The 72,089-nt window shown below is 35.1% G+C and overlaps 3 protein-coding genes and 1 pseudogene across 4 annotated transcripts; 1 reads left to right on the top strand and 3 right to left on the bottom strand.

The window, feature by feature from the left end:
- Window positions 1-7,328: 7,328 nt before the first annotated feature.
- LOC146133064 (tRNA (carboxymethyluridine(34)-5-O)-methyltransferase ALKBH8-like) lies at window positions 7,329-9,262 on the bottom strand. The gene is made up of 3 exons (XM_083396989.1): window positions 8,008-9,262; window positions 7,922-7,943; window positions 7,329-7,835 (listed from the first exon to the last, which is right to left on the bottom strand). Exons 1-3 carry the CDS (start codon window positions 9,211-9,213, stop codon window positions 7,402-7,404), a joined length of 1,662 nt encoding a protein of 553 aa, XP_083253115.1. The 5' UTR covers window positions 9,214-9,262; the 3' UTR covers window positions 7,329-7,401.
- A 23,683-nt stretch (window positions 9,263-32,945) lies between these two features.
- LOC146133062 (bifunctional coenzyme A synthase-like) lies at window positions 32,946-48,662 on the top strand. 2 transcript variants are annotated; one of them, XM_083396436.1, is made up of 7 exons: window positions 32,946-33,327; window positions 34,855-35,144; window positions 35,207-35,333; window positions 42,042-42,166; window positions 44,992-45,515; window positions 45,810-46,013; window positions 47,822-48,662. In XM_083396436.1, the coding sequence occupies exons 1-7, from the start codon at window positions 32,981-32,983 to the stop codon at window positions 47,909-47,911; spliced, it is 1,707 nt and encodes a 568-aa protein (XP_083252562.1). In that variant the 5' UTR covers window positions 32,946-32,980; the 3' UTR covers window positions 47,912-48,662. The 2 variants fall into 2 exon arrangements, with proteins under 2 accessions (XP_083252562.1, XP_083252561.1); XM_083396435.1 differs by having other exon boundaries at window positions 42,042-42,238.
- LOC146133063 (uncharacterized) lies at window positions 36,624-38,802 on the bottom strand (annotated as a pseudogene).
- A 5,180-nt stretch (window positions 48,663-53,842) lies between the features above and the next one.
- Window positions 53,843-69,891, bottom strand: LOC146133061 (uncharacterized). Its single transcript, XM_083397356.1, has 14 exons — window positions 69,747-69,891; window positions 69,099-69,198; window positions 68,226-68,388; window positions 62,314-62,470; window positions 59,719-59,806; window positions 59,260-59,433; window positions 58,953-59,134; window positions 58,661-58,886; window positions 58,066-58,277; window positions 56,902-57,046; window positions 56,360-56,480; window positions 55,976-56,177; window positions 54,435-54,598; window positions 53,843-54,145 (listed from the first exon to the last, which is right to left on the bottom strand). The coding sequence occupies exons 2-14, from the start codon at window positions 69,130-69,132 to the stop codon at window positions 53,983-53,985; spliced, it is 2,031 nt and encodes a 676-aa protein (XP_083253482.1). The 5' UTR covers window positions 69,133-69,198; window positions 69,747-69,891; the 3' UTR covers window positions 53,843-53,982.
- Between the last annotated feature and the right edge of the window lie 2,198 nt (window positions 69,892-72,089).

The following is a 72,089-nucleotide window of genomic DNA, read 5'->3' as shown; positions in this document are numbered from 1 at the left end:
TGTTTTAATCGGGGCTGCCCAATCTATATGGGTCGTGCAAAAGTGTTTTAGTGGTGAAAAGTAGGCCTAAATTAACTGCACTTTAACAAATGCGGAAAAGCACACTACTAAAAGTATATCGTTTATCGCTGTAGAGCACTAAGGGTGGGTGGCGAACTGGCTATGCTTCAAGGGAAATTAAGAACTCGCAGACTAAAAATTCTGAAAAACCTGGTTAAACCATGCTGAAACCTCTGCCGAACTCCTGTAATCCTATAAAAAATGCTGCAACATTTGTTAACTAAATAGGCTCTTAATCTAAGTTTAAAAACTAGCGTTGGTAAACCTGTTGCAATAGAATATAGATAGACGCTAAACGTGCGCCATTATATCACGTGACACATGACTAGAATCAGGGCCGGATTTACCGGAACAGTACAGTTTTTGTTTAAAATCGAACGACTGAGTCGAGCCAAAAAAAATTAAAAACCGATAGTATTAAAACCAATGACATAATAAATCCAAATACGCAGATTACTGCCCAGTACAGAATAAGATCAAAATAGTCTGAATAAAACCTAAATCTGTCAAAATACGTCCTAAATTCATCGTAATATTGCCTAAATGGCCAAAATAACGCCTGAACGGTAGGGAGAGGGTATGGGTCGGGCGCTGTGTTAGGTCTGGCATGGGTCGTTTGGGTGACGACGTTTGGACGCCCTAGCTTGACGTACGCCATAAGGGCGCCGCTGTTTTTGCATTGGATTTTTGGCCCTGTTTGGGGTTATTGGTGGGTAATGGGCGGAGTTAGAAAATGGGTAGGGGTTAAAATTATTAGGGGAGTTAGTGATGTACTTAGGGGTAAGGTTTGAGATTAGGTAAAGTGTTGTTTAGGCCTGATTCTGGCCATTTCTTATTCTGACAGGTTTTGAACTTATTTCAATTTAGACGGTACTAATACCAGTTATTGGTCCTATCTTGGTATTATTCAGAAGCGTGTTTTATTGCGACGTTGATGTTGTTCTTATTTCGGTCTTATGGCTGGAGTCCCTTTTAAGCATAGCCATAGATAGTGATGTTGTTAGAGGTTTGAAAAAAATTTAATGACATCATTCATAAGGTTGGTTCACGTTTTTTTTGAAAAAACGCTTTCGGTTGCGAAAGTTGAAACAGTTAACTTTGACGCTTTCGGTTAGGAGCGAGGAAATTTGCCGTTAAGGATGGCAACGCGTTATGTGTGAACTGGACCACGCTAGCGTTTTGCGTCGTACGCTAACGCTAGAAGCAAAACGCGTTTAGTGTGAACTAGCCTATACGTTGCTAGCTGTAAGGTAAAAAAATGTAATTTTAAATATGTGGGACCAGTGGATCATAGAAAGCAATGACTCGTCAGCTTTTTTCCTCTTTTTATTTAAAATAGATATTCGAATATTTGAAAGAATAAAACGATTTTTGAGGCAAAAAGTAATTATGTCATCTAATACAAATTTGTATTTTGTTCTAGAATCTAGAACAGGGTTTCTCAACCACGGAGAGCTCATTGAGGGGACGCGGGCATAACTTTCTAGCTAGGTCGTAGTTTGCAAAACCCAACTACACAAGTGTCTTTATTTATTAAATTTTCCTGTTAACTTAAATTTGTGATTTTAGTTATGACCTTTCTTGTAACGTATTATTACTCATTTTTCTGACACGTTCTTTGATTTACTCGCAAGTGGGGATGTTAAAAGTAGAATATTGTATCCTTTTATTACGTTTTATCGCAAAGTTTTACGCATAATCGTACCTTTGCGAGTGGCACGATTGGATAAATGATTTGTTAAATAATTTTAAAGTAGGTGCATTTATTCAATTTTTCTCTTCAAAAGAAACGGGGAAGAAATTGCGCCGCGAAGCTAAAAACAAATTAAAAAAAAAATGTTAAAAATTGTTTTTTGAACAAAAGTTTTGTACAAAAAAGGACAAAAAATTGTTTTGTTTTTGGAAAATTTTAGTTTTTTCTTGCAAAAAAATTGTTGTTAGGCAAAAAATCAAAAAAGTCTACTTTTGCGTATTGTTGTGCATTTACTATGCCTCGTTTACAATATTTCTCCAAGCCTTATTTTATTCATATCGCACGCAATTTGGCCTAAAAAACACTATAGTCAGTCCTACACCGCTGCAAATTTTTTCGACGGCTAATGTGATGACTCAAAACTGCTCTATTCCCGCTGGCTAAACCCTGACTTAACCAACTGGGTAGCATCAAAGTTGTTTTCGCAATATGTGAGGTTTTTAATCAATTTGGCTAAACTAACGCGACAAATCACGGCACACAGCTACACAGCTTTGCGAGCTCGCCGCATATCGCGCTGTTGGGCCAGCCACTCCTCCAGCGGGATTTGCCCTGGCTCGTTTGGGCAGTACGCCTGGCCATAGTACTGCTAATGGCCGTTGATCTTTACAGCCGCCAACCCGCACTTGTTGCAGTCGTACTGCTTACGAGGCATCGCGGCTGGTTCCGAGAGGCCAAGACGGGCGGCCTCGATCCACTGCTGCTTGCGGCGCCGGTAGAGGGTGGTGCGCGAAATGTATTGCTATCTGGAAAATAAACAACAGTTGCACGTTAAAAATGACGAAGAAAGGCTACGATCGATAAGCGCAAACACATGTACCAGCATAATTACCTGACGTAGCCTATCGTGGGAAGTGGAAGTTGAACTTTGCGGAAGCGCCGGCCTCTTTCTGACGGCAGTAAGCCCGACCGTGTCTTCGGGCTGGGACAGTTGCAGGGTTGGCTGCGCTCGCGGTGCGAGAACGGACGTCGCAGGAAAGCAGGCAGCGATTCGGCGCTGAGCGTTGTGGCCACAGGATACAGGGTACCCTGCAGCAACGTCTTCTGGGTGGAAAGCCGCGTCTGGTCTCTACGTACAGGACAAGGGGTAAATTCACTGTTGTTTTAAAAAGTGCCACTAGCCAGAAATGCCACTTACCACTTGTTAACTGTCGTTTCGTTGACGTTCGTACACGCGGCTGTTGATCAAGCTACAACGGAGCTCGTTGTACTTGATCACAACTGTCTTCCACTGCGACATGTAGTATTGGCCGAACGTTGCTTTTGTCGGCGACATAGGGCGATCGCACAGTCGCATAAAAATGGCCGACATGAGTCGAGAATGCGATGGTGCGAAAGCCGCTTCGCCATCGCTGGTGAACGCCCTGTCGCAAAAGGAAGGGTTAGGTAAAGCGATCAAGCAAGAGGAGCAGTGGCGCAAACCAAAAGAACGTACCTGGCAGCCGTTTGCGCGCCGACGTGACGCGTCTTGTACTTGACGCGACGGAACCTCCCGGTCGACGATTCGGGGAACTTTTGGGCAAACTTGCTCTCGATCATTCCTAGTGGTTTGAATATTACCTAAACAGGCTTTGTTATGTATTGGATATATATCGCCTGTTTAGTTCTGCGCGTGATTCGTGAAGCGACTGGCACCAAACTGGGCACTTTATTCTCCCTTGGGAAATAAGCTGCGCGTGCGACTTACTTGTTTGTTAGTGGCACCTCTTAATAAAATACCACGTTTCTCTTACAACACAAACATATTTTACCGCCGCAGAGTAAAATGTGCAATCTGGCGGCATATAGGTCTGTTTTTAAGTCCCTGTTTCGTTTGCTGTGCCTGCTAAACAGTAAACATAAACCCAACAGAAGGCCTGGTTAACGAACGTTATCGCTATTAGGTCTTGTTTATGTAACACTTTATATGATTTTTTAACGAAAACGACTTAAGAGTTTGAGAACAGTAAAGAATGGAAGAACTAGAAAACATTAATACATGCAATACGGGACTGTGAATAAACATCTACTGTACACCATACTCACCTTTTATGAGAAAGACGAAATTTTCTTTTGAAAAATGTTCGCGGTTCAAAATTTAATAACATGGCCGTATAATAAATTAACAAAACCCGTTCTTTATTTCCAATTCAACATCAATGCAAAATTTGTATGGTTTATTACGAAGTATTAATATATTTAGCTCTATAGCCTCTAATGGCGTTTTAACAACACGCAGATATTTCTTCATTTCACTAATAAATATCGGTAAACTCGTAGTAGGCTTAGTTTACTTCATTTTGGAGAACAAATACTGTTAAAGAATTGAAAGTAAGGGCGATGGCGCACAACTGCATTGTTATCTTTTAACACCTCTTCATGTAGCTCGAAATACAACGTCAGTGTTTCAATGGGTAGCCGTAAACGTTTGATAAAATAAATAAGAAATTGTCGGTTTTTGTTTTTATGATTCAAACGTCATAGTGGGTCAGAAGCCTCCCCCATACAAGGTGACATCACAAATGCCTTGTTTGTTTATTTTAGGTTGAAACACCCCAGCGATTGGAGGGCTTTTATGTTTACTAGACAATATACCCTTTTGGGGATTTACTTGTACCGGTAACAATAATATGTATGCTTTTCAATGAGCGCGATATACTATGTGCATTCGTGCAATGCCATGACTTTGCGCGGTTAAACTTGTATGAATCCATCACACTGTTAGATCGTTAATCACCATCGCATATTATGGTAATTCATTTCCGTATAAAAGTGTGTAAAATGAATGTGTAATTTAACATGTAACCAACAGTAATGTTCCGTATTGTGTATAAAATGGGTCGAGTAAATACTATCTCACAATTAGGATGCGGCCCCTGTGAAAGCAGAAGTAGTATGCGACCCTTGTGAAAGCAGAAGTAGGATGCGGCCCTTGTACATAACAAATGCGTATTCCCAGAGCCAAATTTTTCTCCAGTATGGGTTAAACAAAGTGTAAGGTTCCATCAAGCTGTGGGCTCTTAATAAGTAGCTTATTACCTACATAATTATTATGTTGTACCCTGCGTCTTTTATTCAAGACCCGTGTTATTGCCAATGATTTAAAAAAGGCAATTTACCATGTTACTAAAAAGTAATGTTACGGATTTAGCAATAATATCCTGGCTAGAGTGCTAAGTAGTGTGCAAAATGGTAAAACAGCTTAATTTATCTAATCGTTGCGCTATGTGGAGCTACACTTTCCGTAAAAGAAATGTCAAATTATGTGTTTTTGTGCTTATTCGAAATGATCGGATAGCTTATAGTAAAACAGCAATGGCATTGGCAGCTGGTCATTCGATAAAAAGCAATACTTTTTATGGAAAAGACCTGTACGAAAGCGGAAATGAATCGATTGGCGTCGTCTTTATAACAAATATGTAACCCCGGTGCCAAATCGTTCTCGGGTGGCCATTAAGTTGTTCTCTGTTAATCACCATTACATATTATGTTGAACCCAGGGGCGCCCGCAGAAAATTTTCCAGAGGGGGACAATCAGGGGCGTAACCAGAAAATCAAAAACAGGGGTCCTGAATTTTTGAACTTAGGAAATTCCCCTATTTTTCGTCTGACGTGAATGAATATTGACGTCATAAAACAGTGACAGTATGACGTCATAGAAATGGTAAAGGTTTGACTTGGCTTTGTCAATTGTCGAATACACACTTGCTAATCAGTCAACCTAAACATTTCGAAAGAGAAAAACTATCCAACGTTTACGGTCGACCAAACAAAAGACGAAAAACGGCGTTTTGCGCTCGATTTTGGCTTCCCATTAGATTAAGACGCGTGACCCAATTATTTAAAAAGCACGCCGCTTCGAACTTTGTTAAACCAGAAGAAAAACGAACAAAAAACGATAGTATCACTTACAAAGAGGGGGTAAGAACTCCCCCCAGAATACGCCACTAGGGGAAATGGATAATGTGTATTTGCCCTCCCCCCACCCGTGACTAAACCAGTGTTTCTCAACCTTTTATGGCTAGCGGCACTCCTTAGAAATAACAAATAGATTGCATTTTTTTCGTAGGTAACTCATTGAAATCTCAAAATAAATGGAACTGGAACAACACACGTCAACTCTACACAACGTAGAAGGTTAGAATTGGATATATTTCACTCTAATATTTACAAAAAAGTTCTACGAGTTCAGCAAAAATCAGTTTCTTAAACATTCTCAAATATCTCTCGGCACTCTTGAGCATTAAAAAATGCCAACCTAGGGTGCCGCAATTACAGCACTGTTAGTTGAAATAGATTTCCATGCTGAATCTACGTTAGGATATACATTTTCACATGGGCAAAGACAAATATAACAATCATGAATGCGGTGTTTTCAATATAACAAGAGGATCAGCTTGGATGGTGTCCGTTTGTTTATCACAGTGGTTCTCAACCGAGATGTTGTCTTGAGTCGAATTTAATTGATTACGTGAATTTAATTTTGTAACCCAAATCAGAGCTGCGGAGTCGGGACTCGACGGAGTCGGTTTGTTTTGCTGGAGTCGGACTCAGGACTCGAGTAAGATCACGTAAAACGACCCGAGTCTTGAGCCGACGTGCGCATGCGCAGTACAAATTTTAAAACTGATATTGCCGCCAACTGTAAATTTTTGAAGGCCGAATAGCATAGGGTGGATATTTTTCAATCACGTACGCCGTACGGTATTGTAATCGGATAAGTAATATGACCCCCAAAATAAGTGGATTAATTGCTGAAAATCCACCTTATTTTAGTTACCGTATGTAAATGGATGAAACACAGGCTGTAGAATCGCAATCGGGACTAAAGTTACGAAATCGCACATTTGACCGAGTCGGAATCAGGTTTATTTTATTGGCCAGATTCGGATTCGATAATTTGTATCGGACTTTGCAGCCCTGACCCAAATCATTAGTATTTCGCACGTAAATCAAGAGACTTGTAATTGTCCGTAGGCTACTGTGTAAATATATATACATCGACATTAAATAATTAGTCTACTCAATTTTGTATCAAATTGACTTAACGAAGCCCGTGGAAGTAGGCTATTTGTTATTTTTAGGAATAATAAAGCGTTTTGATAAAATTGCGTTGTTTAAAACCCCTACGAAACACATGCCATGTGTTAACAAAGCTACATTTCTAGCTTCCCATGACCTCCATCCTTACGAAAATGTTTCGCGCTATTTGCCGGCATTGTGAATTTAACTGGACTTTTAACTTGTCATGCTAAGACATGACCAGCCCTATTCAAATAGCCCCGTAACACTACATCATCACAGATAAAATAACCTGCTACTGGTAATGTAAGATCGGTAGTATCCGAAACGACCTAAATTTACTGACTCCGAATCCTGAACTGGCTCTGCAGCCGTGCGTGTGAGAAAAAAGGTAAACATACAAACAAAAATATTGTTAATAAATAACACTGATATTGATGAATAACTATCTTACTATAACTGATTAATACGTTAGACCTCACAACAAGATACTTATCCGACTATCCGTTCTGTTCAGACATACTCGTGATCAATTTCAACATACTTTCAAATTAATATTAATTGCAATAACTTGAACACAAATAAAACTACAAAGAAATCTTTTGCAAAACTACTGCCCAATTACCATTATCATAATAGGACTTAATAATGTTACAATCGGAAACTGATTGGCAAAGTTCATCTAGTTCATTTTGTTTAAATACATGGTAAAATCTGTAGTGCGTTGAATTGCACTCGGTTGTTTCGGCACCATTTACAGAATGAGGGTTCTTTTTTAATTTCCAAGGGACTAAAAGATCCTGTTGAGCAAAGTTAGTTCTGTTCTGATGGATTCCAATTGTTTTAACATGATCATCACAAGGGGGTGAACACTCAAAGGCTTTTTTAACATTGGCATTACTTTTAAGGTAACTCGAGGATTTATTGTCAAACTTTTGATCAGCAGCCCAAACATACAACAGTAATTTTCCTTTGGGTTTAATTACCCTTAAAAGTTCATTAATGCACTCTAGTCTGCGACCTTTGGTTGACAAATGATGCAACATGGCAATACAAATACATGCATCAAATACAGATGATCGAACAGGAATATTCAGTGCATCACACGCAAATACATTGCATTGTTTTTCTTTACAAACATTTACCAAAGATGTGCTGTAATCACATCCAACTACAAAGTTTTTCGATCCTGCAGTTAGATACCTCCCACTTCCACAACCAACATCCAAAACAAAACTGTTGTTATCAAGACAATTTAAGAATTCTACAACTTTTGGCCAGGGTTTTTCTCTTGTTGAGCTGAAGTGGTCTGCAATTTTGTTGTATACAGAATGGACATAATTGTTTTCAATGTTATTAGCCTCATATTCATTGTTTGGTATTTTTAAATCTGCTGGCATACTATGAACAACCTTACGAAATGTTAATGAGGTTCTTGTTTCGCGTTTTACCGCTATTGGACTGTTGGTATTGTCCAAAACTATATCAAACTTTTTGGATCGAATTCCATGGGACCACTTGTAACGAGAATCACCGGTAAACAGCATGAGTGTCCGTGGTTTTATTACCAAATTACTTGTTTGATCTCCACAGTTCATTTCCATGGTAGTTGTAGCACCAAGACTAACAGTTGCCAAGGTATCCCCAAAGGCATTGGGGTTGTCTATGTGACTTGAAATACCATCACCAGGTTCATATTTATTTACAGTCACTTGGTCTGGTTTAGTTTTGAAATAACCCTGTTCCAATAACTTGTCTAAAATTTCATTAATATAGTCAGGTAGCTTTCCCAAAGGAGCAGCAATATCTACATCATTAGTTCCATAACGGAATTGGTATCCAAAATGCAGTACTGATCTGTTTTTTAGCTTTTCATGTACGTGGGTTGTTGTAGTTGTTTTTTTAAAGTCATCTTCAATGCATTTTAAAAGAAAAACTTCTTCATCCAATTTCAAAAAATCATCATAAATTAATAAACCACTCGGAATTTCTGTATCATTTCTTAATGCAGGAGATTTTTCGATTTTTGAAGAATCTGAAATGAATAAAAATCGCAAGTATGCATGTTGATTCTTTTCCATTGTCTTTTCAACTATGCTTCCTTGTAACTTTGAAACAGCCAAAGCTGCAGAGTCTGTGGAGTCAAATTGTGCACAGGCATATGACTTACTGTTGATTGAGTGGATTGTTGGAGTGAGTCCAAGCTTACTGAAGAGGCTAGTTAGCTGCGTAACACTTACACCGTTTCCCAAACCACCACATATCACAGCCACATAACAGGTTGGAGAACAAGATATCACCAAACCATCATTAATCAGTTTATGCCTAATCTTCCTATCTTTTTTGGATTGAATACTTGTTTTAGATCTAGATCCAATATGAGGACTTTTTACCTCCATGACAATAATTACCCGGCTATATCCACTTCAAAAACAGAAACGTTGTGGTAGTCACCCAAATAACCATATGTAGGTTGACAAGATATTTTTGCCAAATTTTGCTTGAATTGAAATTTTTATTAGTGTACATACCATATAAAGTGTTTACAACTTTTTTTCTTATAATCCAGTTTAGAAAGTTTAACTTGTATTTGAAGCAGGCGGGTTTAATTGCAAGTCTCATTAAACTAATTTGCCTCGACCAATCAACCACACTATTGCTTCAATAAGTATTGCTGTAGTCTGATTACAAATCCACATAGTTTTTGTGTGCTGGTTTAGCAAGCCAGCCAGAAACCGGCGAGCAACACAACCTTTCTGTGTATTAGCTGACACCAACTGGATTATATTGATTTAAGCTTTCGCATATATAAGTTGAAAGTTTGCATAAAAGAGGAAAGGCAACACCAAAAGCGAAAATGATTTATGAGCCTTTTTGGCAGCCGGGAACTTAAACAATGTAAAAAGGCTTAATAACACGTTCACACAAGTGAAATACTTTTATCTGTTACGGAAGTATGTGTCACGATATAACATTTATCATGTGTGAAACAGCTGAATGCTTTGTTCTCAGAATGACAGCGAGTGTTTGGTAAAAGGCGTGAAAAAGTGACAAATCATAAATCGTAACATATTTGATAAATACACAATACAATAAATTCCAAATTATCCACTAATTATTACTTATGACGCTACATATTTAATTCATCATAAATCTATTTTTTAGATGCAGGAAATTATACGTTATGATATAAATAAGGCTGTGATTTCTTGTAGTAAATTGTTGAGAAAATGCGCTAATCAAAACCCCTGTAAAGCAAGCTATGTTGTTCGACGGTGGCCACAATATTATGGCCTTTTCTCCATATGTAACGTGTTTCGGGTTTATCACTACAGCGTTGTTGCTATAAAGTTTTTGTCGTTACAACAGGTGCATGTTCTTCAATGAGTACGCGACATTAAACAAACAATACCTTACAACTTGAATTAGTGGTTCTCAAACTGGAGTCCGCTGACCACTGGGGGTTGGTAAGAAAGTTTGAAGGGGTCCTCTAATACAGTGGTTCTCAACCGCCGGTCCACGGACCGGTGCCGGTCCGCGTTAACTTTCCTGCCGGTCCGCCAAATATATTACAATTTTATATCTCAATTGAAAAATCAGCAATTGAGTCAAAAAGTCTGCAAACGTTATGAAGCTGATTTGACCGGAAACTAACAGGTAATAAAGTTATTGCCGGTACGTTAATAAATAAATATTATCTCTTTACAAGCGTTGCAGTTTAAAAGGTAAAAAATGTTTCCGCAGTGCTCCATTTGGCGCTTTATGATCTATTTTACATCAACCGCTAGCATTACGAGGCCCAAACGACGTGTCAAATATTGTAGAAATGTCACATAAGCATAGTTTATTTGAAAGTAACTTTATTATTTAATAGTTTGTAGCTCGTGCAAAAGTAAACCATCGATGTGTAGTTAAATTATTATATTTAGCTCATAGGAAATACGAAAAGGATGAATATTTTTTATGTTTTAATAGATTTAATTTTTGTAATTATAAAGGAGGATTTAATACTTCAAGGGAAATAATTGTTTATCGTGTTTACGGATGTCCGATGATTTCGGATCAAATCCGATACCCAATGACGAGTAGTAATATCGGTACTTAATCCAATACCTAATTAATAGGCTTATATGATTTTTTAGGTAAGCAACTAGGGGTAACCAAACGTTTTAATGAAAAAGCAAATTTGGCCTAATATCCTGGACAAATTATCTTTGAACGATTTGTATGTTTAGGTATAGTACCGGTAATGACATCATTTAGTTTTTGATCGGATCGCGATATCGTACTTTAAACCACAAAATCGGGTTTCTGTATAAGATAAAAAACAAACAAAGGTTTCTATCACCAAACTTAACTTAAAAACACAATAAGAAATACTTGTTAACACTTTATGTGGTATACGCATTATTAAAAGTATATAAAAATAGCTGTTGCCTTGGCCCTTGGGACCCTTGAATTTCGTCCTTCGTTTTGATAGGTTATTAAGAAGACCATTATCATTTCGGCGAAATTATTATTTGTTTATTTTCGTCAGTTTTAACAACTTTATACCACACAACTTGACTAAACGCTACTTTTCACCGTGACGAAAGATGTTTTGATAGATACCACGAGTTCTTTTTTAAGACTTTTATGCTAGGAATCTTATTCTGAAAAGTTCAGCAGGTAATTGTTTTAATTATTATGAAAATGTGATCGTCATGTTTCAGCAAAGTGTAAAAAAGTGTAGGCCTATAGAAAAACACTCTTTTTATATATTTTTTTACAAATAGGGTAAACCTTGTGTTGCCGTCTAAACCGCTTGTTATGTTTCCAAGTCTATATTAGTGGCAAAGTTTATATTTTATTTGCCTCTGTCATGATATAGCCTAGCTTTGACTAGTTCAAGTTTCGCGCGCTTTGCCGGTGGTGTTTTCACAGATTTGCTTTCAGATAAGTCACGACAAGTGATCAGTCAGACATATTTCGTCGCGTTGTGTCTGAACTCTGAACCTGAAGTCCGGTGAGATCCAGCCTTTACACTTAGTATTTAGTTCGCCGTAAAAAATGTTTCGAAACACTTGTACCTACAAAAGTGCACCGAACCGTGCACAAATCGCAATTGCACAATTTTTGTTTATTTTTATTAGCAGGGTTGCCAGATTGGCCATATGCAAGTTGTTCGTGACTGTTATAAAAATGGAACTTTTTTCATTTTTGCTAGGTTTTTTAATCGCGGTTTGTGTGAATACTGTTTTATTTCCGTGCATGTTATGGACCACTTATAGGATTTTTAGGCTAATGATATTTGATATTTTGACTGTTCGCTTGTACGTTTTACTTTGTTTCTGCTCAGGAAAACAGTTGCAGTTAATAGACCTGACAGCAACAGGACTCAAAACCAAAACGTGCACATTGTGCGCACAATGTGCACTTGCGATATGTGCACGGTTCGGTGCACATTCCAAGGTGCACATTGTCACCCGATCCGACTCGTTTGGGTCGCTTCAAGCCGTCTTATAATTTCACTTCTTCGGCCTTAAAGCAGTCCCGTGGATGTCCACTGACCCACTGGTGGGTAAACTTGCCTGCTTTATGCCAACAGCTTATTCCACTCGGTTCATAGCACTCACGAATCTTCGTGAATGTGATTTACTGGCAAGCGGCTATAGAGAAACGCAATATTTTGCTTTTTTATTACACAAAGGTAACGATTTCACCCGAGAATGATGCAAAGATGAACTACTTAAGTAATAACGAATATTAACAGCAAAACTATATTTAGTTTACGAATAACTAGGAAATACGAAAATGTAGAACTTTTAATATTTTTTTTTAAACTTATACTCTCGTATAAGGGGACTCCCCATTGTAGCGACGGTAAAGCTAAAAAACATCAATTCAGCTTAAAAATTGTCTTTCTGTCAGCACAGTTTTAAAAATTATGAAAAAAGGCAAAAAGTAATTACCTGATCAGTTAACATTTCCTGTCAGCTATGTTTTAGTCATGATAAAGTGTATTATATTCGGCCCTGAGGGTGTCATGTAGCCTGCAGAGCCACTGCCTGTACAAGTAGCTTTCCCTGTTATTGCATTGCAGCAGTAATATATTGTTGAAAATGTTAGGCGCAATCTAACCTATACAAGATGGTTGCTTACTAGTCTTTACTACCGTTTTGGGCAGCCTAATGTATAGTAAAGGGCTTTGTTACTCAAATAACGCTATACCTGCAGAACGAGTCTGTGACCCGACTACCGCCAACATTCGGTCACATTTTTATTAGTATTTAACTGTTTTCACTAGTCTGGACCTATCACTTATCAAGAAACAGCCGTTTAAACAATCATTTTTTGTGGCTTGTCTAGTTGCCCAGGTCTAAACATGTAGCGAGCCAACATATTTGTAATTATAACTTGTGCGCTGTGCGTAAATAGACCAAATCTTAGTTTAAAACTGTCCTGGCATATTTCGTTTTCCCCCGAACCAAAGTCAGCAACTGACTAGCTTACCCGCCATCGCCCTTGTCCCGTATGGAAAATATGACAGATTTTGATGAAATCTTGCGATTGCACTGCCAGAAAATTTGGGGTGACCTGATGCAACTAAGGTCAAAACTGCACCCGCCAATATAATTTGTTGAAAAACTGCTATTATATTCATTTTCAAGGGTTGAAGGTCTAGTCCAGTGTTTCTTAACCTTTTGACTTGGTGGCACACCTAAAGACGTATGAAAACGTGGCGGCGCACCTTGTGAGCGAAGCGAGCGAGAATTTTTTTAGGTGTACCCGGTATTTCTCTTACTGCAATTTTTCAAATATTGTTTAATAGTTGCATATCTTTAAAGGGACTCCAGTGTTTAAGACTGAAAACGTTATTTTGTCCATTTAAGTCTTATTCCGATTAATTTTGGACTTATTTTGACATGTTTAGGTCTTATCTAGACTATTTTAGATCTTATTCTGTCGTGGTTATTACTGCGAATATGGCGTTATTTTTTCGGTGGTCTTAATAGGCCAAGTATGGAAGCCTGTTATAGATTAATTATATGACTTAGATATTGCTGCTTTGTAGGCTTATTGAGTTTTCCACTTGAAAGCCTTGTGAAATCAATGAGCTAAGTTAATTGGAAAGTAAAAAATATGTTTTATATAATAGGACCTACATTATTTTTTCTTTTTGCTCGCGGCGCACCTAGCAGCCTTCCATGGCGCACCAGTGCGCCGGGCGCACCGGTTGAGAAACGCTGGTCTAGTCTGTTAAAAATAATTGTGGGTGCACTTGTCATACTTTCCATGATGGACTCTTGTGCTATAATATAGTTTAACACAGCTACTGGAAATACACCCAACCATACACAACAATCATATTGCAATACTTGCGAGACATGTTCTTGCTGCACTGTGAACTGTATTTATTAAAAGCAGAGCTATGCTGAATTTTTTGAATTTACATATTTTCAAGAACCTGACTATCGCTACACTGACAATATGCACTTTAAAACACTGAGGCAGTTTCTTCAGTTTTGATCTTTTTTGTGTTGGCTCATGGACTGCCTCCTTAAACGACTCTTGATAACTTTCACATTCACTGTAATGTGTTTTAAAAAATGGTGTGCTTAGGAGTATTTTTTTACTTTTGCTCATTGTAGCATCATAGTACATCCCCCAAAATCTATACTGCATTAAACTTTTTATGCCCCAAATGCTGTGCATACTATCGTATGTTGAGCTGTGTGACTTATAAATGCTACAAAGTAAATTTTTATTAAATGAAACTATAAACTTTTTGCACTAAACGTCTAATTATTAGTATTTAGTGTTTTATGACAAAAACTCTGTGATATAATTCGCTTCATATACTGGGCCTTTAAAAGCTCTTGAAAGAGCATTTTGGGCAGCGACAAAAAAGTTTGTAGGCCACTGCTTAAAGAACATTGTACCCAAGTTGGAAAGTTTGCCTTATCTTATGCAGTTGCACTTTGTGCATTTTATGGAAATTTACTGTGGAATCAGATTAACTCCACAATCACAATATAAAACCCCTAGTACAGTTTTCAGTTGAACTTTATCTAAACTAGACAAATTGCATTTGTAAGGTTATTACAGCCTATTCTGTTCTCCAGGACAGGTGCACACCCAAATTAGTAAATTATAGAAAAATATTTAGTTGTGGTTGGATTCCAAACTATAATAAACATTAAACCAGGGGTGTCCAACTCAAACATGCCGGCGTGCCAATTTTTATCTTATAACTTCTTCCCGTGCCAAAGTATCGTAACCGGACCAATTCTTTTTAATCAAAAAAGCGTTTTTTTACCAATAATCAGAACGTTTAATTAAACTTGAAAAATAACTAACTAGTAGAAAGGCCACTCACCTGAGGTCTTGAGCAATTGTGCCAGGAAATGCTGACTGAAAACAACACATTTAACGGTTACTAATACTATTTTACCTTGCCAATCCTGTCTTCGACATGTAACTTGGTGTCATTACAATTTTATTTTAATCACATGTGATAACTATGCAGTGCAAAGCGATTTAGTAGAGTCAGAGCTTTATTATTCATGATATACTTTTAAAAAGGCAATACAGCAATCAACCGCAAAACTATTTGCTAACATTTATATTAATATCATGAAATTAAAACAAATATTCAACATTATAAACAATTGACATTTCAAAAAGTTGTATAAATTGTAGTCCATAACTACCAACAAAAAATATCATAACAGAAACACCTGGTTGTTGCCCAAACTTAATTTTTTGTTTATTTAATGAGTGCGGTGCAGCACAATGAGCTCTTTACAAAGGGGGGGAACTGTTGTATTGTATTTAAGTTTTGCTACAACTGATCTGGTTAATCAGCTGAATATGATGCTGAAAAGAACATGTTACTATTTGCCATTAATATCTTATTATCACTGGGTAAATACACTGAAAAGTAACCTTTGTTAACCTCGAGTAACCCCACGCAAATATTATTATTAGGCGAAGGTTAACAGCAAATAATTAGAAAAACGCTGGTGTCGCAGTACATGGCTACCTTTATAGCAAGTACAGTAATTGTTTCGCCACTGCTACAGACCTTTATTCAAACTTGCCACTTGCGTATGTACAATTAGGAGCAACTCTTTGCACTCCAAGCTCAACCTATACTTCAAGCTAAAAACTATATTGGTTCCAACCATCAAATACAGCAAAATTAGATACAATATAAGCTTAAAGATTCTCTATTAAATATTGAATATCCCTATGTTTAACCCACTCTTCAGCTAAGCATGGGTGCAACAAATTCAGTCTGCAATTTCATTAATATTTTAAATTGTGTATGTACAATTGAGGCAATTCTTTGCTGTAAAACTTGAACTATATTGGTTTCAACATCCAAAACAGAGAAATTAGATACAATATAAATTTGAATTTGAATCTTAAGATCCTTTATTAAATATTAAATATCCCTATGTTTAACCAACTGTTTAGATAATCGTAATAGGTGCAACAAATGTCCATCAACAATTTCATTAATATTTTAATTACTTTTTGATAAACTGTCCAATACAAATCAGTTATTTTTTCGGGTTTACAAATCTCTTTAATGCATAGGTGATATTTTAGTTATATCTCAATAACAAACAGCTATGAAAATGCCTCAGAAAAACAAGACGCTGGTTATTTTAGAAAAATGTTGTTGGAAATATCTCTTATTGCAAGACAGAATCACAATTATGTTTAATGTTACTTTATACCACTGGATTCTAAATAAAAAATTATATGTAATTTTTTGTACTGACATTATTTGAGACTACTAAATTATTTTCCCTGGATTTTTACACATTATCAGCAAAGATGTGCAGTGTAATTTATACTTATGTCTTATCGATAGATAACTTTAAGTATTTCAACCAGCACTTCTGCTAAACTATATATTGCCCTTCAAACTTCATGAGCATTTTAAGGCGTTTTGCTAATAAAGTGTATCTGTACTGGTACGACATTCTCGATTACTAGATAATATAGGTATTTTGGAGTTCTAACAACCTGTTTATATTTGTGTCATTAATTGGAAAATACCAATCAAATTTTAACTACACTTCTGTTTTAATTTGTACATATTTTTAATAAACAAATCCTATTAGAATGTTGACTAAAAAAACAACATGACTAGGCATTTGTTTAAAGAATTGCTTTGCCTGTATTAAAATTGGGGTTTGAAGGCATAGATTTAAACAAAAAAATCAGCTTCCAGACATTTTGTTAGATAACAGGAATCCTAGTTCCTTTTTCAGCTTTAGGAAAAATTAATTACAAATTTGTCACTTGCTTAAATCCTATAGATGACATGTGGAACAGTTTAACATGAGTTTTTTAATCAGGATTGTTTTTCTTTAATTTGTTTTTTAGAATTCAGCAATAGTCTATCAAAATGTAAAGTTGCTTTTCTCTGAAGAACTGATACCAAATGGTAAACATGATATTATTATGCTACATGTTATGATAAACCAGATGAGATGAATATTGAGGATACATCATTGTAAAATAATTGATCAAGCAATACAAACAGGTGTTTAAAATTAAATGACTAAGTTTCATATTTCATAAAACTGTGAATTTCAGTGATGAATTATAATGCCTAAAATAAAGCTAATGATGTTTTCTTACTACCTATTCTGTTTATATATTTGCATATACATTCAATGGGTATCTTACAATCCTACAGTTTGTTGTAACTTAGTAATGGTAAGAGGGATTTTGCTACCAATAGCACTTTCACTATTTCTTTTTTCAGTTTTAGTCAGACATTGACGTTAAAGTTTGCCCACCATATACTTTAATATTTACTGCCAGATAATAACAACTTCTGTATATATGTATGTACAGAGCAACTTGAGGGATTCCAATGTCAGCTTAACAAAGACAACCGATTTCAAGTTAAGCACAACACGCTTTCTCGCAAACTAATGTTGCTTGATTAAAGATTTATTCAAGCGTTTCAAGAATGCTACATAGTTCTCTATGGGCTTTGATTTTGTTTAAGCCAACTACAACCTCTAGTTTGTGTTCCAAGCTCATAGACTAATTTGTTAAAAAACTAATATGTTTCAAAAAAGGAATAATTTGTCACTCGTATTACAAGTGCATGTATGTTTAGTTTATGCGTTTATTTTTGTACATTATTTTTCATTTTTGCTACATGACGTTAATTAATTAATATTTTCAATAGTGCATGATGTTTTTAAGGGGTTAAATAGCAATTGTACGAATTCGTCAACGGTTTGTTAAGTTGAACAAAGCTTAACTACCACTTATTTACCCAAATTGACATCCCTATTCCAACCCTTAACCTAACCCTTATAATTTTATAAACAAACAGATCAGTGCCCAATCTTCCCATTGCTCTCTAAGCTAAATATTTTGATGTTTTGATTTCAACTGGTTGGCCACGGTCTACTCCGTCTTTGGATTATATTTAGGCTTCATAAAAACTCTTTTTATTGCTATTTTTGGGCTAATGGTGCTTGTTCTTGCTTTTCTATTACGCTGTGGAATAAGCTTAACTGTCATATGTATTTCTTCTTCGATTTGTGTCTCTTACTCACTAATTGGCTCACACTTTTGTTAAGAATTGCAACTTTCTCATTGACAATTTAGAAGAAACTACTATGCCATGTAAAAAGTATCTGTTTTGTGTTGCTTTTGGGTGATATTGTTTATTTTTTTCCGTATTAATCTGTTTTGTAACGTTCTACTCTGAAACGGTTATCAATTTGGGGCGGCCTTCATTTTAAACGTCATTTTGAATATGCTTCCGTGTAAAAAAACAAATACTTTTCAAGTTATTCACTAACTTGATCGATTAATATTGTCATAAATCGTCATCTCTTGTCGTATAACGTGCCAAGAGTAAAATTTGATTGTGCTTAATAATATGAAATAAACAAAACAGTTGTTAATGAAAGGCGATTTTAATGCTGTTAACAAGTCATTTAGAAATGTAGTCCCAGTCAAATCAAGAAAACCATTACGTGGTAAATAACGTGGTATTACAAAAAAATATTTCAAGAATGTTCTTAAATAAAAAAGTCTGGTATTTTTGACTAAAACGCTAAAATGTCAAGTCTTCAAAAACTAAAACTTGAGTGCATTTTATCATAGGAATGCAATGTTGAGGAAAAAACAGCTGTTGTGTAATGTAGTAATCAAGTGACCTTGCGGGCAACAATTAAGTTTTGCGAGCCAAGTTTAAAAACGACTTGGATAACTTATTGTTATCTAATATACTTTTAAGAAAAGCAAAGAATTTAGTGTAAAGCAGGTTTAGTTACGTTATTTTGAAATAGAAGGTAAAAATGTAACAAATCACATGTTTTTTTCCGCTTTTGTGTAACGTGCACGACGGAAAAATTTTATCTATCTGCATCTATGCCTATTTATTACATATTTGTGTTGGTGTTTTACCAATTTTTATTAAGAATGGTTTAATCTTGCTTTAAAATAAATCCGTCGTATGCTTGGTCAGCTGTGTTGTAGTGTTTCAGTGCAGACGACGTTTAATACGCCCTCGCAAATTGTACAAACGACCTTGTTATTGCGGTGAATTCTATCGCCACCTTGCGGATTACATAATTCTGTGATTTTGTCAATTTATATAAAATGTTTAAATCGAATTTTATGCCTAAGCCTCGACAGATATAATTAAGACAGGTGTACAACGTGCTAAAATATCAAAATTGTTATCGATTAGGCCTAAATTTTAACTTTCACAAGAGATACAAACATTTTGAGACCGAGATAAACACTTAATTAGTATTAACGTATTTGAAAATCGACGCATTATTTTTATGATCAAAATATAGATTCCGAGTTTAAATCATTTACTTCCGAAACAAGGTGAACATTTTAAGATCGACACTGATCAGAAAATAAGTTTTGATATCCACCTACTATAACTTCATAATCGAAATACAGATTTCGAGTTTAAATCATTTACTTCACAAGCGAGATGAATATTTCAAGATCGACACTGATCGAAATATAAGTTTTGATGTCGACTTATTAACTCCACAAACGAGATGAATATTTCAAGATCGACACTGATCGAAATATAAGTTTTGATATCGACTTATTACCTCCACAAACGAGATGAATATTTCAAGATCGACACTGATCGAAATATAAGTTTTCATGTCGAATTATTATTTACTCCGCGATCGAAATATGGATTTCGAGTTTGACTTATTTACTTCACAAACGAGACGAATGTTTCAAGATCGTCACTGATCGAAATATAAGTTTTGATATCGACTTATTAACTCCGCGATCGAAATACAGATTTCGTGTTTGACTCATTTACTTCACAAACGAGATGAATATTTCAAGATCGACACTTATCGAAATATAAGTTTTGATATCGACTTATTAACTTCATAATCGAAATACAGATTTCGTGTTTGACTCATTTACTTCACAAACGAGATGAATATTTCAAGATCGACACTTATCGAAATATCAGTTTTGATATCGGCTTATCAACGTTGCAATAGAAAAGTATATTTCGAGTTTGCTTCATAATCGAGATAGCAATTTTGAGTTTGACTTATTAGCTCCACGATCGGGACCAACCTTCGAACGATTACATTAAGAATAAGATCAACATGTTTACTTTATGATCAAGATGTTTTAATATCGTCATACCTACTAAGTAGCGGTAAATATTAAAGAACAATCTGTTTTTTTCCTGTAAAAATAGTTATATTTTCATAAAAAAATGAAATGTTTAAGATGATTGTTTTAGAAGATGGCACAAACTCGTATTCTGTATTTCGATTATGAAGTTAATAGGTGGATATCAAAACTTATATTCCGATCAGTGTCGATCTTGAAATGTTAGTCTCATTTCGGAAGTAAATGAGTCGAACACGAAATCTGTATTTCGATCGCGAAGTTCTAAGTCGATATCAAAGCTTATATTCCGATCAGTGTCGATCTTGAGATGTCCATCTAGTTTCGGAAGGAAATAAGTCAAAAACGAAATCTGTATTTCGATCGCGAAGTTGCTAAGTCGATATCGAAGCTTATATTCCGAATAGTGTCGATCTTGAAATGTCCATCCACTTTCCAAAGGAAAAGAGTCAAACACGAAATCTGTTTTCCGATCAATGTCGATCTTGAAATGTTCCTCTCGTTTCGGAAGTAAATGGTTTAAACTCGGAATCTATATTTCGATCGTGAAAACAATGCGTGGATTTTTAAATGTTTGTCACGTTTGCGAAGTAAATATTCAACCCTTTAATAGTGAATCAAATAAAATGACCTTAATTGTTCGGGCCGTTTTTAATGCAATAAACTAAACTTACAATCTGTATCACGATTCAAGAATTGGATATTGAGATTAAAATATTATATGTCCATTGTAAAGCGAACACGTTAATACTAATTAAGTGTTTATCTCGGTCTCAAAATGTTTGTATCTCTTGTGATAGTTCATCTCAATCATTTTTTCCACTAATGTAACACTTAGATTATCTTATTTAAAAAAAATGTCGAGATAAACCAAGCAATACAGCAGAGCTATACATTTTAGGCTCCTGTTGTTATAAAACCTTACAATATTTTTTGTTATAAAACGGAACCTTAGAATATTTTTGAGGTAAAATTTAGGCCTAATCGATAAAAACTTCGATATTTTAGGACGTTGTACATCTGTCCTAATTATATCTGTTGGAGCTTAGGCATAAAATTCCACTAAAATGAGCTTAGGCATAAAATTCCACTAAAAATTTTATATAAATTGACGAAATCGCAGAATTATGTAATCCGCAAGGTGGCGATAGAATTCACCGCAATAACAAGGTCGTTTGTACAATTTGCAAAGGCGAATTAAACGTCGTCTGCACTGAAACACCACAACCCAGCTGACCGGATTTGTTTTAAAACAAGATTAAACCATTCTTAATAAAAATTGGTAAAACACCAGTGCAAATATCCAAATTAATAGGCATAGATGTAGAGTGATGAAATTTTTCCATCGTGTACGTTAAACAAAAGCGGAAAAAATATGTGATATGTTAAATTTTTAACACTATATTTTAAAAGAACGTGACTAAACCTGCTTTAACAGCAAAATAATCTAGCAAAGCTAGCAATTCAGGTCAGACACATTAACCAGATCTTAAAAAGATATATATATATTTCGCCAACTAAGGCATCGTCAGTATATCTGAATAAAAACAAACGCAACAGTATAAGAAAGAGTCAGAAAACATTAAAGTTTAAATAATACTGACGATGCCTTAGTTGGCGAAATATATATATAATCAGGAATTAAGGTCGACATTTATCTTGCAAGGGTCAAGGTGATTTCTATTATTCACATATTCAGTGCAACATTAAACCTGCTTTACACTGAATTCTTTGCTTTTATTAAAAGTGAATTAGATAACAATAAGTTATCGAAGTCGTTTTTAAACTTGGCTCGCACAACTTAATTGTTGCCCACAAGGTCACAAGATCACTACACTACACAACATGGAGCTGTTTTTTCCTCAACAATGTATTTCTATGATAAAGTGCACTTAAATTTTAGTTTTTTTGTAATAACACGTTATTTAGTAATATTTTGTAATAACACGTTTACCACGTAATAGTTTTCTTGATTTAACTAGCACTACATTTCTAAATAACTTGAACAACTGTTTTGTTTATTTCATATTATTAGGCACAATCAAATTTTACTCTTGGCACATACTACGCAGGAGATGACGATTTATGACAATATTAATCGATCAAGTTAGTGACTACGGTCAAAAGTATTTGTTTTTTAGCACAGAAGCATATTCAAAACAATGTTAAAAAGAAGGCCGCCCTACATTGATAACTGTTTCTTACCATTTCAGAGTAGAACGTTAAAAACACAGACAAATACGGGAAAAAATAAACAATATTACCCAAAAGCAACACAAAACAGATACTTTTTACATGGCATAGTAGTTTGTTCTAAATTGACGAAAAGAAAGTTGCAATTCTTAACAAAAGTGTGAGCCAATTAGTGAGTAAGAGTCACAAATCTAAGTAGAAAAACATATACCAATGACAGATGAGCTTATTATTACACAGCGTAATAGAAAAGCGTAACGAGAATAAGCACCATTAGCGCAAAATAGCAATAAAATAACGTTTTTATGAAACCCAAATGTAATCCTACGACGGAGTATTTAACCCCTTAAAAACATCATGCACTATTGGAAATTTTAATTAATTAACGTCATGAAGCAAAAATGAAAAACAATGTATAAAAATAAACGCATAACTAAACATACTTGCACTTGTAATAGGAGTGACAAATTATGGCGGTTTTAAACAAATTAGTTTTTTTAACAAATTGGCCAATGAGTTTGGAACACAAACTAGAGGTTGTAGTTGGCTTTAAACAAAATCAAAGCCCATAGAGAACTATGTAGCATTCTTGGAACGTTTGAGTAAATCTTTAATCAAGCAACATTAGTCTGTTGAAAATCCTGTTGTGTTTAACTTAAAAGCAGTTGTCTTTGTGTAGTTGACTTTGGAAAGTAGCTCTGTGTATATATATACATAAGTTGTTATTATCTGACAGTAAATATCAAAGTATATAGTGTGCAAAGGTTTCAATATCTGACTAAAACTGTAAAATAAATAGTTCAAGTGCTAGTCGTAGCAAAATCCCTCTTACCGTTACTAAGTTACAACAAACTGTAGGATTGTAAGATACCCATTGAATGTATATGTAAATTTATAAACAGAATAGGTAGTTTGAAAATACCATTTGCTTTATTTCAGTCAACGCTGAAATTCCCTGTTTTATGAAATATGAAATTTGTCATTTTAATTTTAAAATACCTGTTTATATTGATCAATCAATTTTTTTACAATGATGTATCCTCAATATTCATCTCATCTGTTTTTTATAACATGTAGTATAATAATAGCATGTTCATCATTTGGTATCATTCTTTTCAGAGAAAAGCAACTTTACATTTTGATAGACTATTGCTGAAATCTAAAAAACAAATTAAAGAAAAACAATCCTGATTAAAAAACTCATGTTAAACTGTTCCACATGTCATCTATAGGATTTAAGCAAGTAACCAATTTGTAATTAATTTTTCCTAAAGCTAAAAAAATGAACTAGGATTCCTGTTATCTAACAAAATGTCTGGAAGCTGATTTTTTTGTTTAAATCTATGCCTTCAAACCCCAATTTTAATACAGGTAAAGCAATTCTTTAAACAAATGCCTAGTCATGTTGTTTTTTAGTCAACATTCTAATAGGATTTGTTTATTAAAAATATGTATAAATTAAAACAGAAGTGTAGTTAAAATTTGATTGGTATTTTTCAATTAATGACACAAATATAAACAGGTTGTTAGAACTCCAAAATACCTATATTATCTAGTAATCGAGAATGTCGTACCAGTACAGATACACTTTATTAGCAAAATGCCTCAAAATGCTCATGAAGTTTGAAGGGCAATATATAGTTTAGCAGAAGTGCTGGTTGAAATACTTAAAGTTATCTATCGATAAGAAATAAGTATAAAGTACACTGTACATCTTTGCTGATAATGTGTAAATATCCAGGAAAAATAATTTAGTAGTCTCAAATATGGTCAGTACAAAAAATTACATATAATTTTTTATTTAGAATCCAGTGGTATAAAGTAACATTAAACATAATTGTGATTCTGTCTTGCAATAAGAGATATTTTCAACTACATTTTTCTAAAATAACCAGCGTCTTGTTTTTCTGAGGCATTTTTATAGCTGTTTGTTATTTAGATATAACTAAAATATCACCTATGCATTAAAGAGATTTGTAAACCCGAAAAAATAACTGATTTGTATTGGACGGTTTATCAAAAAGTAATCGCCCTACATATAACTAATACCAAAAAATGTATTAAATCCTATGGAATGTAATCAAATACTAATCATTCTTATAACAATTTGTTTTTAGTTTAGTATATTTAAAATATTAATGAAATTGCTGATGGACATTTGTTGCACCTATTACGATTATCTGAACAGTTGGTTAAACAAAGGGATATTCAATATTTAATAAAGGATCTTAAGATTCAAATCCAAATTTATATTGTATCTAGATGTTGAAAATGAATAAAGAGTTATTCGAAACGTCCAAAATGATACCTACTTCTGTATAGGCTTTGATATTCTTATTACGTCTTACTACAACCTCCAACCATTATGCTCCAAAGTATATTGTATCTAATTTCGCTGTTTTGGATTGTTGAAACCAATATAGTTCAAGTTTTACAGCAAAGAATTGCCTCAATTGTACATACGCAATTTAAAATATTAATGAAATTGCAGACTGAATTTGTTGCACCCATTATGCTTAGCTGAAGAGTGGGTTAAACATAGGGATATTCAATATTTAAAAGAGAATCTTTAAGCTTATATTGTATCTAATTTTGCTGTATTTGATGGTTGGAACCAATATAGTTTTTAGCTTGAAGTATAGGTTGAGCTTGGAGTGCGAAGAGTTGCTCCTAATTGTACATACGCAAGTGGCAAGTTTGAATAAAGGTCTGTAGCAGTGGCGAAACAATTACTGTACTTGCTATAAAGGTAGCCATGTACTGTGACACCAGCGTTTTTCTAATTATTTGCTGTTAACCTTCGCCTAATAATAATATTTGCGTGGGGTTACTCGAGGTTAACAAAGGTTACTTTACAGTGTATTTACCCAGTGATAATAAGATATTAATGGCAAATAGTAACATGTTCTTTTCAGCATCATATTCAGCTGATTAACCAGATCAGTTGTAGCAAAACTTAAATACAATACAACAGTTCCCCCCTTTGTAAAGAGCTCATTGTGCTGCACCGCACTCATTAAATAAACAAAAAAATACGTTTGGGCAACAACCAGGTGTTTCTGTTATGATATTTTTTGTTGGTAGTTATGGACTACAATTTATACAACTTTTTGAAATGTCAGTTGTTTATAATGTTGAATATTTGTTTTAATTTCATGACATTAATATAAATGTTAGCAAATAGTTTTGCGGTTGATTGCTGTATTGCCTTTTTTAAAGTATATCGTGAATAATAAAGCTCTTACTCTACTAAATCGCTTTGCACTGCATAGTTATCACATGTGATTAAAATAAAATTGTAATGACACCAAGTTACATGTCGAAGACAGGATTGGCAAGGTAAAATAGTATTAGTAACCGTTAAATGTGTTGTTTTCAGTCAGCATTCATGGCACATTTGGTCAAGACCTCAGGTGAGTGGCATCAAATTTTCAGTTGGGCCAAGGTTTAATGCAGGGGTGTCCAGCAAGCGGCACTCAGGCCAAGTGTGGCACGTGACCTAATAAAAAATGGCACGCAAGCCCTGCCCAAAAAACACTAAAATTGTTATTTAGCCAATTGACAAAAAAGCTCAATTTGTTATAGAGCCAATTTTCAGAAAATATTAAGTTTGTTATACAACCAATTGCCATTGTTTGTTCACAATATAAAACAATCGCGGCAATAACGACAACCAACAATTACTTTTGATATAGTAACATTATACTGTGTGGAGGCTAGCATTCACATAATATTATATAGCTTGGTGTAAAGAAACAAAAGTCAGCTCACCGAGAGACACTTTGATGTAGGGATGCGCCTTTCTACTAGATAGTTATTTTCAAGTTTAAATAAACGTTCTGATTATTGGTAAAAAAGCGCTTTTATGATTAAAAAGAATTGGTTCGGTTACGATACTTTGGCACGGGAAGAAGTTATAAGATAAAAATTGGCACGCCGGCATGTTTGAGTTGGACACCCCTGGTTTAATGTTTATTAAAGTTCTGCATCCAACCACAACTAAATCTTTTTCTATAATTTACTAATTTGGGTGTGCATCTGTCCTGGAGAACAGAATAGGCTGTAATAACCTTACAAATACAATTTGTCTAGTTTAGATAAAGTTCAACTGAAAACTGTACTAGGGGTTTTATATTGTGATTGTGGAGTTAATCTGATTCCACAGTAAATTTCCATAAAATGCACAAAGTGCAACTGCATAAGATAAGGCAAACTTTCCAACTTGGGTACAATGTTCTTTAAGCAGTGGCCTACAAACTTTTTTGTCGCTGGCCAAAATGCTCTTTCAAAAGCTTTTAAAGGCCCAGTATATGAAGCGAATTATATCACAGAGTTTTTGTCATAAAACACTAAATACTAATAATTAGAGGTTTTGTGCAAAAAGTTTATAGTTTCATTTAATAAAAATTTACTTTGTAGCATTTATAAGTCACACAGCTCAACATACGATAGTATGCACAGCATTTGGGGCATAAACAGTTTAATGCAGTATAGATTTTGGGGGATGTATAGCACGGTGGCACTATGATGCTACAATGAGCAGAAGTAAAAAAATACTCCTAAGCACACCATTTTTTAAAACACATTACAGTGAATGTGAAAGTTATCAAGAGTCGTTTAAGGAGGCAGTCCATGAGCCAACACAAAAAAGATCAAAACTGAAGAAACTGCCCCAGTGTTTTAAAGTGCATATTGTCAGTGTAGCGATAGTCAGGTTCTTGAAAATATGTAAATTCAAAAAATTCAGCATAGCTCTGCTTTTAATAAATACAGTTCACAGTGCAGCAAGAACATGTCTCGCAAGTATTGCAATATGATTGTTGTGTATGCTTGGGTGTATTTCCAGTAGCTGTGTTAAACTATATTATAGCACAAGAGTCCATCATGGAAAGTATGACAAGTGCACCCACAATTATTTTTAACAGACTAGACCAGCGTTTCTCAACCGTTGTGCCCGGCGCACTGGTGCGCCATGGACGCTGCGAGCAAAAGGAAAAAATAATGTAGGTCCTATTATATAAAACATATTTTTTACTTTCCAATTAACTTAGCTCATTGATTTCACAAGGCTTTCAAGTGGAAAACTCAATAAGCCTACAAAGCAGCAATATCTAAATCATATAATTAATCTATAACAGGCTTCCATAGTTGGCCTATTAAGTAGACCGAAAAAATAACGCCATATTCGCAGTAATAACCACGACAAAATAAGATCTAAAATAGTCTAGATAAGACCTAAACATGTCAAAATAAGTCCAAAATTAATCGGAATAAGACTTAAATGGACAAAATAACGTTTTCAGTCTTAAACACTGGAGTCCCTTTAAAGATATGCAACTATTAAACAATATTTGAAAAATTGCAGTAAGAGAAATACCGGGTACACCTAAAAAAATTCTCGCTCACTTCGCTCACAAGGTGCGCCGCCACGTTTTCATACGTCTTTAGGTGTGCCACCAAGTCAAAAGGTTAAGAAACACTGGACTAGACCTTCAACCCTTGAAAATGAATATAATAGCAGTTTTTTAACAAATTATATTGGCGGGTGCAGTTTTGACCTTAGTTGCATCAGGTCACCCCAAATTTTCTGGCAGTGCAATCGCAAGATTTCATCAAAATCTGTCATATTTTCCATACGGGACAAGGGCGATGGCGGGTAAGCTAGTCAGTTGCTGACTTTGGTTCGGGGAAAACGAAATATGCCAGGACAGTTTTAAACTAAGATTTGGTCTATTTACGCACAGCGCACAAGTTATAATTACAAATATGTTGGCTCGCTACATGTTTAGACCTGGGCAACTAGACAAGCCACAAAAATGATTGTTTAAACGGCTGTGTTTCTTGATAAGTGATAGGTCCAGACTAGTGAAAACAGTTAAATACTAATAAAAATGTGACCGAATGTTGGCGGTAGTCGGGTCACAGACTCGTTCTGCAGGTATAACGTTATTTGAGTAACAAAGCCCTTTACTATACATTAGGCTGCCCAAAACGGTAGTAAAGACTAGTAAGCAACCATCTTGTATAGGTTAGATTGCGCCTAACATTTTCAACAATATATTATTGCTGCAATGCAATAACAGGGAAAGCTACTTGTACAGGCAGTGGCTCTGCAGGCTACATGATACCCTCAGGGCCGAATATAATACACTTTATCATGACTAAAACATAACTGACAGGAAATGGTAACTGATCAGGTAATTACTTTTTGCCTTTTTTCATAATTTTTAAAGCCGTGCTGACAGAAAGACAACTTTATAAGCTGAATTGAAGTTTTTTAGTGTTACGGTCGCTACAATGGGGAGTCCCCTTATACGAGAGTATAAGTTTTAAAAAAAATATTAAAAGTTCTACATTTTCGTATTTCCTAGTTATTCGTAAACTAAATATAGTTTTGCTGTTAATATTCGTTATTACTTAAGTAGTTCATCTTTGCATCATTCTTGGGTGAAATCGTTACCTTTGTGTAATAAAAAAGCAAAATATTGCGTTTCTCTATAGCCGCTTGCCAGTAAATCACATTCACGAAGATTCGTGAGTGCTATGAACCGAGTGGAATAAGCTATTGGCATAAAGCAAGCAAGTTTACCCACCAGTGGGTCAGTGGACATCCACGGGACTGCTTTAAGGCCGAAGAAGTGAAATTATAAGACGGCTTGAAGCGACCCAAACGAGTCGGATCGGGTGACATTGTGCGCACAATGTGCACTTGCGATATGTGACGATTAAGTGCACATTGTGCACTATCGCTCAATGTGCAACTTACAATGTATCAGTGAACGTTATACAGAAAAATAAATAACTTCATATTAAACGATTTTTCCGATGATGTTTTTGTTTGGAAAAGATCAAGTAATACATGTTATTTTTCGTGCCATTCTTTTTATTATGATATATTTTTTATTTGAGTTCCACTTTTATGGATTTCCGATTATATGGAGTGGATTTATTATGCATGTTATTTTTCGATCGATTCTTTTTATAATTCTTTTTTTTTAATTGAGTCCCAATTGTATGGATTTTCGATTATATGGGTTAGATTTACCAAACAAATAAGTTAACAACTGGAGGTAACTAAACCTGCAAATTCAGCCTTAAAACCCGTAAAAGTATTTTTAAACGTTCATAATTTTTAACTACTCTCTCTGCTTATGTGGGCATGGTTATGACCTCATTGGGTATGGGATTGTGATACTTTTTGTTCACGATATTGGTTATCGGAAAAAATGTCACGTTTTGGGCACCCCTAACCAATTGCATGTTAATAGGACATTTTAAACGTAAGGCAACACTTCTTGTATTTAAAGATCTATGTTTGACCATTTTTAATCTAATTCAACTGCACTATTACATTTTAATTTTGTTAACTTAAAAAAAAAATTGGTTAGAATTAGTCGAACATTGAATAGCGATACGTCTGCTTAGATTGTTTGTGTTTGTTTTTAAATAATCAATGAATCTTAAAAATAAATTCGTAATTAGTGGCTCTATCGACCTCGTAATTAGTGGCTCTATCGAATTTAAAAAACTTCAACACAAAAGTTTATTTTATAAAACCAGAAAATTGAAGGCGTCACGGCACACATATAGCACAAAAGCAATTAGGGAACAAAACAATACTCACTTCAGGGCGAAATACCAATCATAAGATATAAAGTTGGAAATGGTTGAATAGAAAAATTTTAAACGGAAAACTGCAGCAGCAATATTTGCGAAATACTTTAAGCAAGATTATAAACAAAATACTATCGATAGGTAGGTAATATGAAAATGCGACAGAAACAAATTAAATATAACCTCAAATGACAAAGGAAAATGAAATTATAGTAAAGTAAATAAAAAATGAATAAAAAAGGAAAGGCTATCGAAATAAAAAAATTAAAAATCCATACACTAAAGAAAAGTTAAAGACGACCGTAAAAAAATGCTACAGAAACATAAAAAATATATAATGTTATATTACAGAGAAAAAAATAATTACTAAAAATAAAAAGTAAAGGCATAGGCCTACATTTATGCACCATCCAAAAAGGTAAAGAATGCTGAACTGTTACCTAATCACCGTTTTTTGTAAAATTTTAAGGATCAGAACCGGAACTGAACGGAATAATTTGAAAGAACATAAACCTTAACCGAACCCCAACCTGTAAACAAAAGCGGTTCACTCCAGCATGACGTCACAACTTGTATTTTACAGAGTTAAGTTAACGCCATGTTCGTAATTTTATGACAAAAATATGAATATTGATTAAAAAAACGTTGATTTTTCATTTTTTCTATATATTGTCAATGAGTTGCCGTTTTTTTAATACGTCACGTAACTTAGCTTAAATGACTTTACAATTCAAAAATTATTCTTGCCTCTAACCAACAAAATTGCAAACCGTGCTCAAAATGCGTCCGATTCTCTCGGTATCAACCCGACGAATGACAATGCAACACAAGCCATCCAAAACGCAACCGCACACAAAGTTGTCAGCAGCCACCCCATCCGTCAGAAATCAGTGCAGTTCTAAGCAAAAAGGTCTACGACAATCAGTGCATTCAAAGGATCAAAAAGTCCGACTTCTAGACTTTGAGGTCTTGGACAATGCACCGATTAAGTTTAACAATACTTGACCCAACCAAACCCAAACGCTAACCAGCGCCCTAACCCCAATAATGTGCGATAATTTAATAATTATAACGCTTCAGGCCCCAATACATCAATTTGTGACGTAATAATCTTAAATGCAATGGACGAGAAACCATCCGAGTTTGGGCTTTTTTTCCCCAGCATTTAAAGAATTATTAAAATAACGCACATTATTTGGGTTAGGATTCGGGTTAGCGTTAGGGTTTAGGTGGGTCAAGTGTTATTAACCCTATCTCATATTTTTTGTTATCTTTTCTGAACCTATATTTTTAATTTATCTTCGCCGGGAGTTTACCTAAAGGTCCAAATCAGTGCATTGCCAGGACCTCAAGGTGGTCTAAAAGTCTAGACTTTTCTGCCATTGGATGCCCTGATTGTCGTAGACCTTTTTGCTTAGAAATGCACTGATTTCTAACGGATCGGGTGCAGCAGCGCTAGAAAAACTGAGACTTCGAAATTCACACAAAGTCCTGTCCCTGAGGGAAAACCAAGTCGGTGGGTAGCTGACCCGAACGGCAATTCCCGCGGACAAACGCATTAGTCCGGAACGAAGGGTCTACAATAATTAAATTTGTGACAATCTGTCTATCTTCTGGTAAGTAAGAAAAGTTCAAATCCTACATCTGCTTGTCTGTCTGTTTTTAAGTTCGATAATAATATTCGGCTGCCGGACAAATAGCGCCTTACCATCACACGCGGTGGAAAAAGTGATCACGGAAAACAGAGTGTGCAACTTTTTAGCCACCTTTGCCGCACCGGCACATTAATAGCACATCAAATTCAAGTGAGGTGCACATAAGATGCAGATTTAGTGTACATTTGGCGCAAATATCGCAAGTGCACAATGTGCACTGAACCGTGTACATATCGCAAGTGCACATTGTGCGCACAATGTGCACCTTCGAATGCGGTGCACATATAACAAGTGCACATTGTGCGCACAATGTGCACATTTTGGTTCGTGCACAATGTGCACCTTCAAATGCGGTGCACATATAGCAAGTGCACATTGTGCGCACAATGTGCACATTTTGGTTTTGAGCCCGTCTCCCTGACAGGCTGTTTGCCATAAGTAACTATATACACATACCATTGTATAAAGAAATATAATAATCTTTTTTATCATAGACATGTGCCACCACCCACCTCCCTTCGTGATTAAGAGTTCTCCAATAAACTAAAAATGTGCTTTATACCAGGGAGTCGAACCGAAATTTTAAGAACCGGTTTTGGGTCAATTCTTTTCAAACCGTAACCAAACCTTAACTGTTTTTTGTAAGATGTTAAGGAGCCGAACCGGAACTGAACCGAATAGTTTGAAAGAACCTGAAACTTAACATGAATCCGAACCTATACAAAGTACAAAACGAAAGCGTTTCACTCCAGCATGACGACAAATGTTGTATTTCACAGTGTCAAGTTACGTCATGTTCAATATTTTATGCAAAAAATATGAATATTGATTAAATAAAACCCGGATTTTTTATTTTTTAGATATTTGAATACTGAGTTTTTTTAATATGTCACGTAACATAGATTAAATGACTGCTCTACTGCACCAAATAAAATTAAACAAACAAACAAACTGACAACTTACCCAGTTAACCTTTAATGTTTTTGATAGATTGGTCTGTTTTTTTTTAGTTTCAAATATTTATATTTATAATACACCTGATATGCACTCATCTGGAATTCTTATTCTCACAAAGCATGTTTCCTTACTTTGCAAAGATGAAATTGTAAAGCACATTATTGCTGGTGTAAAAAAGGTTGTTTCGTCAAATTTATATGTTCATATCGAGAGTACAGCATCCAATGGATCTGGAAACATCTTAAATGAGTTTCAAGTTGCTGATACAGAAAAGCAAGTTTTATATCAAGAAAGTAAAGATGTTTCATCTGACATTTTCCCCTTCCTTTGGAAGTTTTATTCAGAAGCGGAACACCAATGCCATGAATTAAATGTTAATATATTGCTACAAAATATTGGCTGTAAGTCACCAAGAAAACATGTCTTACAGAGGTAATAATAAAGTGTCTAAAAGAGGGATTTTCAAAATCAAAGGTCATCCAATGTCCTCGATTTAAAGTGACGCTAATAGGTCAGTCTGCACTTATAACACATTTTGCCTAGAAGGGCTTTGGTGTGCAGTGCCAAATATTTATGTGTGTAGCTGTTCGATCAAGGTTTTGACACTAAGGCACACCGGAGGTTCGAAAAAACCCAAACTGCTAACTCTCACCCAAACCCAAATATGGTTAGCAATATAAAAACCCCATACTAAAATGTAGTAGGATTCTAGATCAGGGCCAAAAATGTAAGTATGTAATTTACTAATTCAGGTGTGCAAACAAATTGCAAAAAATTGTGTATGCAGACTGGCCAATAGGGACTTTTTTATGTTTTAAATTATATCTCTATATTGAAAATATATTGTAAGTTCTCAGTTTTTATAACTCTTAATTTGCATATATATGTGGGCCACGAAAAAATATTCTTTGATGAAATTAGAATAAATTTTCAATTGATATTGCTCGAAATATGATATTTATAATACAACTTAATATAAATTGTGACAGTCCCAGTGCAACATGCCACATTGCCACATATTACTTTTGGGATAGATAGATTTGTTTGAAACAAATACTCATAAACCTATCAAAACAATGCTAAAGTTTGTGTGAAGCACAAAATTTTTTTGCGTTTGCGAAATTTAAACCACCAAAAATATACTTTAGGCCTTAGGAGGTGAAGAAGCATTAGCCTGGTACATCCTCAATATTATGCCGATGCGAATGTTATACCAGTACATTTAACAGGACTGGGGAATTCAACTCAATATACGAGTACTTGCTAAATTAAAGTAAAACTGCAAACATATAACAATTCTATGATCAAAATTGTGTACTTTTTACAATAATAAACAATCTATATGCCTAACACTGGCTTTTTCTCATTAAACAACGTTCTTCACATTTCCATAACTTTTTTCAAAATGGCACAACAAAATTAATTTATGCTAATTGTAGTGTGTTATGTAATTGTACATATTTATGCATTTCAAAAATAAATGTGATTAAATATGTGTGGAAACAACCACAAGGTATTTTGTAAAAAATGGATTTAAAAAAAAAAACTTTAAAAAAAAAAAACTTTTTCAAAAAAAAATTTCAAAAATTTATTTAAAAATTCTTCGGCCGACATAGTCGCCAAGTCGCCAACATACTGCCATACTGGTGAAGAACATACAGTGGTTATTGTATAATCTGAAATCCAGATTAAACATTGCATCAATTGGTTAAATGTACAAATCAAAGTTTAACCTAATATTATGTATAAACAAATTAAATGTTAAACAGATAGGTTTATAAAAGTGGTTACCGGTAGTTCAACAAAAAGGTATTTGCAAATACACTTGTCTATAAAAAAGTGTTTTTTTTATATAGTTACAAAGCATTCATGTTGTGTTAAATTAAAAGTGTCCCTTTTATTATGTGCAAATTGTACTTTATTACATTGCAGTTTATATTTTACAATTTTAATTTTTAGACCAATCCAGTGTATTATGGTAGACTTCAACCATACCGCCGTTAACAAAATGGATGATGATGCCATAAAAAAGTTCATTTCTACACACTATTCTTTCCACACTGCTTCTCTTCCAATTTACAATTTGTGGAATGAGAAGGATAGTATCAAAAATTGTAAAGTTTTTCCAAAGCCTTCTTTAACTCACAAAGGAAATGTGGTTCTAGGAGGAACATTTGATCATGTTCATACGGGACACAAACTTCTTCTCAGTGAGGCAGTGTTGATGGCAAACAAAAGAATAGTAATTGGTACTTTTTGTCATTTTCATGCTTTTTTATAGTTTGTTTATTGCTTGTGTATGTTTATGAAGGTGTAACAGATGCTGCCTTGTTAAACCGAAAAGTCTTACCTGAATTAATTCACCCATGGAAAGACCGCAAAATGATCGTTGAAAATTTTCTAAAAGATATTACAACTGTTCACTTCAATGAACAAAGGTTTGCCATATAAGTGTAATGTAAATAGTGTTAAACTCTCAACAATATCCACCAGAGTTTTGAAAATCATATTAGTTACATTTTTGATTTTTCAGCTTGTTAATTGCCAATATTAATTAATGTTAAACTTTTTTATTTGCACAACTAAACTAATTTCTGCTAATTCTATTATATAATATAGAAAGTTCATGCATATGCATGCCCTCAAAAATATAGGAGATTGACTATACACTGGGCGTTATAATCTTAAGTGGTGCACTCCCTGGGGGAGGGACCGAACAGTTAGCAAGGATGACGCAAAATAGTAACTTAATTTTCATGTATTTAATATCACTTTGCTGACATGAATTTTTCCTTTTCACTACTTTTTATCATGACTGATTCAGTTACAATGCAAAATAAGAGTTCTATAGTTAAATAGGTTGACGCAGGCAGGTAAAATCTTGCCAGCCTTCTGGCGACAAGCATTTTGGGCCTAAACTCTTCGTTTTTTTGGTCATGCTCCTAAAGTTATATGATGTGTTTGCCTAAAATATGTATCAACATTGCCATGTTTAGGTGATAAACAAGGCTGTCACAAGCAAATTATAAGACGCCTAAAAAAAACGTCGCACAATAAACGTGAATGAGTGGATAGCAAAGATAAGGTTTTGTTTCTTCTATACCGAACATAGATTTTTTTAGCTCGAGGAGCTGCTACTGTAGGTTATGAAGATTTCAGCAAATAATTATTTACTTCTTGATTTCGATGCAATTAAAACCTGACTGTTCAATTTTGTGAGTAAACTACGGTACTTGTTTCCGTTTCAAGCACACATGGTTGTGTTTAACGAAAATCAGCGAAATGTTCATATTGAAAACGAAACATTGTAAATCGCATAGATGTAAAGCATGACAGTTATCTCATGCAAAGTGAGGTCGCGTTTTCAAAAACTGGTGGATTGATACCATACAAGTGCAACCATCGCACTGAATGCAATTTGGTGTTAAACTTGATTGAAATTTTTGGGTTCGTTCATGTGCCTAATTCAAATTCATAATTTACTTCCCAAAATAAATCATTTTGATTCCAAAATGAGGTTGCAATGTAAATTCTGATTTTATTTGATTTAAATTGTGGTCGCCTATAAAAAAGATTGGAGACCACTGGCCTAGTATACTTAAGAAAGAAATGGTGACTCTTGTGATTGCTTTTTAAACTCAATATGGAGTACCTGCCAATTCAAAGTAAAACTGCAAACCCACAAAATTCTATTATCGAAAGTGAGTACTTTTAAAATAATAAACAATCTACATGCCTAACATTGGCTTTCCCCACTAAAAAAAAAACTCAAATGAGTGATTTCATATCAAATCACCCAACCCATAAAGCATGACCTTCTTAGATTTTGCCAAAAAGTGGTACACCTACTAAGCACTAAATACTTACTCTTTGTTTTAAATTTTGTTGAAATTGGCCAAGTACTTTTCGACATAACACACTTTTAAGTTAACGCATTATTGCCACTAGATGGCGATATATATATTTTGTATTTTTTCCAATATCTCGGTCATTTCTGGATGGATTTTTGCAATGTTGGGCTTATTTTTAAGATTGTAACAAGGCCAAATCGATTCTTGCTATATCTTAGGGTGTTAATTTAAAAATCTGGAATTACAACCAAATAAACAATTTTTTTTTGTTACATTTTAAGGGTCCATTACGCCAAACCGCAGTCTTAAAAAAAAATTATTTTTGCACAAACTGTGGACTATATTTTAATGATTCATAAAACACAAAAATTGAAGAGGAGAAATTATGGAGTAAATTTTAAGAGCTTTTTTATTTTTGTAATATTATTTGGTATGATTGCTATACACTACTATGTTGCTCCAATGTACTATATGATGCGATGACAAATTCTTATTTATTTCTGCCACAGTATGCACAAATACAGTTCACAAATAAAAAAATGGCAAATATGGCACTTTAAAACAACAATACACAATTTGAAATAGTAGAAAACTAACTATAATAATTTTTTTTTTAACTTCAGTTGAAGGGTTTATGTTGCTCCTTGTTGTTCTTTCTCGGTCGAGGTGTATACTCTTCCAGTTGCAGTTTTTGGAAAAAATGGTTGCTTTTGTAATAATTAAAGTTAAAATGGTTGCTTTTGTAATAATTAAAGAATCTTCTTTTAATGGATATGCAAATGAAGTTGATGGACCAGCGGGATGTAAAAACTTGACGTTGACGTTATCTGTTTAAATGTTGGAATGTATTACAATTGCCAGCCACCATATACTCTACTGTAATATATCCCACTACATCTTTCCAAGAAATGTCCTCCGAGCAAGGTAGGGACGACACTCGTTTTTGCAGATTTTGACTAGAGAAGGTATATTCCTTTACCATGACATGCACTTCTGAATCTTTTACCGGTATGTAAGAGTGAAACTTTTGAGTGCCACTAATTGCCACTGCCAATTCGAAGCGGTCTCCTAACCAAGCTCTTTCTTCTTCAATTAAATGCTCTGGCACAAAGCAAAATGTAACTTGTGTGCTTTTGCAAATTCATACAATTGCTTCGGTGTTTGAATTTGCTGCTCATAGGGTCGTTGTAAGCTGGCTCTAACAGCTAGTCGTTTAGCAGTGCCAGCCAGCCCATCACATCGTCCCTTTCCATGAGATGTGGCAAAAAAGTTCCATTCTGCATCAACCCCAAAGTCTTTCCTGTGATTTATCAAATTAATGAAGTTTTTCTTATTTTTATATTGTGATGCTGCTCCATCAGTGAAGTAGTGTAGCTGTTTTATAAAAATTTTGCCTTTAAGAAGCTGTACCAGGTGTTTCTGGAAACAATGCACTGCTCTTGTGTCATGTTTCACACAGTCTGAAATTACTACGAGTTTAAGTGCATTAAAACATCGGTGTTTTCAGGTCTGTAATAAACTACAAAGGGGTGTATTGTGGCCTGGCTGTTGGTCCAATGAAAGCCTTGTACTGCATCTTGCAACACAAATGAATAGTTTTCTGCAAAATCAAATACTCTTCAAGATTATTTTTCAAGTTCTGCAGTTTGTGATGGCACTCCTCACAGTCATTTAAAAAACACTCTTGTTTACTAGGATTACATCTGAGAAAACTTAGAAAATGGTGATAAGTACAATTTCCAGAAAAATTTTCAATTTCAAGAATTTTTGGCAGAGTAATTTTTGTCCCTTCTATCATAAGTTTTACGTTCTGATGGATGATACACACACACACATTGTGAGTTCCGCTGCTGCCAGGTAACACCACATGTTTTGGTGGCAATGTGGTAAATTTCGTAAAGCCAACTTTAACTTCCGGATGTTTTACTTTAAAATATTGGTAAGCTTCGTTCAAAGTGCATAAAATTAGACGCTTTTGACAGTGTTGCTTTTGATCTCCAATTTTGACAGAAACATAATCATTTTTTCCTGGCATCATGCGGCTTACTAAATCATCCTGGTAAACTCTTTAACAAGATTAATGACTTTATCAGGAATTGAATGCCCTAATTTATGGATTCATTTAGTGTTTCAAGTACTGCACTTGGCGACTCAAACTCTTCTGTTTCAACGCTGCTGCTAGTAAATGAAAGATCCTGCTGGTGAAGTAACGCACAGCATGTTGAACAAATTTTCTTTCCTGGAATTAGTCCATGATTTTTATGTTTTTTTGCAAATTCTAAGGAGATAATACGAATACCCTTTTTTGCAGGCTTGCCTTTATTGTGTGTACTCAATGGATCACAACATTTCTTTTGATGAAAGGTATAGTTTTGTAAAAACTGTTCTTTGTGTCCAGGACAAGGAACAATCTGAATTGATTACAGTGCTAGTTGGTATCCGGTACTGAAGTAACTCCACTTCTTCAGCAGTTGGAATATAACATAATGATTGGCAGCTGCCTTCACAACACATTTACTATAATTCCTATATCACAAGCCATATTTTCTAAAATAACCTGTTTTGTTGTTAGTCATAGACATATATTTCAACCTATTAGACTCACTTAACTGGAAATAAAATGGCTCTAAATTATATATGTCCTTCATACTAATTGTTCATTCTGAATGAAGCTAGTGACTGCAAGATTATACTGAGCTACAATGGTCTGACTTGCTATCCCAGATATCCTGCTGTGAACTGGCTCATCTTCTCTTTTAAAATCACACTCACTCATCAGTCTCATCAGTCTCATGCTGTGCCCTTCCACAACTGGTCAGAACTCATTTTCAATATTAGAAACCTAACTGGTATAACTGCTCTTATTATCAGAAATCTGCACAAACAATGCTGTATTCTACTTTTTAAAACAGCCCATTCATTACTAACAATGCACATTTACATAACATGTGTATAATAGGAAACTTGTATGAACAATTAAGCGCAACCATACATGGGTAACACAACGAAATAATATTGGTCCCAATTACCTGAAATAAATGGCAAAATTGGATACAAACCCAAGGATTCAATATTCTAGTTTGTACATTCCTAGTTAGGATGTCCTTTTAACCACTTTAATCATTAAAACACTTAACATAAATTGAGTTGTCTGTTATGATATTTCTACAACGAAACATCAACCCTAAGAAATTCATTAAATAAATTAGATGCTTAAAAAAATGTGACCTGTTCCAATACACATAATGCAAACCGTCGGGGTTGCATTATGAAAGTGTAGAACAGGGATTGGGAACATTTTCATATAAGGGAGCCATAAAAGTGGAATACTTTTGGTTGTATTTCAAATAGAGACGTATAACCTGTTTCAACATATATAGTTTAGGTTGGTAAAAATAGTGATTTAAATAGGACTGTTTATTTTGTTTTTATTTAAAAGACAGGGCATATGTTTAGGTAAGTTTACAAAACTTGGATTATGAGTGCCATGATACGAAATTGTCCTTTAGTCGTGTCTTAAGAAAAAAAAAAATACAGTTCGGAAAGGGGTCATGGCTTCATGTAGTCTTGTTCACATCATGCTAGAATGATAGCTTGGCATCACCAAAAGAACCTTAGGTTTCCGACCCCTGGTGTAGAACATTTACCATTTGCCATGCACTTAGCTATTTACACAATAATTGGACCTAAGTCTTGGGTGTTTATCAGAATTTTTTTCTGTTCAAAACAGTGCTAGTTAGTCTAATAACAACAACAACAACAACAAATATTGCCTTTAGGCAGTTGCAGCCTAAGTAATGTGTTTAGTACCTCTCATAGTCAAAAAACAATTGTAACTATTTGCTCTTGTGTTTACATTTGGATTGTTTTGATTATTTTCTTTGAAAAGCCTTTGAAACTTCTATGGATTTATTTTTTGATATATTTTTTTTCCAATCACCCTATAACCACAATTAATGAATATAAACCCTAATCCTTCTATAAACATACCAAGTATAAACCAGACTGCAAAGTCGCCAGTTTTACCATGCACACATGTGTTAAAAAAATTTATATGGCTTTCTAAAAATAAAATTAAAAATATGTCGCCTACATGGCATCGTAAGTTAAAAAATGCTTCAGTTTTTTTCGCATTTAATTTTTCCCTGGATTAAGTCACACATTGTGTATTCTGTTATTTCTTTTTTTGTATTTCCACAAGCAAAACAGATTTGGTATATAACCTTTTTTTCACCAATCACATAACAGAAAATAAGAAATGCCTAAAAGCTGTATTTTAGTAGGAATTTTTTATTGGAAAGTATATATGCAAAATCATTTTAAAAATATGTTGTTTTATTTATAATTAGTCTTTAAGCTTTAACCCCAAACTACAAACTGAGCAAATCTATTTTAAAATGTTCAAAATGCTTGGAGAACATAATTCCAATAGTTTTTGTAAAACTTTTTTTTAATTGTTTTTCATTACCTTTATATTTCTAGTGTTTAAACAATTTATTTTAACAAACTCGATTGTTTCCAAATTAATTAGATGTTATCAGTACAAACATTTTGACACTGTATAGTTGCAATGTTTGTTCTTTTTACATAATTATTGCTTAAAATTTGTTACTTGTCTTGATTTGTTGTTATAAAACATTTCGTTGAACACAAATTTCCTGGGTAAAATACTGCTCACTCTCTAATTTCGCACACATGTTAGTTCTGTCAATACACTTTGCCAAATTAAGAAATAGTAACATAGCATGTTTGCGTAAAATATATTTAACTGCAAATGGTCTTGATTATTTTAAAACATAATGCTTTTTTCCAACTATACCTGCATAATATAATTAATCACAGCTCCTCAAGTGATACACTAAACTTTTAGGCTTTTCTTTCTTTGCCAAGCATGTTCATGTGTTACTGATGTTTAGTCATTGTGCATACCAATAATTCTTACATTCCAATTTTTGTAAGTATCGTAACTTTATTATTTAAAAGCTTAGTTTCTTGTCTACTTTTTGCAGTCATATTATTTCTAGTGTAATATATATTATTCTATTACATAAATTGTTATCTACATCAACAATATTTGTTATTAGACTAATATATTTACCTAAACTTGGTGTATCGTTTGGTCAGGTTACAAGGGGTATTTCCGCTACGGATACAATGTGGAAATGTTCATGTATTGTTGTTAAAAGTTTAAAAATTGTAATTCTTCTACATATGCTATGTTGTAGTCTAAAATATTTAAGAAGCGTCACTTGACAATATGGTGATTTATTTGGTAAACTAATTTATTTTTTTCAGGTCTGTTGAACAACCTCCACCAGATTCGAAGTTGTTGGAAGTAGTACGAATAGTTGACCCAATAGGTCCTGCTGGCATTGACCCCAATATTCAATGTATTGTTGTTAGTAAAGAAACTGAAAAAGGTGGACATTTGGTCAATGAAGCAAGGTTAAGAAACTCCCTTGACCCACTACATGTTCATGTTTTAACTGGAGGTAGATAGTTTATTGATAATTGGAAAATCTATAATGCCAGTAGTTTTTTAGATTAAGAAAAATGTGTAAATTTGTGTCATTGACCAATTTCCATTTATTTTGTTTATAACTGAGTGTTCTTGGGTTAAATCATTTTGGGTTTAATTTTTTACCTTTTTGTTAAATAAATTATTGGCGATAACAAATAAATAAGTTCCTTAATGTTTTTTATTATTATTTTATTTTTATTATGTGACTGTCAACTGCTTAATTATTTGTTTCATTTTTAGAATTGAGGTTTATATAAAACATGTCCAATGTGTGGTTGGGCAATATCTCCTTTTAAACATAATGCTGATAACAATTTTTCTTCTTTAGGTTTGTGATGCAGTTTTCTTAGTACTGCAATCAAATGATGATAACTTTGTGATACGAATTTATACATACCACTTTGTCAGTTAATATATTGTTCCGTTTTACCACTCTTTTAAAAAAGAATACACTTTACATACTAGGTGTAGCCAACTTATGTTTGATTGTAATCGACTGAAATATTTTTTAGAGACAAGATCTAATTCAATGTAAAAGTCACAAGAACACTTATTAAACATTTTGAGCATTGATTGCTTGTCAAGTCAGCGATGGAGGTTAATTTGTCATGTCAAAGAACGCTTTATTAGGCTTGTCCAGACAACAATTGGTAATTGTAATGTTCCGCTTGTGTTCAACAGCTACTGTAATGAAGTAACACAAATTCAACACGAACAACCAGGTGACCGTACTATCACAATCGACGCGTTGGCTACCCCTGACATATACGGTCAGGCATATAGCACGACATTCTAAATGGAAGTATCACACAATCACCAAACCTATACAAGTAGGAGGCTGTCTGAAAAACATTGTTTATGTTTTGTGTATTGTCTACGCTTTAAACATATGATTAATAGGTCCATGAGACCCTGCAAAATTGTTTACTTGATGTGAGAAAAAAGCAGCATTTCACCTTGTTGACCAACTCACGTCCAATTGTTACATGATTTCAATTGCACATGAAACATAGCAAATTTGTGGTGTCACAATAGCCTGTATGACGTTTATAGCTCATTTAAAGGTTGTTAAACTGTTAGAGCTGTCATTGAAATAAAGAATGTTTAAACGAATCGCCAAATGTATCGAAACTTCATAATTGCACATTTTTATAGAGATGTTTTTAGACATGGTATACCAAAAAATAAATCTACTGCTACAAAATTAATTTTATATCTCAGCAAAATGAAACAAATAGTGCCTTAGATTTAAACAAAATATTGCCTGAAATTGTAAGTAGAGGGTATGGGACGATTGGGGGTCACCAGCCTTGCATCGGTTGGTTTGATGACAACGTTTGGACGCCCTGGTTGGGGTTTGTTGGGGTAATGGTAGGGCTTAGCTATTGGGTTAGGGTTAAAATTATAGCTTGAGTTATTGATGTACTTAGAGTTTGAGGTTAGATAAAAGGTTGTATAGGCCTCGATATGGCCATTTAGGTGTTTTTCCGACAGAGTCAGGACTTTTTCTGATAAATCGTTATTACTGCTATTAGTTAGTAGTCCTATTTTTGTCTCATTTAGAACTGTGTTTTATTCTGACGTTAATGTTGTTGTATGCGGTCTTATGGCTGTGCATGGATCTTTTAGTTGCTTGCCCAGGCATGGGAATATTTGCAAAGCACCATTTTGTAATTCCGTGTGAAACATACCAAAGCAATGAATGTACTATTGCTGCCAGGCATTATATCATCAAAATTGTTAGTAAAACAAATTTTATTTGATAAATGTGCCAACGTTTCCATGATTTATTAAGGTTATTTTCACCAGGGCTATGAACTTGCAAGTCAGCAAAAAATAAATATTGCTGTCAAACCATAAGAAAAAACACAACATGGCTTACAAAACGGGACTAAAAAAAAACTCCTGATATCAGGACAATGCGATAATGAGGCTGCAGCTGTCTAATGATCACTACTTTACAAAAAACATAGACAGGTGCAAGATAAGTGTTGTGCTTAATGTTCATTATATTAACATGATCGTGTATCATCTGTGATTGTAAATGATGGTGGTCTGCCTCTTGAGTCAAAATACATGAACATTTAAATTTAATATCATGACTTTGACTGGTAGCATTACTGGCTAACGCCGATTTAGATGTATTGATGGTGGTCTTTTCTTCTAGTATTGCATAAACAACCTGTTTGCCAATATACATAGCGTAATATTTCTTGCAGGGTATTCCGTACACCACATCCTTTGTATCAAATCTGTTGACCAGGTCATACGTCGCATAAGGAGCCAAGGGTCTGGTATAGGGTTATGTCCACTGACATTCCAAAATCCTGTAACATCTGCTGGATAAACTCTGATAAACTTTGAATGTAAGGTATCTAGCTTGGTTCTTTATGGCATGCACAGCCATATGTTTCAAGACAACAAAAATTAGCAATATAAGGACATATCAATGGTAAACAGAAGCGCAGCAACCAGTCACCAACTTATTGAAGAATCAGCAACAGATTAGCACCAGAAGAACAAACCTAAACAGGGACCTTGATATATTAAAAAATAGTGCAAAAGCATTACTCATATTTGAGTTTTAAACATTTATAGCAAACCTGATATTTTGTATGTCAGGGTGATATGTGTTATTGACCCTGAAGAGGGCAACCTGTGTAGGAAGTTTAAATTTAATAGTATTTATAAACCCTAATTTAATTTATTTTTAATCATTTAAAGGTGTGTTGGGTTCTGAGGAAGATCTTTCTTTGTCCACGAAGGAAGCAAAGGTCAGCTCATCCACACTTCGGATGGATATGTTGGGAAAATTACTTCGCCGTCCTAAGAAAAATGCTTTATCGGATGCTTCTACAGACCAAGCATATGTGATTGGCCTCACTGGAAGTATAGCTTCTGGCAAATCATCTCTATGTTCTATGCTCCAGAAACTTGGTGCATTTATCATAGATTGTGATAAACTGGGCCACCAGGCATATGAACCTGGTACTGAAACTTTTAAAAAAGTGGTTGAAAGGTTTGGCAGTGACCTTGTAGCTGAATGTGGAAGAATTGACAGAAAGGTTTTAGCAAAAAAAGTATTTTCTTCTTCTGACAAACAAACAAGCCTGACTGATCTCAATAAAATTGTTTGGCCTGAAATTGAAAAACTTGCAAAAGAAGAAATTCAACTTATTGCTAGAAGAAATACTGCTGATGGAAAACCACAAACAGTTTGCATTCTGGACGCTGCAGTTCTTCTTGAGGTATAATTGCATTTTACAACTAACCACTAATGTTGGCCTCTTAAACTAAAACAGATTTTCTAAAAAAAACGGTCTAACTTGACAGTAGTGCGGATTTTGGGGTCTCCATTTGTCTATGATAACACCTGGAAAAAAGTTCTGTTTTGTATTGCATAACGCCATTTATAGGTATAAATTTTGGGACCAATCCCTTTTTGGATTTCTGGATATGCCCCTGGTATATGTATAAATATTTTGTAGGTTTAGAAAGCTCAATTTTGCAGGTTAAATGTTTATTGTTTTTTTATTACAAAGGCTGGTTGGGACAGTTTCACAGATGAGGTTTGGGTTGCCATAATACCTCCAGAAGAAGCTGCAAAGCGAGTTGTGGAGAGAGATGGAAGTAGCAAGGCTGCGGCAGAGCAAAGGATTAATTCACAACTTAGCAATGTTGAAAGAGTAGCACAAGCTTCAGTTGTGTTTTCAACTCTCTGGACAAAAGAAGTTACACAACTGCAGGTATAATAATTTTGTAAATTTTAAATTAAAAGAAAATCACATCTGTCGTTCTGTTTTGTGTGGAGAATAAAATACAAGTCTACAGCGAGCAGCACATATTATGGTGTAAGATTTTAAAGATAACCAGTAACCACTTTTATCCAAAAATTTAGTAAAATGCAGTCTTTGTATGGTGAGTGATTTTTTTGGAAAATTGTTGTCACACTTTTGGGGGATTGGGCGCATTTTCGAGGCATGGAAGAGAAGTAAAATAAAATTAATTAAAAAGTAAAAAAAATGTATATGCAAGCTAAAATAAACTGTGCAAACGTCAAGCGCCCATTGAGTTAAATGCTTAACTTTTTGTTAATTTATATTGGTTAAAGAATTACAAACATATTATTACTGAACTTTGCTGTTTGGTTATGAAATGGGTGTAAACTTATAAACCACTGTACATCAAGTGTGACCTTTGGTTGTGAAAACAACCCAAATTTTATATTGTATGGGCCAAGAATTTATTTTTGCCACACGATTTGGGACAAAAAACCTTAAATAGGGTGACATCATCGTTTAATAGTCATTGACTCCTATCTAGCAGTACAAAACTGGAATGCAGAATTCGTTCATATTCGCTTGCATTGTTCAGCTCGCAATGCAAGTAAGTGACTGGCATCATACTGTCCACTTGATTCTCCTTGGGGTAATAAGCTGCATGTGCGACAGTCATTGTTCAAAGTTGCAATACAGTATGGCTTTTTTAAGGATGGAAGAAACCTATATAATAGAATAAAAACTATACATTTATGTAATACGACAAAGCGTATGTACGCATTCTCTACAAAAAGTCTATCAAATTTAGTTCTCAAACATTTCACAATTATGTCGTCGAAATTTAATTTAACTTTCGCTGTGTTCCACCCTTGCTGCTGCGGTTGTTGTTGCCATTAAACGTTACACAACACAAAAATTCCGATTGACTTCCTTTGGTCCAGCTTTTAGGAAATAACGTTATAAAATAAAATACAAACTTAAAAAACGTAGCTTAACTTTGCGCGAAAAAATGCGTTTATTTGGTTTCAATTGGTAAGTTTACCACCCTTATTTAATACAAGCTTTGTCAACTTTTTTGCGTCAGAGCGCACCTGTACACCTTTTAAAACGTGGTACTTGGCAGCATGAAACACCTGCAGCTCACCCTGCCTGGTACTGGTAGTCAAGTTTAGTTCACTTGGCAGAGTTTGGCTTCTAATGAAATTATTCATTGAATGATTTACCGTAATGCTTCTAGCAATTTTTTTTGTAGTATCAGTGTGTTTTTTATAGCCTCCTGGCTGATTTGACAATCACAACACAGCAATGATCGTAGCTCTTTTCCGTTCGACTTCGTTTGACATTGGAAGATTCATTTTCATGTTTATCACAAAAAAACGATAATATTTTGTCTGTACTGACACAAAAATGTTAGTCCTCACGTCTAGAAAAAGTTTACTTGATTGCTAAAGCAAGTTACCACACTTTTTCTATAGGCTATGACGCAATTACTTTAGCAAACCACTGGTGAAATAGGTCCCTGAAAAATATCCCACCGCAACCCTGTCTAGCTCGTTTTATTTTACAGCATCTTTTCAATAAACTAAAATAAATGTGTGGCAAAAAATACATGGGCAAATGACACAAATAAATTTAAACATTAGACACGCAGTTTTTGTAAGCATTTTATAATGTTTTTTTTACGTACATATTTTACAATAGGTTTGATTAAAACATTTACAACAAGCTCTTAGTCTAGCATTAAAACGTTTCCAATATATTCGTCTTTTGTTTAGGTTGAGAAGGCATGGCGATATTTGCAGGAGCGTCTGCAACCTGGATGGACCTTTCCTGACAGCAGTTCTGGTGAAAATGCTAAATTGTAAAATTGATGCACGCCAGCAAGTGCATATATATAATTATTTTAACAGAAAGAGTATTGTGAATTTTGGATGTGTGTAATTTAATATTGTAGCTTGTTTGCTTATTGTGACAACAGTTAATATTTGCGTAGATTGTGTTGACATAATCTATCTGTGCAATTTGATGAGATTCGTTTTTATGCTTTTTCACTGTTTCGTCCATACTGGCATCGTAAAAGGTCAAGGTCGTTAGTTCGAATCCCACCAAGGCTTGCTTTTTCTAGCGGCTAAATTCTTATTGGCCATCTAATTTCAGTTCTAACACTACTTAGCCGGTAGGATTATAAGCTATGCAATTTGCCTATATATTTTACAAATATTATAATTCGCATTAACCTACGACGTGTTTGCAACAGTGCTTTATGGATTTCATTAAATTCTCCATGTTCTGTTTAGGCTGCGCGGCCTTTGGGTCCGTAGAAACAACCGCCGGTGAGACTACCGTTTGAGTTCTGTACAGAAATTCCTGCATGTCACCTATTCTTTGATACGCGTCCTTTGTTCGCATCAACCGGGTCTATGACAAGCTAAGCTTTTACCGCAATCAATGATTATTTGACAAACGTGGGACCTGCTTAAACAAATTGCAAACTTTTAATCTACAGCTTTTATCTCGTGATTATTGAGGACATTAATTCTCCACTCAAACTGCGGCCTCCTAGAGGTTCATAAGTGTGCTGTTGTATAAGCTACACCGGAAGCCTTCAACAGACTAACCGAGCTAGTCGATCAGTAATATAAAAGTCGAGAAACAACCACGACAAAAAAGGTGTCGTGGTTGTTTCTCGACTTACTCCTCTCTATGGTAGGGCGACGGCTCCGGTATGACCGGAGGTGGTTAGTCTGTACCTCAGCGCAGGCTGTAATTCAGATGTTATTAATCGGGCAAAATTCCTCACTAAGGGAATTTTCAAGTTCCAATGGTGGAATTTGGTTTATGTTTGAAAAAACTTAATTTTTTTATTATTATTAGTGTTTTTAACGATTTTTTTGTATTAAATATTCCATTAGGACAAGGGTCATCCTTATGCGTTTTCGTTGACATGCACATATCGTTTCGCTTGTCCTATGCCAGATTATATACTGCTATGAACCACGGGCCCTTTACAACCAGACTTCGACAATTAGATTTATTTTAGCTTTTTAAAATAAGATTAGAATTCAAAGTATTTCAGTTTTTTCCAAATTAATACACAAATAACGTTTTATTAAATTGATAAACCAATAACGTTTATAAACTCGTCCGATAATGAACAATAACTTCACTAAAAAATAACCACCAAACAACATTTAGTAGCCTAACCTAATAGTTTTACGTGCAAAAATTTGATAATCAATTAATTAAATTTACCAAATAAGCAAGCCTAAAAGTTCAAGCCACGATAGAACAACCTTTGCAAGATAGCAGGGGTGGCCAACACGTCGATCGCGATCGAAACCACCGTCTTGAAACTATCAACAATAAAACATATCGCCAACTTAATGCATCTAAATAAGCCTACATGTTATTGCGCTTCCCATCAATTCCTTGTGTCTTGTAAAATAAACATAGCATTAAAAGTGTAACGTCTGTGGGGCGCCGCCACAATGGAAAAATATTTATTGCAAATTAACAAACCACGAACGTTAAACATTACTTACGATATACGTACAATAATTGCACCTCCGTATAACGTACGCGATCTGGACTCCAGAAGTGAACAGTATGCAAGACTGCATAATTGCACCTCCGTATAACGTACGCGATCTGGACTCCAGAAGTGAACAGTATGCAAGACTGCTGCTTTTGGCATAAATGCAATTCGCTTATATGAAATATTCCAGCTGGCGGCAATTAAATTCGTGACAACACGCTTTAACACGAATAATGAAAACAGGAAATTTCGGACGATTGACTAAACGCTTCCAGCAATTTGCTGACAATTTGAATTACATGCACAGCCAGGCTTACGGTGACGTCACAACCGGCCAGCCTGCTTTATCTGAATGGCCGATTAGCCGGGATTTGACCCGGTAACAATATGGAGCAAGATGCTACACGTCCCTATTCAAATGGCATCATTAACTAATATAACGATAAAATTTACCGTGTTTAGTGGTGTATGTCCGGGGCGTTAAACTTAAGTCTTACTGAGGGCTGCATGAGGTAGTTATAAAAACGTCAGGGAGCCGCATAAAAGAGTTAAAAACTGTTTTATAATTACATTTACCGGTATGTATCCACACAATTACCATTAGTCGGCAAACTGTGGGCCGCAGAGCCACTTTTAATTGGCTTAACTTGGAAAGGCCACGTACCAAATGTGGTCCTGAAAGCCATTCGAACTATATTTTTTGCCAAGTTTAACTATATGTCAGAGGCGTAGCGAGGGTATTTTGCGCCCGGGGGCAAACTATAAAATTGGCGCCCCCTCCTCCATGTTTGATCACATTTTTTATGGAATTAACATAATATACCGTACTTTATACGGAAAACAGTTAAAAAGCGTTTTGGTTATACAAACTACACGTATGACTCACTTAGTCACTGTCAAACATGAATGATTAAGAACTATAGATTATTTTTCTTGATTTCACTGTCGCAAACTGGTCAATCACGTCATCGAAATCTGTTGTTTCCAATGTTTCCCTTTCAACTCTAAGAATAGCAAAATCTTTGAGACGATTCTGTCCCATTGATGCACGGTGTTGCACGCAGATACGACAACATAAGTTTCAATTTGCTGAACGACCGCTCACAACTTGCAATTGAAACCGCTATTGTTAACAGCATTTGTAGTGAAGATCGCATATTTGGAAATACGTCATCATCATAAACACAATAAAACCAACAAACTCTAAAGGAGTTTCTGGTAGAGCTTCAGGTTCGGTTACTAAGCAGCATTCGGCAATCACCAATTTCAATGAAAAGATCGTTGCCATTGATGTTCGTGTCGTAGAAATTCGCAAAATCTGCACAATTTCGACGCGTTGCATCCTCGTCTGTGTCAGATAGAAAAGTCTTTAACGTCCAGCAAATATCCAAATTTATTGTTCAGGTCTTTTAGTCGTGAAAAACGTGTTGACATCTCATATTGAAGCCGATCAAATACATTTTTCAAAACGCATCTCTTGCCAGTTGTTCAGGCATTCTCTTACGTCACCTGATTCTTTTGTCCAGCTCAATCACCAGATCGAGTATTTTGTTTTGGCCTGTTTTACAGCAGCTTGGCTCAAACCATCACGAAATGAGTCTTGGCTTTTATAGTAATTTTAATGGTTTAGTTTGGTGTTCATTATGTCCTATACTTTACATTAAAATTACACGTGTAGTGACTGAATACATAGTTCATGGATTTGCGATTTGCGAGCTTCGCTACTAATTTTTAATAGTTTTTCAGTTGCTGGACTATATAATTGCTACTTTTACGACTGATTAGGGCTATGTTTAGTCGGAACAATTATACGGTATAGTTGTGCAATTGGGTTGGGCACCACTATTACGACTGTACAAACTCTGTTTTTTGCCCAACTTAACGATTGAAGCTTCTAAAAAGTTCTCGTTCATTTTCTTGTTTTTTTCCTGTTTTGTTGACAGTTGTATTTAGCACAAAGTTTCTGTGAGTACCACTGCATGTTTTTCGAAGAAAAATGGTCCTATGTAAATTATAGTTTGGCTAACTTATAGATAAATGATAAAAGTTATCCCTTTTCCAACTATTTTATATATGATAACAGGCTAGAAACACGGAGACACGAACCTTTTTTAGCTAATTTAACCAAATAAACAGAACGTTTTCGCGCTACGTGCGACCAACGATACACTTTACTCTTTTTTATGTTGTCTAACTAATATGTAATTCCAAAATACCGAATTGCTTTTCGTAGGGGTCGCGAATCGCAGGACAATTACCAAAGGGGGGCGCGGTTTAATAAAGGTTAAGAACACTAAGCTAGACGAAACCAGCTGCACGCAGAATCAGTATCTTGGCTGCTGTGATGGCTACGCCTCTGCTATATGTAAACGATTTTTTATTCGCGCGTAGATTCTGTTATATAGTATGTTGCACATTGGCATGGCAGTGTTTTGGCAATCAAGTCGCCGCGTTATATTTACCTCAAAATCAAATATCCTGATACGCCACTGTTTTTGTATGCCGGTAGTGGGCTGTTATAATAGCTCTGAAAATAGTACTTTGCGCCGCGACAAAAAAATAGTTTGCCGACCACTGATCTACGCTATTGCAGGGCATCTTAAAGGTATGGCCTACTACTCCATTGTATACGGTTAGCTGGTTTAGTATATTCAATTACAGAAGGTAGTAGAGTAGAGGGGAGGAGACCAAAGACGGATGTGGTGCTGTTTGACCTGAACCAAATATTACCTACTTTAATATACTACATATTATGAACTTACAACCTGAAAAGACGTGATGTAGAAATATATTATATTTGTGACGAACAGATATCGGTAATTTCAAGAGACTGTTTCCAGTAAAAGCCTTAAAAAACGAATTGCAAATGGCTTAACAAAAAAGTGTGGAAGTCTGTTTATATGTATAAGTAGCCTACAAGATGTCGGTTTTAGACACTGGGTTGGTTTTACTAAGCAAATTTTAAAAGTTGTACAAAGCTTACGTGTTATATCGTATTTGCTAGTATTGTGGATGTGGTTGATAATGAGTTCTCATTTAATTGTCTTTTGTGCCTCGATGTTCCAAACTCAATGTAGATATTTCACAATTACAATGTAGATATTGCATTCAAATTGAATTGTTCATTTTCTGCTTTATACTTCTAATATGCTTCGTACGTATTAAACCTTAGCTCAGAAAACAATCACTCGACTTTGCAGCAGTAACCATTCTGTTTATTAACTGGACAAGACTGGTTATATATTGATATAAGCTTTCGCATATACATGTTGAAAGTTTGCATGAAAGAGAGAAGGCGACACGAGAAAGCGGAAATGATTTATAACCCGAAGCCTTTTTGGCAGCCGGGAACTGCAACAATAACGCGTTCACACAGGTGAAATACTTTTATCTATAACGGAAATATGTGTCACGATATAACATTATTCATGTGTGAAACAGTCGAATGCTCTGTTCTCAGAATGACAGCGAGTGTTTGGTAAAAGGCGTGAAAAAGTGACAAATCATAAATCGCAACATATTTGATAAATACACAATACAATAAATTCCAAAGTATCCACTAATTATTACTTATAACGCTACAGTATACAGAAAATACTGGTATGTCTATATCATCGCAATGAGGAACGTGTCGGATCGCCGAATGTATGGTCGGCTTTTAGGGAAAGTTTGTTCTCCTTGTTAAACGCTTGACATTAACAAGGCAAAATTAGTAGTATTTTAACTGATTTCTAGGATTTCTCCAAACCGCTGAGACACCGAACTTGAGCATTGCATTTTGGTAAGAGCAAACGGAGCGTTTAAACACAGATTGTGCAAATTTTTTGAGGCGGCCAGTTTTCGTAGTGGTCCACAAGAGGTACTTTGAAATATGCTAAATACACACACTGGATGAAGATTGAGATGTTTCGTCCTTCAGGTGCTTTGAGGTCTCCACTGCGTTGTCGGGTTTTATCATAGAGTAGACCTATTATAATCAATTTAAAACCTCCCGTCAGAGTAAAGGCTTGTAGTGTAGTGGGAATATAGCTTATTGACCAATTGCACTTCCAAACAAATTGCCGTACTGTAACTCTGGGAAGGCTTGAAACTTAATGCGATAGAGAAAAAAACAAGAAAATCTGACAACAGATTTGGAATCAGATCGCCAAATCTGCCTTAAAACACTTCTTAAAGTTTATGCAAAAATGACAAAATATTTTGTTTGTTGACCAGTGTTATGTATGTTTACCGATTTATTTGATCACGATAATGATTCTTTCTATGTACATTAACTTGAACTTGTAAGCAACCTTGCATGCTTTTCCGCAACTTTCGTGTTGTAGCCTATATCGATGTGGTAAATTTAAACAACTTTTATGTCATTATAAAAAAGTGAAAAGGAAAACGTCATGAAGAACTTCAATTGATACTTTTAAATGCTTCCTTGGTAGCCATTAGGGCGTCCATTGCGTTGGGTGACAATCGCAGGTCACTGATAAGTTTTCCCTTGAATCGTTGAAGGTAACCCCGAAATGTGACCCACTTTCCATCCTCGGAATCTTTCGTGTGCTCACCGTCATATCTAAAATACGTTTTTTATGCAATACCCAATTTATTAAATTATTAACTCAAAAATTAGGTATTTTGTTAAGAATTTAATAGAATTTGTCTTTATAGGTAGTGCGACCTGATTACCCTGATAAAAATAGTAGCCTAATTAATGTAGACACGAAAAACATACAAATAAATGATTTTATTTTCCTATAGGTTTATTTCGCCAATCAGAAAAATTTTATAATCAATCAATTTGGATAAAATATGTTCAAGCTGCTTCCTATTACAAATGGCAGTATTAGTAAATGTACACTCACCGTATGACTCCATCTTCCCCACGATAAATATTGGTTATTTTCCCCTGGTGGTAACGCACTCCTCCAGAGTTATTGTCGTTCGAACTGTAATCACCTTGACCAAAGAGAACGGTTGTACCAACTTCAATCAAATTATCTGCTGGTTCTTCGTCCAGAGCAACATTCTAATAAAGTTTGAAATTTGTTTAAGGGTGTAAAACAGAACCGGACTGTATTTTTATCAACCGATTTTCGTCTGTTTTTGGCATAAGCGTAACCAAACCTGTTTTTCGTGATATTAACAAACTAATAAACTAACGTAATATTTATAAGTTAGGTACTCAAACCGATCTCAAATCTGACAAAAAAGTAAAGGAAGGTGACACAATTTTTGTTTTTCGCAAGTAAAGTTTACCTATGTTGGGTAATTATTATAGGACGATAAAGTACGTGAGAAATAAACTAACAGAACAGGTTGTACGATATAACTGCAATGGTTCATAATTTTAAGTGAAGCTGTTCAACATATTTCCATTGACTGATAATACAGTAACCTGGATAACATTCTTAGTACCGGTATTGACTTTAATTGGTCTTATGTTGCATGATATAGTATACTAATTCGAATTGTAGAGTTTATATTAAACCTTGTTTAAACTTTTCTTGTTTTCAAATTAACATGGTGCTTAACTCTTAAACTCTTAGGTGATTACCTGAATATTATTACTGAACAGTTTTTCAAAAATAGTAACCGACAAGTTTTAAAAAAATACCAAGTTCTTTGTTTTTGCACAATAGTGACTAAGCTTAAGAGCAACACTGCAAACTGTTTGCTAAAAGCTAAAACGTAAAGTTATATATATGTTTAACAAACAAACAACAAAAATGTAACAAAAACAATCGTAATTTAGTAGGTGCTGATGGAATGTTTTAGTATGCCTATTGTTTTCTACACAAAAGCAGGTGATACACGCAGCATAAACTATAGTGCGATCTCATTCAAATCACAATCTGTCGGTATAGGCGCAGTTTAAATCATATGACATAATTTCAAGCTAAATACATATGAGGCACAGGCACAAACAAGACGCTAGTCGCGTGTTGCGCAAGAAACAATTAAACGACACGTTACAATACCCCTAACAGTGTCACAAGCCAACACGAAATTCCTTCATTGATACGATTTATTGACAAAAAGTACCGCGATCCAATCCGATACCTGATTACCTAATTACTATGCTTAAACAAGCAAATAGATGAAATTGGAACGTTAAAAGAGAATTTTTCTTCAAGCTATTGCTTTAGCGTGGAGAAGTTTAGTTACTATCAGTTATTAACCTATTGATTTTTTTAAGTTTACCCTTCAAGATAGCAATCGTAGTTTTATATCTCAAACAATCACTCGAATTCCTAAAATAATTTGGTAAAGGATCGGCACCGATACTACCTCTCGGTATCCGGTATCGGCTCCGATCCGATGTTATCTGACATCTCTACATACAAGCCTAAAAACGGCATATATGTGATTTATTTAGAATAAATGGTTTGGGCAAACAACTTACCTCGTAGGATTGTACTCGTCCCGTAGGATCCTTGTCGTCCCAATCCACCGTGTAAGTCATATCATCGGCATTAAAACTCACCACTGTAGCCATAAAATAAGCCCAGTTTTGATGAAGACACACCACGTGATCTCCTGATACTGGGGCACGAAATTTAACAGTTGAGCTGCCAGCCATTTTCAATTCTTTCTGTATAATGCTCCTAAATGTAAAAGCATTAAAAATACCACGTTCAAAAGTTACAAGCAAAAAAATATATATTTTTGAAGCTATTTTTGATCTATGAAATAGTTTCTACTACAAAACTATTTACCCTAAATCATATATGAAGTATATTTTCGAATTAAACTTATTTTATTTCTTCAGTTAAATTATTATTCGTACGATATTCCGTTTATTTTGTTCCCAAGCTCTTCTTCCGTCTCCAGGTCTTGCATATCAATAAGTGGATAACGTTCGGTTACCATTTTTCCGACATTGGTTTCCTTCCATTTGCTACCCTCGCCTAAAATATCATGAATTAAAATGATTAGCCAGTATTTTTTGTCCAGTAAACAAAATAAAACACTACAAAGAACATATTATTTTTGTGGATCCTAGAAAATTATAAAATCGAATCAAAGAGAAAAATAAATAACACATTATGAAAAATACAAAAAAAGAAAAGTTTAAGTTCGCTTGCGTTTGACTCGACGAGTAGTTCAGGGTTTCTAATTTATACACTAATGCAACTCAGTAAAATGTTTAATGACACTACACTTTTGTCCCAGCCCAACGTTTTTTATCCGCCTGTCATTAACCTTTGAATAGGTTTTAAAATCTAAAAAAGAACAATATATTATGCAACCATACAAGCTGACATCCTAAACTTGCATTCCGAATACCATGTTACAGAACATTCAAGGTTCGCTTCTATAATTACCTACCGACAATTAATGCAACGACAGGTTTATGTAAGGATTGGGCGGCAAATTGTAATTCCATTCGACAGTTATTACTGTTTGCGTACTGTAAACTGATGCAAGCCACCACAACTTTACAATCCCTCACAGCAGAAGCTATTTGTGCAAACTGAAATAAAAAACAAACCGTCAATGTTTAGATTTGGGATGGAACAAGTTTCCATCAATGTGATATTGTTACAAATACAGTTTGAAAGCGATACGATTTTCTGTGCTTCTCGCGAATTTATATCCGATTTTAAGTGGCCCAACCCAGGCCCTTTAGTCTACATGTCGCGACATCATGTGTATTCTTAAATTGGTTTGCGTTGCGTTGAGGGTTTACTTAAAGAAATATAAGTGACCAACGAACAGCTAGCATGGTCAAATTGTTTGGTTATATGATTACGTTTTTCGGATTACGCTATTAAATTAATCGGTTACCTCTCACTTATCACGTTCGGATCCAAATGGGGTGGTAACGGCTACTTTTTACGAGGGAAGTTGCAATAATGTGTCCTATTAAACTTTCTAAAACGCCTGTTTTGCGAACTTATATGTTATATTTTTTTTTTCTGCAGCACGAATTTTTTTTGTCTTTGTCACAGTAATAGCAGCGTAACATAGAAAGTATAATCATATTTAAATTACTATTTTTTCCTGTTTAAACTGAATGAACGATAAAATATTTCACACTTCTGATAGTATTTTTAAAAGTTTTCTGTGCGACTATATGCTAGCGCCCGGACTCATTCCAAGATGCAATTTCAGTAAATCAATCAAGTTAAAATATTATGCGGCCAATTCATAACGTCTTTGTATTTGGCATTTGTGTAGTAAGCAACTCCTCTATAAATTAAATTTGAACAAGATAAATGCACAGTTTATTTTAGCTTGCTATTTTTTCTAGCAATATGCAAATCCTATTTACGTGCATATATGCGTCATGTATTTTTGAAAATTGAAAGTGGCGCCAATTTAATCTAAATAAACGCTAGTGTTTTCGATTAGACTGTAATTGAACTACTTCGCTTCATAGAACAACAGTTTTTTTAGTCTGCCAAGTTTTTATCACGTGACGTTATGTGGTAACTTTGTGACGTCATTCCTACATTTTTATACCCCTGAGTTTGCCCTGACAAAGCTTACCATTCCAAAACCGCCCGAAGCACTTTTTAAGCGCTCAATGTCGATCCAAGCCGATAGCCCAACTTGCGAGGAAAGACGTTGACATATCAAGCGAGGATCGCATAACTTTACACCTGAACACGAATCTATCTCACGTCGAGTTAGAGCATCATTTGAGTTGTTCCAACAGTAGCTGAAAAACATGTCTGCCTTTCCTGTGACAAGCGGTTTTCCTGAAAAAACGCGAATCACAGTATTACGAAGTCTTTAAGCCGAATTACTAATAGTAGAACAGTACGCTGGTCAATTTAATCAAACAATAATATAAATATAAATAAAATAAAAAAGAGGAAACATTTTTTAAAATTTAACGATAAACCATATAATAATTTCATATATATTTTTTTATATATTTTTTCAATAAGATGATCCTTTTATTTTAAATCGTGATTTAAGAAAAAGCATACAACTAGAAAATACTGAACACTGTCGGAGAACTATGATAGTAAAAGTTTTTTTATGTCCTGTTGTAAAGGGGTCGATAATTAAAAATATATATATAGCGATATATTTTTTTCAAAAACAATAATAAACCAAGCTACAGCATGTACTGAACCTGTCACAGCAAGGTGAGGGTCGGAATGCATTTCCATTATAGCGTTCCCAGTCGCAGCATGTTGGACATTTTGTATTTTAATTTCTGGCACAAAATTCTTGATAGTTCGTGCCAGCTCTGTCATCTTCAACTCTTCAACTTCTGTGTTCTTAAAGTGTATGTAGAGCTCACCAGCACACAACATTCCAACTACCGTCATTTGCCATTGGAAGGAGCCTGTCCCAACCTATTTTTTAATAAAAAAATTTAGGGTTTAATAACAAAAAGTTAGGGTGCTTATATGTGTACTTACAACTAATGGGATTACTGGAAGCTTTTTGGTATTCTTTGCGTATTGAAATTCCATTCTGCATCTGTCGTTGCTGGCGTATTCGTCACTTAAACAAGCGATAAACACTTTGGCCTTTTCAAGAGCGTTAACAATATGGATCAGTGCATCGCTTTCTTCATTTTCCATCACAAACACTCGCAAGCCTACAATTTACATATGTTTTAAAATTAACGGATGGTACACAGAAAATTCCTTGTAACAACAAATTAATATTTTGTCACACTTCCATTAATTAGGCTACATAAATGTGATATACTAATCAATTGACCCATATTTATGAGGCGACTGACGATATTTCGAGGATCACACATTGTTTGAAGTACAGATTCCTCATAAGAGGGTGGCAAGGTGTCGTCAATTTCTTTTCCACTAATTGCAGAAGGGCAATTGATCTTTGCATATGACACGTAAACATCAACATCATTCTCTTCTGCTTGTTGCGCTACATCCACATACAAGCAAATAGTAAACAATGATATTAGAAACGTTGCGTAAAATTATTAGGATTTGTTTTCATATTACACTCCGGCACTTTCAAAAGGCGCACTGGCGACACATTATTAGAATATCGAATCGCTAATAATTACGACTTCAGTTATCCGGGATGGATTTCAACTAAAGTTTGAATTTAGCCCATAGTCGCGAAAAAAGCTGATTTTACTGCCACGCTAACTCGGCGACACGGTATTTTAAAAATTATACAATTTCTCGTAATTGAAAAAGCAACCTGGTTCAATTGATGAAAGAATGTCGAAAACGTTTGGGGGCATCCGAAAATCATCTATCTTGTATCCCGTGAATGATTGACTATAATCCTTAAACAATACGAAAATACAAAAATAAGAGTGTTACTTAAGTATTTCAGAGGTAGACCAAAATAGGACTAGAAATATGATTTCAAGTGAAATAAGACATGACCAGTCGGAATAATACCTGTCGATGCCAGAACGACAAGGTCCATATTTCCAGTCCTTCGTCCTACTGTTTCACATGTTATTTAGGCGATTAAGATTTTATTCCGACGAGTTTTACGCCCCATTCGTTGTAGACATTATTGCGTATTTGGTTTACTTACGTCATTTGCCTTCAGACGACGGTATTATAGATAATTACACTTAATATGTCGTTGCTTTATTGCAGGGCTTTTCAAACGTTTTTGTTTTGCAACTTCATTTAAAAAAAAAATTATGTGACCTCGTGATGGCTATAACAAACACATGTGAATGGTTTTTAAACAGTAAACGTCTATTAAAAATAAATGTCCCATTTAAAATTCAAACTGGCATTAACATATAGTTCAGAAATGATTGGGTACCCCTTTCTTGCTTTACTGAAAATTCTAGCTGCTAGCTATCACTTCAATAGCCTAACTCTGCAAATTCTTCCGAGGCGTGTAATGTCTTGTGTTTGATACCCGAGAGTTCAATGTGGCATGATTTGCCTATCCAGCTTCGTTTTTTTGAATCAATTGACAGAAAAGTATGGACTCCAGCCATAAGACCGAGATAAGAACAACACCAACGTCAGAATAAAACACAATTCAGAATGAGGTCAAAATAGGACTAATACCTATTGGTATTGGTACCGTCTAAATCGGAATACGACCTAAAATATCAGAATAAGGCCTAAACAACACTTAACCCCAAACTCACCCCTAAGTACATCACTGACTCCCCTAATAATTTTAACACTAACCCAATTTTTAACCCTATCCATTACACACCAATATCTCCAAACAGGACCAAATATCCGGTTCCAAAACAGCGTCAGGGCGCCGGTCAAACTAGGACGTCCAAACGTAGTCACCAGAACGGCCGATGCCAGACCGAAGGCCCCCGATCGTCCCACACCCTCTACCTACAGGTTCGGGCGTTATTTTGGCCATTTAGGCATTCTTTCGATGAATTTAGGACTTATTTCGATGAATTTAGGCCTTGTTCCGATGAATTTAGGCCTTATTTCGACAGTTTTACGTCTTATTCAGACGATTTTGATGTTATACAGTACTGGATATTACTGCATATTTGGCTGTAATGTCGTTGGTCTTAATACTATGGTTTATAGATTTTTTTACTTTATGTATGGTTGGTTTTTAGGTCTTATTGTGTTTCAGCAATTCGACTGAAGACCATGTCATTAAACAAAGGAATCTTGCAAATTTCTTCACATTATTTTTTTCCTTGTAATATTTTTAACATTTTAACAGATGCAGGTATAACGAGACCTTCGCCAACCGTGAAGAGCGGATTTGGTTATAAAACAACTGGCAACAAAATACATGTGCGAGTAATTTTCATTTACAGTAAAATATTTTTCATAAAATGCTTGAAAAATGTATCCTTACTCTACATCTACCACTGACCCCAAATGAAGTCAACACTAAATGCTTTAAAGTTTAGTTTAAATCTCAAAGCAGTTAGCTAAATCAAAACATTCAGAAGCTACGCTAAAATCGAATACAAGTTTTATATTGGGCAATTCGTTACAACAACATGACACATAAACAGGTCTTACAACACCAATATTAGCCAGTCAACTACGTAGTTAATCTTTAAAATTTAGCAAGAGCAATATTTGAATAATGCAGCAGAAACAATTTATTTTAAATCTGATTCCCTTTTAAACTTAAACTCAAATCTTCTCTACCAATGTTCAAACATGACCACTTATTTACACGTAGGGAACCTTGAAGAAATTTCCCATTAGTTATTAACAGTGTTGTAAACAAGTCATTTTGAAATGACTTAAGTCCCAGTCAAGTCATTCGTAAAATAACTTAAGTACAAGTCAAGTCTTTTTGAATAAACAACAAGTCAAGTCCCAGTCCAAGTCATCGGTTGCCCAAGTCAAGTCCCAGTCAAGTCATAATTAGAGCAAGTCAACTTCAAGTCCAGCGCTTGTCAAAAAAATAAAACTTTAAATTATGAAAACCTGCAAACTCCTCCGATTATTATAAGCAACTCAAGTCACAAATACCCTAAAAGCAGCATGTAACAAGCAAAATCTTTTATATGTAAAGATTGGGCTAAATAACGCAATTTTATAATTAATTGCTTAATTAAAACAATTTATTTTAACCCAAGTCATTTGTCCAACTGACTTATGTCAAGCCAAGTCATTTGCCCAAAAGACTTAAGTCAAATCAGGTCATTTAAAAACAGTGACTTAAGTGCACTTAAGTCAAGTCATTGACTTAAGTCATTACAACACTGGTTATTAAACACTTCCATCACAACCTAAAAACGTGACCCCAAATGGGGTCGTGACCCAAAGTTTGAGAAGCCCTACTTTTTAGGCCTTGTTATGTTCCCGTTTAGTGTACCTTATAAGTGACCCATTTTCCATCAGCTTGCCCTTTGGTGTGATGACCGTTATAGAACTTTATCCCTTTTATATCAGTGAAAATAGCATCAATCTCGCCTTCATGCCATCGAAATCCACCGCTTCTTATAATACCATGAACTTCCTGTTCTTTATACCTAAAACAAATGGAATTATAATCGTACCAATCCTGTAGGAATATTTATACATAAGGCTTTGCAACAATGTACGTTGGATGGGGAGGTTCAAAGGTCCAAATGCTACAGCCCCTTGGTCGACGTAAGTTAGAAAATGTTTTTCAAGGCTCTCGGCCTAGCAAGCGATCGTACAAAGATCCATTTTTGCTGATATTTGCAAATCATTGTGGTTTTGTCCATAAATGTCACAGTTATTCAAAACGAAATAAAAAAAAAAAAAAAAAATTATTTTTACAAAAAAACAAGTTCTTAAGAAGCGCTAAATAACATCATTACTACGCTTGGTGTTTATTTTATGTTGTTCTATGTTTTGCATTGATATGTGTACTTCATTAACTAATTAGTGATTTGCAAGTTTTCGAGATAACCTACTATGATTTTTATTAGTCTTTGTTTTTGGTGTTTTGGCCCAATCTTTTTTGCTACTTTTTAAAGAGCAATTTGTTTATTTGCTATCTTTTACGAGCGATTTGGCTATGTTTAATCAGGAAAATCGGGCAAATTTATTCAGATCAAGTTGTGCACAGGGTTATCAACTTAATGAAAGCTAATATATCGAGTACGAACGTTTGTATGTCCCTTAGTTTAGCAAATTAAATCATTTGAACGCATTTATTTTCGCGTTTCGCGCCATTAGGCCCGCTGTACTATTTCATGTTTGCGCACACTGTTATAATCGACAATAACCCAGATTTATTTGGTAAAATAGTTATTTAACTCCTTAGGAGGATGCAAGCCACAGGGCAATTGCAAAATGGCAACGCGTTAGAAAAAGGTTAAGAATCCTAACACAGCGTTTCTCAACCGGTGCGCCGCGAGAAAATGGGGAAGAAATGTTACAAAAATTCTGTATTATTTGTAAAATTTGCGAATAATTTTAGAATAAACTCTAGTCACTATTTTCTGTGAATAAACACTGAGCAATATGACTGGATTCGTAGCCCTTATTGAAGTCCCAATGGTTGATGTTGGCTCTTCGCTAACAAAGAAAGAGGAACTATTGCAATCTAGCGGGGCTTCCGCCATAAGACCACAATTAAAACAACAGCAACTTCGGCATAAAAAACAGTTCGGAGTAAGACCAAAATAGGACTTATACCTATAATACTCGTAATAACGTTTAAATCAAAATAAGACCTAAATTCGCCCGAATAAGGCCTAAATGGCAAGAATAAGGCCTTTGCTACCTTTTACTTAACCCCAAACCCCATCCATAACTTCAACACAAACTCCTCCCAAATTCTAATTCTACCCATTACTCGCGGCTAACCCCAAACAGAGGCAAACAATCCTGTGCCAAAATACTATATGGCACCCAAACGTCGACACCAAAACGGCCGATGTCAAGAATATGTCCTTTAATCGTCCCATACCCTGTTTTTTTTTACAGTTTTGGGCGTTATTTTGTCCATTTAGGATTTTTTCCGTTACATTTTGGATTTATTCCGAGTTAGATGTTGTTGCTCTTGGGGCTTATTCTGTGTTTCCATCGAACTCTAACTAACATACCGTGTGTTTTCATAATTTACAACATGAAAGGCCTATTTCATTTATTTTCTTTCTCTTTATGCATGTCTTATTGAGCACATCGTATTTTATAGCAGGTCTGTGGAGTCGGGAGTCATATTTGAGACGTACCGTAATCGATTTATTTTGCTGAAATCGGACTGATAGAGTCCCGAGTCCCGAGTCCGACGTGCGCAGTACCAATTTTAAAACTAATAATGCCGCCAAATGCAAATTAAAAAGGCGAAATAGCATATGGTGGATATTTTCCAGCAATGTATGGTGGTTGGATGAGATATGTGACACCCCTATGAGGGGATTGTTGAAAATCCACCTTAATTTAGTTACGTAAATGGGAAAATTAAATGCTGTAGGGTTGCAGACGGACTCGGAATTTGATGAAATCACACATTTGGCCCGAGTCGGACTCGGGAGTTGGAGTCGGGTTATTTTTAACCGATTCCGCAAGCTGCTTAATAGATAATAGAATTGGGAGCCTGATGTAATAAAAACTGCCAGCAAAAAACAAAGTATCCAAACAAAGTTAGCAGTCGACTCGCTCGTCAGGTGCGCCGCCACGTTTTGAAGGGTTTACAAGTGCGCCCCGGGGTGAAAAAGGTTGAGAAACACTGCCCTAACAACTGACATATTTCGTTTTAACAGTTGTGTTACGATACAACGACCATACTATTACAAAGAAGGTATGGCCAACAGCAAAGATTGCAATTAGATAATTTTGGCACAAAATATGATAATATTGCCCTTGGGCTGAAAATATATACTTCATTTGTGATAAAAACAGAGATGCGTCGTTTTAATCCTCGTTCGTCGCGCAATAATTCCGTATAGAAACTTAACTGTAGTAACGAGTCCTTCCAGATATCATTAATCTCTGTCGAGCGCATTTGAACTCATTGTTGCACACTGTACGGGTTGATTAATTCACAGGTCAACAATTTTTTTTTTTTTAAAGGCATGGTATGTTTGATTAATTTAGGGGTATATCAGGAGCGCTGAGTACGAAAATCGCATTATTTTTGCTCAGTTGGCTCTAGTTTTTTTTAAATATGGCTTCTTCCTACATATACCACGAAAAAAATGTATGCTAGTGGCTTAGTGAGTAACATAGGTAAAAGTGGGTAAAATAGATAAGTCCTGGCTTCCACCTCCGTGATCATAACATTCTTGATTAGGCAACAAACATCACGTTTTACTAGGACAGAGAAGAAATGCTAATGCATTTTTTTCTCAAGAAGATAATTTTGTGTACTGCATCTAATAACATCAAAGGACTACTTTCATATATGGGTTTACTTGAATATAAACCGGAAGAATGAAGGTTATTCATTAACAGCTCTAAACAAAGTTTAAAATATGTGTTACTTCACAACGGAAATAAGTTTGTCTGCGTTTCAATAAGCCACTCATTCGTTTTAAAGGAACACTACCACACTGCAAAAATGGTCTTGACGGGTGATCAAAACAAGCATCGACGTTTTTAGCGACTAAAAATGAAAGGTTTGACTTAGCACTTTTAATTGTTGAATAATACACACTTTCTAATCAGCCATTCTCACCTAATAACGAAAGAGAAAAGATATTCTGCGTTTACGGTTGACCAAACAAAAAACGAAAAACGGCTCTTTGCGTTTGACTTTGGTTTCGCTTTAGCCACCAAACAAGTCGGATTGGGTGCTTTAACGTAAGGAGCGCTACCCAATTACTGTCGCTTCGGCAAGTTTGGTAAAACCTGACCAAAAACGAACAAAAATCGATAACATCACTTCCCCCAACCCCCTTGGATACGCCACTGGACACAACAAACGAAGGAAGATGGTTTGTACACAAAAGGCAATGTGTCAAATACAATTAACTCAATCGTACGGGAACACACAATAAGACCTAAAAAGCAACAATACTTAAAGCAGAAAAATCTATAAAACCAACGATATAAAATAGCCCAATACGCAGTAATATCCAATACAGAATAAGATAGAAATCGTCTGAACAAGACATAAATCTGCCGGAATACGTCCTAAAATCATCCGAATAAGGCCTGAATTGCCAAAATAACGCCTAAAACTGTAGGTGAAGGGTATGGGACAATCGGAAGCCGTCAGTCTGGCATCGGCCGTTTTGGTGACGATGTTTGGACGTTTGACCGGCACTGGATTTTTGATCCTGTTTGGGGTTATTGTAGGGTAATGGGTGGGGTTAGGAAATGGGTTAGCATTGAAATTATTAGTGGAGTTGGATGTACTTAGGGGTGGGGTTTGGGGTTAGTTGAAGTGTTGTTTAGGCCTGATTTTGACGATTTAGGACTTATTCCGATTTAAACGCCAGTACGACCATTAGATATTAGTCCATTTTGGTCTCATTCCGAACTGTGTTTTATTATGACGTTAATGTTGTTCTTAACTCGGTCTTATGGCTGGAGTCGCACAATTTCAAACGTCATGCTCATCAACTGTTTGTGGAACCAAGAGAATCTGGTGCAATTAGCGTACTGTTGTCTTGTCGTATAATGAAGGTCACTTTAAAATTTCAAGAAATTTTGCATGACCATAAGAAACTGTAAACGATTGACTAGTCTTGGTCTAAACGCAGTTCTATGCACAAGACTTAAAGTGCCTCCAACGCGGAAACGTTTGTAAACAGGTATGATTCAATCAAAATTTTTTTTATTAAAATATGCTTAAATACCTATAGGCTTGGGTTTTTCGGAAATGTTTGACTATAGGTCAGCGCCTGAATAATGCATATAAAACGTCATTTAGACGTCATATGTTGGAATGATGCCTCCACGAATGCCTCCATGCCTCCACGCCATATATTAAATCAATAGATTTGAAATATGGTAGCACATTGTCGTAACTTTAATTTTGTTACGGTACGTAATTTTGTAAGCTGTTACATTTAGATATGTTACAAATTAATTTGTCCGTTGTTGACTAATGAACGCCAGTGCTTGTACCAGTGTTTAAGTTATCTTAAACCATTAAATAATTCTAGATGATATGTTTTCCAAAGTTATTATATCGTGACTTTCGTTCAATGCGCGATAACAATTGTTTGGGACACGGTTTTGGAAAGCAGTGACAAAAATCTAGCCAAAGAAGAGCATCAGCCCTAAGCCTGAATACGAAAATTTGCAATTTGACTATTTTACTTACTTATTTTACACATTTAAAACTATGACGTCGTAAGGACGTTATGGCATGTACCTTTACAAATATATGTTTTGTGCTTGTAGAGTGTACACGTAAGAGTTTAGCTCGCATATGCGACTACTTTTAAGATCCCACGCTAGATTGCAAATTTTACATCATTTTCAACAGTGGTTTTCAACCTTTTTCATGACGCGACCCATTCTAACAACCCAATATATCTAACGACCCCCTTTCAGGCATATGCATTTGTGTATGCGCAATAGCACAAAAATGGCACAAACATTTATTTAAGTGGCACATACTACGTTTTATTTGTGACAACATAACCAAATATTTCTCGTGATAATAATCGTTATCGTGATGTAATAATAATCGGTATTTGTGATAACTAATCTCGTCACAACGTTAATATTTTTTTGCAGTATAGTAACACTTGTTAGGTTGTGAATTTATTTTTTTTATTCAACTGTTAACATTTACTAATATCATTACAGTTATTTTTTATGCTAATTAATTCGCATTCTAGCAATAGTGGTTTGTATTTTTGATTGTCGTCTTCGCGACCCCCAGAGAAAAGGCAAACGACCCACACGGGGGTCGCGACCCCCAGAGAAAAGGCAAACGACCCACACGGGGGTCGCGACCCCCAGGTTGAAAACCACTGATTTACAACATCTTTGTTACAGAAGCTTATATGACGTCATAACTTGGATTATTCGAATTAGTCCAATTGACGAAAAGTTGTAGCCAATAACAAAAATGGATGACGTAATTATGACGACTGCAAAAAAATGCAGTGTAGTAGTGTTTCCTGAAAAAGTTAAATTGTTTAACTTTTTCACGTTGCACAACATAAATTCCGACATTTTTTGTAACATTTGTAACTGGTTTAATCAGAAAATATTTTGCTCAGTGCTTAAAATAAAAGCACATGCCTACTGAGATATTTTAGGTATCAAAAACCGTATTAATGTCATATGGGTTGACACAAAATGAATATTGCAAACTGCAGGTCCCAACTTTAAAAAACAGACACTTACTTGCCTTGATGAAAAAGCACTTTGGAACCGACGCCAATTTGGTCATTAGAAGGAACTTGGTCTACGGCCAAGTTGAAATAGTCGACGACTCTTCCGGTGGGATCATGGTCATCCCATTCTATCGTATATTTCAACGTTGCAGTGTCAAACTGCTCAATGGTAGCTGTAACCAAGCAAATTTTAGAAATAAGGCCTGGCGCTGTTTTTCTTAGTTTTACGTATTCAATCCAATGCCATGGTACTTTAATTTTTGTTAATCTTCTTGTGATCAAAAAAGGACATTGAAATGCTAAACATATATTTCTAAATTTTTTTAGGAGAAACTTATGAAAACATTTTCCTACAAACTTTGTTACGCTAATAGCCGTCAAAGTCGACATTGAATCCAGACAAACATAGACGAAAATAATAAATTAGGTAAACAAATTTTTTAAGTGCCCAGTGCCCAGTCAAGTATTCTGCATTAAAATGAAGGGTTCATTAAAATTGGTCAACTCTACTGAACCTGAGCGGTACTGTGATTAGAATAAAACCAAAACTAGAGTTGTATATTGGGATATATTAAATGTTTTTTTATTGCGGAAGCTATACAAATAAGTAACAAATTCGTAAAACCTTATAAACCCCCAGAAAATACCTGATTGGTTTTAATGTTGAAAAATACTCACTTTTACCAGTTACCATCTACTGTTATATTTATAAAACGCTTTAAGTTTTGCTGTTTGCAACACCAGGTACCGTCGTAGGCAATAAAAGAACATATATATATAGGCCTATATGTCGCTAAAAAATTGGTGTTTTCACATTACTTTACTATACCATATATGAAGAGTTATTTTATATGCATAAATCAATAACACAAAAAAATCTTACCAGTAAAATACTGAAATTTGGATTGGCCCCACATCGCCACCACATGGTCACCGATTTTCGGCAAGTTTCTTTTATTTCCATTTTCGAAATCCAAATATGTCTGAAAAGAGTATACTGATTGTTTTAAGACATCGCAGTTTCATAATATATAATTAAAATGCTTCTGAAAAACAATTTCAACCAAATTTAATTAAAGAGCTCTTTTAACATTTAATTTGTCATGCAAATAAAGCAAGAGTTTATTCGGAACAGAAAAAAAATGTTGTAATTTGTTAGTTTAGTTTAGATCAGTGGTTCTCAACCTTTTTTCTTTCGTGGCCCATTTACGTTGCAAAAAAATTCTGTGGCCCAATACATTTTTATGAAAGAAAAAACTGTAAAATAGGTTTAGAACAAAACTCAGCAGAACATATTTCAAAACAGATTATTTATTCAACCGTACATTAGTGAGATACTTGCGCTGAACAATAAATTTACATTCCTTTTTAATTCTTCCCCAAGCCATTATTCCTGTAAAATTAAATATAGTGACACAAATGAAACTAAATCTAGCTTTATAAAATTGGTCTGTGGTCCACCTCAAATGTTCTTATGGCCCACCAGTGAGCCATGGCCCACTGGTTGCGAACCGCTGGTTTAGATGCTTACATGCGTTTGCTGGTTTCTGCTCGTTTCTGCAACCGACGCACCCAGCTTCAGTTGGTACAATTGTTTTCGTAAATCCTTGACATCGTTTTGTAAGTCGTTGTTTACTTTTTTCAATTCCGTTATTAACTTTGTTTGATCGTTTACTGTTTTTTGCAAGTTTCTTGATTGACTTACTAAAAAAATACGTCACACGTCAGTAACGTGCGTTTTTTACCCAAATTTAATAAAAATTATAAACATTTAAACAAAACTAAATAACCTTGCATTAAATTGCGAATTTATTATTTTTTTGCATTTACTATTACAAATAACTTAAACAGTCATACATATACAAAATCTTAGGTATAGTTCTTAAACTTCTTGCTTGCGACGCCATTGTAAAAGTTTGTTGATCTTATGACGTACCCAGCGATAATTCTTGTTTATATATTTGTGTATAAAAAGGCACAAAAAAAATCGGGAGTTGTTCCCGAATTACGATTGTAACTTCAAATTGACGTCTTTATGTAAGGTTATTACACATCACGCTGTTACACGCGTATACTTCAATGCAAATGATACAGTGCCATAGGGTCTAAAACTTTTCACGATAAATTTAAATTTAAACACGAATTTTAAAACTCATTGCACTACCTATTAGCAGGGCGATTATCTTCAATCGTATTTTTGCGTATTAGCTGCAACATACCCATCTCTTTTTATCCATATACAACCAGTTCCCATACAGTATACAGCATATTTCACAACAATTAAGTGCCTAGAACAGTGGTTCTCAACCTTTTATGCTTCGTGGCCCCCTTTAAAAGGCTTTTGACCCTGGTGGCCCCCCTGCTTATAAAAATACAAAGCATTGTGTTTAAAGTCTTTTCTTTTGTTTTACTTCTTTACGTTAATAACAAATACAGCCATGTCCGCGACGCAGTTGGCAGCCTTCCACGACGCAACGGTAAAGAAGCGTCGATCTAGTTTAAAAGACAGCATCCAAACGTAAAATAACCAAATGTACAAAGATCATTCGCGGGAAGCGCGAAAATTTTTCTCTCTTAGGTAGCTAAAATATTCAAAAAGTATTTGAAATAGACTTGTGTCTAGTTTCTCAAAGAGGCGGCGGGCCGGATAGTTTTTATTGGAGGCCCGCGGGCCGTACGTTGCCGACCCCTGGATTAGGCCAAGGGTATCGTCAAGTAATAATTGGCCGCCCGAAAAAACGCTGACGCCTAACTGCATGGCTACGTATAAAGCAGCACAGTAATTGTTTCGCCACAGCGACAGGTCTCTAATCAAACTTGTCACTCGCGAACGACCAATTAGGCGTAACTTTCCGTGATAAAACGAATAAAAAGGATTCAATATTCTACTTTAAACATTCATACTTACTAGTCAAAGCAGGTGTCAGAAAATGTGTTACAAACCGCTACGAGAAAGGTTTGCAGTCATACTAAAAACACAAAATCAAGTCAACTGGTAAATTTTGAAAATAGTGACACTTTGGTTTTCGCAATATCTAGCTGGAGAGTTATGCCCGTGGCCCCCCAACGACCGCTCCGTGGCTCCCCAGGGGGGCGGAGAGTCACGGTTGAGAAACCATGGCTTAGAATATTTTGTGAAACGCCGAAGAAATTCAACGATTGAGAAATGTGAATGTTAAATTGAAAAACGTGATGTGTGCATAATCAAGTTGTACAGTTTTGTATGATGATGCACAAGACTGGGAATAATAACGTCTAAAACATTGTACTGCACTACTAGGCCTACACTTTCGATACAGATATATTATGCAACGCCCCTCGAAGATTACAACGACGCATCAGTGCGTCGCGACGCACAGTTTGACAACCTCTAATATACAATGTGTATATTGTGTGTTCAAGTTACTCTGGAGTCGCTGGCAAACGATAAAGGCTAGCATAGTGTAGTTCAGGAAATTCTTCTTGGGAAAGGCTTACCTAAGTCAGTCGGCATAATCAGGATTACTGTACAAGCAAGGTCAGCTCCCGATACAATGATTTTTAATTTTTTCAAACTGTGACACACTTGTGTGTCTCGGCAGTCTCAAGTGTTCCGCGTAACTTTTGGCTAATTAAAAAAAAAACTTTTTTATTACAAGGTAGGCATACACCCAACCCTATGGAATTTAAATACACACTGTCTATTAGAAAACTGATAATATTAGTACACTTATCTTGTGCCTTGCCATGTATTAAGGGCGATTGCAAGGTATAAAATTTTTGTTTTATAGAAAGTGTGCCGCCAATAAATTTTGATTTTTTAAATCTGCCGCAATCTAAAAAAGTTTGACAACCACTGCTGTAAGCATTGAGATACGAAAACTAAGTGGGAGCT

This window comes from Ascidiella aspersa, chromosome 9, assembly GCF_963924565.1.
Source record: "Ascidiella aspersa chromosome 9, kaAscAspe10.2, whole genome shotgun sequence".
NCBI classification, from domain to species: Eukaryota; Metazoa; Chordata; class Ascidiacea; order Phlebobranchia; family Ascidiidae; genus Ascidiella; species Ascidiella aspersa.
Note: the sequence above shows the minus strand (reverse complement) of the source record. Positions and strands in the feature narration are given on the sequence as shown.

Coding starts and splice junctions, on each gene's coding strand:
- LOC146133061 (XM_083397356.1), bottom strand. CDS start 69,132: ATGTGGGGCCAATCCAAATTTCAGTATTTTACTG. Junction 62,471..68,225: donor GTGCTTTTTCATCAAGGCAA/GTAAGTGTCTGT, acceptor CATTTGTTTTAG/GTATAAAGAACAGGAAGTTC. Junction 54,599..55,975: donor GACGAGTACAATCCTACGAG/GTAAGTTGTTTG, acceptor AAACTTTATTAG/AATGTTGCTCTGGACGAAGA.
- LOC146133062 (XM_083396435.1), top strand. CDS start 32,981: ATGCACTCATCTGGAATTCTTATTCTCACAAAGCATGTTTCCTTACTT. Junction 33,328..34,854: donor AGAAAACATGTCTTACAGAG/GTAATAATAAAG, acceptor TTTAATTTTTAG/ACCAATCCAGTGTATTATGG. Junction 45,516..45,809: donor ACGCTGCAGTTCTTCTTGAG/GTATAATTGCAT, acceptor TTTATTACAAAG/GCTGGTTGGGACAGTTTCAC.
- LOC146133064 (XM_083396989.1), bottom strand. CDS start 9,213: ATGGAGGTAAAAAGTCCTCATATTGGATCTAGATCTAAAACAAGTATT. Junction 7,944..8,007: donor GAAGTGGGAGGTATCTAACT/GCAGGATCGAAA, acceptor ATGTTTGTAAAG/AAAAACAATGCAATGTATTT. Junction 7,836..7,921: donor AAACAATGCAATGTATTTGC/GTGTGATGCACT, acceptor TGTCAACCAAAG/GTCGCAGACTAGAGTGCATT.